At 38.8% G+C, this 72,089-nt stretch overlaps 5 protein-coding genes across 5 annotated transcripts in view; all 5 read right to left on the bottom strand.

The window, feature by feature from the left end:
* The window catches only part of LOC116521563 (vomeronasal type-2 receptor 26-like), a 9,412-nt gene extending 9,027 nt beyond the window's left edge, over positions 1-385 (bottom strand). Inside the window, exon 1 of the mRNA XM_032236221.1 lies at positions 183-385. Coding sequence (XP_032092112.1) covers positions 183-385 — 203 coding nt within the window. The remainder of the gene's footprint in view (positions 1-182) is intronic.
* A 6,672-nt stretch (positions 386-7,057) lies between these two features.
* LOC116521564 (vomeronasal type-2 receptor 26-like) lies at positions 7,058-22,430 on the bottom strand. The gene is made up of 6 exons (XM_032236222.1): positions 22,255-22,430; positions 21,244-21,532; positions 15,166-16,032; positions 9,851-10,072; positions 9,304-9,430; positions 7,058-7,956 (listed from the first exon to the last, which is right to left on the bottom strand). The coding sequence occupies exons 1-6, from the start codon at positions 22,428-22,430 to the stop codon at positions 7,058-7,060; spliced, it is 2,580 nt and encodes an 859-aa protein (XP_032092113.1).
* A 10,396-nt stretch (positions 22,431-32,826) lies between these two features.
* Positions 32,827-43,385, bottom strand: LOC116521565 (vomeronasal type-2 receptor 26-like). Its single transcript, XM_032236224.1, has 6 exons — positions 43,210-43,385; positions 41,873-42,164; positions 39,839-40,696; positions 36,056-36,277; positions 34,506-34,632; positions 32,827-33,728 (listed from the first exon to the last, which is right to left on the bottom strand). Exons 1-6 carry the CDS (start codon positions 43,383-43,385, stop codon positions 32,827-32,829), a joined length of 2,577 nt encoding a protein of 858 aa, XP_032092115.1.
* A 6,358-nt stretch (positions 43,386-49,743) lies between these two features.
* On the bottom strand, positions 49,744-61,171 carry LOC116521566 (vomeronasal type-2 receptor 26-like). The gene is made up of 5 exons (XM_032236225.1): positions 60,996-61,171; positions 59,886-60,177; positions 54,184-55,047; positions 53,086-53,290; positions 49,744-50,642 (listed from the first exon to the last, which is right to left on the bottom strand). The coding sequence occupies exons 1-5, from the start codon at positions 61,169-61,171 to the stop codon at positions 49,744-49,746; spliced, it is 2,436 nt and encodes an 811-aa protein (XP_032092116.1).
* Positions 61,172-70,502: 9,331 nt separating this feature from the next.
* The window catches only part of LOC116521567 (serine protease 27-like), a 9,857-nt gene continuing 8,270 nt past the window's right edge, over positions 70,503-72,089 (bottom strand). Inside the window, exons 5-6 of the mRNA XM_032236226.1 lie at positions 71,678-71,844; positions 70,503-70,790 (exon numbers count right to left, since the gene is read on the bottom strand). Of these exons, the coding sequence (XP_032092117.1) occupies positions 70,503-70,790; positions 71,678-71,844 (455 nt within the window). The remainder of the gene's footprint in view (positions 70,791-71,677; positions 71,845-72,089) is intronic.

The raw sequence follows: 72,089 nt of genomic DNA on the forward strand, positions 1-72,089 counted from the left end.
ATTGTCATGTTACATGATAGTTCCAATAATCATACAGAATAATATCTTTAAAAAATTCCACACCTTACTTATGGACAATAGAAATTGTCTGCCTAATTTCTAAAGTTTCTTCAATTTCCTATAACATCATCTGGCATTCTAATTAACATAAATGCACATACAGACTAAAGTGAATTTCTTACGTAAGTTCCTCAGGCGTAGCTGGTGGAGGTTCCTTTATGAAATCTTTGGCATAGGAGAGGAAGATACCATGAGATGCGATACCACCAATAATGAGATCTCCAGATTGATGATAGCTGTGAAGTGGGTGTTCTGGATACTGGACATTACATTTTGCTGTAAGAGCTTCATATGCTGTGTATGGAAGCAGAGTTAACAGAAGCATCGCTCCTACCAACATTTTGAAGTCAGTGGAAAAATATTCTCTCTGCATATTCTTTTATCTACAAAGCAGCCATTAGAATCTCCACTGATTCAGCAGCATACAAGCAGAATGAATTTTAATTACTGTTATTCCAATAGTAAATGATTAACAGTCTTCTGGCCAATCTAAAACTCCAAATATTGAATATTCAGGTCATATTGACAAACAGATATCCCCATCCCTTCCTTTAATGCTAAGGTTAAATTTATCCAATATTTCACTGACTGTGTTCAAGAGTTTATCTTTGAAAACAAACTGCAATTTCATAATCAGCTAATTTAATTATAGATATTATACTAATTGCAAGAATGGGAATAATTTTCCATGTAGAATATCTTAAAAAATCAACATATTTATCATAACTGAAGGGATTTGTTTTCTATCTTCTTCAGTAATAAATATATCCCTACCCCCATCCCAATAATGGGCTGTAGAAAAAAAGATAACCCCAAATATGAAGACTTTGATGCATAACTGACACTTTATGCATATCATCCTAGAGTTAACCTGCTTTTCAGAATGGTTTCCAAATACCAAAATATTGACATTTCAATGCGTAGAAACTCTAAGAGGAATTGTTTTAATAGACTTTGTACTTTTTTCCCCCTGTGGTATCCTAGTGTAATGCTAGTTCATTTTCAGTGAACAAATGTGCCTTAACAGACTGAAAGCCTTTATTTTTAGACTATCTTCCTTCCACAAGAATATATTGATGGAATCAGCACAATTTTTCTTATTATTTTCTCCATCACCCTTCCAAATTCTCCAAGATGCTCCAAACCCATATGTACTCTTGTCATTGATGTTTCTACTGGTATGCCAAAACTTGACTTGCCAAAATAAGTTTCCTGATGCTGCAGTATACAGTTCATAAAATGCTTAAATGCTGAATGACAACAAATAGAAATATCAACTCATTTTGGCCACTGGATTGCAAATACACATACTTTCTCTGGTAAATGAGCAGAAGCCATATGGTATATTAACTCTTCCAATGCAGTACTTATTTGTTAAGATTTTCCAGGAGTTAGCAGAGCAAAATAAGTTGTGAACATTTGTCAAATAGAAAATCCAGGTATCCTTCTAACATAGTTTGCAGTGCGTAATAGATGAAAAACTGTCTACTTGAATACATCCACAATAGCATAAATAAAACTCAATTTTCCTATAGGTTAGAGTCAATTTGCAATCATAACACAGCACTTTTGAATGTAAATTTAGACAAGTCACCAAGAATTGTATTACTGTTGCTGGTGGAAAAATGGAATATAAATGAAACAAAAAAGGAATTGATTGTAAATTTGAAAATGGCAGCTAGATTAGTGATAGCTAAATATTGGGGACAAAATTGGAATATTCAAAGAAATGAGTGGTATAAAGAAATTTTGAATATGATAAATTAACAACAGAAACTAAATTTAAAATTAAAATTTAAAATTAAAATTTAAAAAAGGGATGAACAAAGCAAATAATTATAATGAAATATGGGGGGATTTTATAAAATCAGTGTTGCTGGAAGGCAAAAGGAATAAACCCACTCAAGAATACAGGTTGTTTTGGAGGGGATAAGGACACAATTGGAATATATTGCATATATTTTAGTTGTTATAGATGAAGAAATATAAGGGGGAAAACCGGTCTCCAGGGAGGTGAGGGTGCACTGTAATATGTATTTTTTTTTCCTTTTTCTTTCTTTTTTTGTATTCAGATATAGGTACTATGTTCGTGTTATTTGTATTTAAAAAATAAAAAAACAATCATAACGCAGCAGAAAAGTGGCTCTTTTCTGGTGGCTCCACACTAGTGGTGGGTTTCAAAAAATTTTAGAACCTCTTCTGTGAGTGTGGCCTGCTTTGTGGGAGTGGCTTTCCGGCCATGTGACCAGGTGGGAATGGCTTTCCAGCAATGTGACTGGGTGGCCATGGCCAACTTGTAAAATTTGGTGAAACTCACTTAACAACTCTCTTGCTTAGCAACCAAAATGTTGGCTCAGAAACACTGGCATTTGAAATACGCAAGTGTTAAAGTTGTCAAGTTACAAGACCCTTGTACCCCTAACCCTTTAGGAAAAAAAACCAGGGTTGTTCAAACTTGACAGCTTTAAGACTTGTGGATTTCAACTCCCAGAATTCCTCCTCTTGCTCTTCATCTTGATGATGTGCGGAGGGATGGGGGGAGGGAGCTGGAACCGGTTCTAAAAGGCACTGTAGATTTGTGGAACCTCTTCTATAGAAGAGGTTAGAACTGACAGGAACCCATCCCTGCTCCACACACACACAAACCTTATCAGTATTATCTACTCCATTCTGAATGAAAATGTTTATCAACAGTCTGTTTCTTCAGAACTTTGGTATACAATAAATGGTCACCAGTCAAAACAAGAAATACCATGGAATGGCATTCTGAAAGAGAATTATTGGATCCAGTCTATATTCAAAACAATATAATGTTTATCTGAAAATCTCCTCTTCTTTGCCTAATTGCATTATCTTTGTGAAGGTCTGAGAATCTTTGGGACAGAAGTGATAATTTTATGGCACAGATAATCCCTTATAAAGCAGCATCATCCCATTACAATCAAATGATTTCTTTCAACCATCCATTTTCTTTCAATACTTATGACCCAGCCCCGCCTTGTCTCTGCTCTTCAGGCCCACGTGGAAAAATTTCTAGGTCTGTGCCAGCTCGCTGCCTTCTTGGGCATGGCCAAAGGATTGCCGCCAGACACCGGCCTCCCTGCTCTGGTTCTCGGCCTCTTGCTTGCGGGAAAGCCACCAGAGCTGCGAGCGCAGTTGCCACTGTTGATGGGAAGGAGGAGGTGTAGCCCATAGGAAGGAGCTGGAAATGAGAGACAGATCCCACATTCGGGGCTCAGTGCAGTACAAACGCTCTGAGCTCTGCGCTGCTGCCATCGACTGCACAGGGGACCCTGCCAGGGAAATGGGGTGAAAAGAAATTCAGCATCAGTGCTCCTGAAGGGAAGCTGTAAGGGGAAATTCTTGCACTATGGAGGCGTCGTTGTCCCAGGAAGTACTATTTGGAGTGGGAAGGGAAGAGGGAACATGGCTCATCATGTTTGGGGAGGGGCAGAACTTGGGGGGGGGAGAACTGCCTCTTGGGAGCCTGCTTGGGGAGCCCCTCCCCCCCAGCTGGAAAGGGCAGAAGAGCAGAGCAAAGAAGAAGGGAATTTTGTGCATTTATTTCAAAGTAAATGGTAGCAAATGGATTTAATTTTTACCTTGCCTTTCCTGCTGATCAACTTAAGGGGATGTAGATGCCTAACATTCCCACCTCTTCCTTTTCCCCCACCCCAATGATTCCGTATAGTGAGTCTGGCCCAAAGCCCCCCCAGGCTCCTAAGGAGGCTTCAACCCATAACTACTGGTTTCTAGCTAGACCTGGGCCACCATGGCTCTCTGGCCTGCTGCCAAGCTGGTCATGTTGGCAGCAGCTCAGGAGAACAAGCAAGTACCAGAGGACCCTGCTGTGGGTCCAAACTGCAACAAATTGATCCAAAAGACAACCTTGCAAGGTGCATTCAGGGATCTCTGATGGGGGATGTGACTTCTTGGCCTGGCTCCTCTTCTGGCCCAAAGGCTCCCTCCCACCATTTCTCTTTTGGGCTAAGGAGAAAGGCCAGGAAAGTCCATAGCTGGCATGCACAGGGCCAACTTAACAGCATTATGGGCCCTCTAGGCAAAGAAGTGTTCTGGGGCCTCTATGACAACTACCCAGAGAAATAAAAATGTAAATGATAAATATTTCACAATATATAATTACATATTGTTTTTGTGATTAATCACTATGCTTTAATTATGTTTAATTTGTAATAATGAAAATACATCATAATATCAGATATTTACATTACAATTCATAATAGTAGCAAAATTACAGTTATGAAGTAGCAACAAAAATAATTTTATGGTTGGGGGTCACCACACCTTGAGGAACTGTATGAAAGGGTCATGGCATTGGGAAGGTTGAGAACCACTGGTATAGGTGCTTCTTTGCTCAATAGTAGTAACTGTGAGAGCGATCTTGGAGTCCTAGTGGACAACCATTTAAATATGAGCCAGCAGTGTGCAGCAGCTGCCAAAAAAGCCAACACAGTTCTAGGCTGCATAAGCAGAGGGATAGAATCAAGATCACATGAAGTGTTAATACCACTTTATAATGCCTTAGTAAGCCCACACTTGGAATACTGCATTCAGTTTTAGTCACCACGATGTAGAAAAGATGTGGAGACTCTAGAAAGAGTGCAGAGAAGAGCAACAAAGATGATTATAGCAGTGTTCCAATATCTCAGGTGTTGCCACAAAGAAGAGGGAGTCAAACTATTCTAGGAGCTGGGCTGCAAAAGGAAAGATAATGTAAAGTATTAAGACTGACACTTCATTCATGTTATCATAGGACTTACCCTGCGTTTCAATATGGTAACTGAAGGACTAAACGTCCACACCTAGAAAGTCTAAGAAACATTGATTCCTGCATATTTTAATTAGAAATAAAACAGTTGTTTTCTTCTAAACTGAAAACATATTTTTAAAATATTTTTCTTCTTTCCAAGAGAAGGTAGCATAATTTACTATTACACACTCAAATTTTCCAAGATCCTCCAAACCATGTGCACTTTTGTCATCAATACTGCTACTGGGAGGCTATAGAAAAATTATATATGCCTTAAGTTTATAGGCTCAGCAATTTCACTATAATGGCATTCCATATTACTTTATTCTGAATTAAATTTTTTTATCAAAATGTTTTTTGTGAGAATGTTCCCAATAAATCCAATGTGAACAAATGAAATTGGATTTTTTTTTCTATTATAACCTCAAGAAATCAGCAAAAATGTTAGGTTCCAGTTTGAACTGACACAGACAAATAGCTGTTGCCATATATCTTAAACATTGAACGTTGACTCAGAAGGAAAAATGAAGCTTTGATTTTGAGATTTATTGATTAGACAAGGGTTATTTGTTATAGAAATGACATTTACAACATATAACATAGATATAGACTGTAACATTCATTTAACTGATGGGTCCTTGGTGGTCTCTGAAACTTGCATATTTTCATGCAAACCTTTCATTACCAAACTAGGTAACATCTTCAGTGTTCGTAAGGAGTGCTGCTTGTTGTCAGTTTATATTTTAGTGGCTTGCCTGTCATTGCTGGTGGGAGTGGGGGGTCTTAGAGATTCTTTTATTGCATTGTTAGTTGTTGACTTCTTTGGCAGCTTCTTGATTGGGAAATTATTTATTTGTTGGTCTGATGTTAAACTTGGAATTAATTTATGTTGATTTGGGTGTTGTTTGCTGGTGGAAAGGAGTCTTGGTTCCTTTTGGGCTGAGTGATAGTCTTTTTTGCATAATGTATAGATGTTATTAATATCTATATGTCTATTGAGGGCTGATTTGTCAGAGTGCCAGGCTTCAAAAATTCCCTGGCATTTTTGGAATTGGCTTGGTTTAGGATGATCACATTTTTCCAATTGAAATCCTAAACACAGAAAAAAGGAAATAGAGAATCTATTCAAAATATTCCAACAAAATGGATACCCATACAACTTTATCAAGAAGTGCCTAACCACTCAAGCTATCAATAGATACACAGCCATTAACAACACTTACAAACTATGCAAAAGATACCCAACCCAAAAAGGAACAAAAAGACTCAAGCACTTCTCCATCAGCAACCAGTAACCAGACTAGCATAGATTAACTCCAAGGTTATCATCAGAGCATCAAGTAAACAAAATCTCAATTAAAAAAAAATGTCAGGAAAGCCATTAGGTTATAAACTGATAGCAAACAACACTCCTTACTAGCAACGATGATGTTATCTAGTTTGAGTAATGAAACAACCCCTTGTGTCAACTCTGAGCTCCAAATATTCTCCTTTATTGGTTTATTTAACTGCATTGAAAAGACACAGAAGTTGATGGGTTTTTTCCCCCTTTAGTCTACATTTTTCTCTTTCCCTTTTTCCCCTTTCCCATTTTGTCATATATTATAAATTCTAATAAGTACAATAAAATTACATTATAAAAAGAAAGTCAAGACACAAAATAGCAGCTCATTGCGGGCTTAGGTGGGCAAATATACATACTTTATCTGACAAATGAGTAGAAGTCAATTGATGCATCAATTCTTTCAAGGTGGCAATCATGTGACCAACAATGCTGCAACCATTGTAAATACTTGTAATCATAATTAGTGGCCAAATGCCCAAATTCTTCTCATCTGACCATGGGGATGCTGTGATAGTCATAAGTGTCGTAAGTCAATTGAATGGTTGGTAAATAAATGATCACAAATGGAAAATCACCTGTAATGAAATTTCTGTGCAATACAAATTGAAGTAAAATGTTTTCTGTGAATTTGATGATCATTGTTATTATCTAAACTTTACAGTCATATTATTACCTCAAAATGGGAAAGGTGAAAGATGACTTGAAGATACATGCTGGTTACTTTTCCAGGTATCTTCAAAATGAATGCGTTCCTAATGAAATATAGTCCTTTAACAACACAATCAATATAAATGCTTGGAAAAATATTCAGCACAATTTCTATAGTAAAACACACATAAACATGGAAGTCTACCTGCATATTACATTTTAGGGCACATTCACTACTTTGTCTGTCTTCTTAGCTGCCTGTTGTTCAAATCTGGTCTCAGAACAATTACGTAGCATTTGGGGAAAAAGATACAGATCAGCAGCCCAGCACTCGAAGTTAACATTGAGAAAATCTCCACAGCCACTGTGTATTTCCCTTTGGTGCTTAGGTAGGTTGGAACAAAGGATATCCAAACACTGCAGAAGACCAGCATGCTGAAAATTATGAACTTGGCTTCATTAAAAGTATCTGGTAATTTCCTGGCAAAGAAAGCCACTATGAAGCTGATCATGGCCAAGAAGCCCATATAACACTTTGCACTATAAAACATAATCACGGAACCTTCTTTACATAGTAGAACAATTTTTTCAGTCTCTGAGTGCAGATCAGCATCTGGGACAGGAGGAGAGCTGGACAACCATATAGTGCAAATCCCTACCTGGATTAAAAAGCCAGAAAAAACAAAAATGAAGCCCAGCCTTTTCCCCACCCACTTCTTTATCCCACTTCCTGGCTTTGTTGCCTTGAAAGCCAGGACCACAGTCACAGTCTTGGCCAGAACACAGGAAATAGCCACAGAGAAGTTGATGCTGAAAATAGTTTGTCGGAGAATACATGCCACCTTGTTTGGCTGACCGATGAATAGTAATGCACAAAGGAAGCAGAGCAGGAGGGTGATCAGGAGCATGTAGGTAAGATCCCGGTTGCTGGCCTTGACAATGGGAGTGTTGTGATGCATTAGAAACATCCTTAGTACCAGAATTGTGATTATGGAACAGAAAAGAGAAAAACAGGCTAAACTGATCCCCAAAGGTTCTTTGAAAGACAAGAAACTTATGTTCTTGGGAATACATGAATCCTGGTTTTTGTTGGGATATTTTTCTTCTGTGCAACTATAACAGTCATTCAGATCTGTAATTAAAAGGATCTTATCTAAGTTTCAGATGAATGCATAAACCTTAGGAGTGTTCTTATATCGATACACATGAATAAATAAGAAATTGAAAATAATAACCTTATAGAAAGGACTAGATACAATATGCACTAAAGAAAATGTTACACGTCATAGAAAGTCTTCCTTTAACTGTGAATAGACAAATATTTCCTGGAAAGCTCTATGCTACTAAAATTCTCATTTTTACAACCTTTAACTGGGTGAAGCAATGTATCAAAGAGCAACATATTTGAACCGATAGAGCTCAAATGTGCTATCTTGCAAAATGGTTACAAAATCCAAGATCCACGCCTCCTAAGAGGACGACCCTTGGGAAATTATGTCTATTTTACCTCCCAGGCTACTGCTGCAAGATGCTGCTGTAGTCACGTGATTCTCTTTTTAATGATCTATGACAGTTCCCAATCACAGTCATAATCCCTCCCTCCCCAGCAGCTGCTACTTATCTACCTGCTGGGAAGGGAAAGAAAGGGATGGAAAGAGAAAAAGGAAGGAAGGAGGGGAAGGAGAAATAGGGAGGAAAGAATCCACATATACTCCTGCCAGCCCACACAACCTCCCCATTTGCCTTTGCTGAATTGTTCCCCCTGTGCACTTTTTCCAACCCATTCACACCTATTGCACAACCCCATTAACCCTTCCCTGCCAATTCTGCTTGTGCCATCCCTGATTCTTACTGCCTCTCTCATGCACTCCCAAGTACTGTCATGTATCTTTCCCAACTTATATCAATCCCCCCAGTAAGGTATCTGATTCACATAGAATTTCTCACACATTCTAAAGCAACACCAGATGTCTTTCACAACTCACCCCCATTCTCCCAAATGCTCTCCTTCACCCATATAGTACTCACCCATCACCCTTCCCACACACCCTGTCAACCATCCACATATTTTCCCATCCACACACACCCATCATCTTTTGAAAACTCCTGGGCTATGTTTCTCTGCTTAAGTAATCATATATTGGTGCCACTTTTAAAAAGGCTGATTTAACATGAAAATCTTGTTTCCGCATCTTTCCTTTTTTTGTTGAAAATGAAAGGAGAGAGTATGAATTCCACTCTTGGTCTAAAACTCACAGATTTCTGGTTTCTAGCCTGGTGCCTTCATTACTACACTGGTTCTCAGAATAATGAAAACAATAGAAAAAATACCTGAAAAACCCCAAGGTAGTTACATGCTACCATTATTAATAATATTATAACTGTATGAGAAGTCAAATAAATAATTAGACAATTTTTTTAAAAAATAATGTTTTTCACTTCATAAGGAGTTAGATGCAAATGAATAAAGTATTCTCACCCTCCTTTTCTGAAATCTTTCCTTCTGGACATGACATGCAAGAGTAACAGCAAAATGGTTCCCCATCCATGACCTGTTTCCTGGACCCTGGATAACAGCTTGGTGTACATACAGAAACAGGACGTGTCTAACTTATAAATCGAAAATAACAAAAAATTGGTAATCTTTCAGCACTGTATTTCTGAACTCTTATTTATTATCTGCAGCATAGCTGTCATGAATTAAAATGTACCATGCAATGTTAACTTGAACATCATTTTCATGCTTATGTACAATAGCAACAACAACAAAAATTAGAAATCTAGGCTGATCAATCAATTTAACATTTGATTTTATGGCTAATTGTGATTTTATTTCTATACTTAAAAATCAATTTAATATTTCTGATTCAGAATACTTCCTAAAAAAGTATTTATTAGAGACAACACATAGTTTCAAATTAAATTAATAAACATCCCCAGAACAACCTTAACTGCCTTGTCAGTTTTATTGATCATCACTGAAAATCAGTGTTGATATCAGATTGCAGCTTGTTGCTGCAACCTACCTGGTTAAACCAGCTGTGCCATGTTATGGCATCTTCCTCAATGAAGAATGATTGATCTGTAGAAGACCGAGGGTCTATCCTTCCAATTTTCACTTTTGTAATCTTTTTAGAAAGAATAAAATTGATGATATCAAATCCAGCTATTAACTTTCCATCTTGGTCAAAGGATATCTTGTATCCAACACTGTTATTAAATGAGACCTGTCTCAAAAAGTGATGGAGCTAAATTACAAAAAAAGGACAAATGTTGAGGAAAAAAATGTAGACTAAAACCAAGTGCCATTGGAAAGCCCCCAGTTCTGTTTTCATTCATTTAAATGTTTGTTTATTTATTCATTCAACGTAATTTTCATTTCTTACTGCATTGTTTTTTTGGAGTTCCCTTCCCATTCTGTCTGTCTTTAATTTTTCTGTTAATATTTTGAAGGGTGGAAGGGAAAATCTCTTAAAGCACTTTTGAATATTGCCCTAAAGTATTTGTTTTATGATAGTATTAATTACATAAAATGACAGCCTTTGCCTGAGAGGATGATATGTATGTGATGGTATCCATTTATCAATATCAAGTCCTAGGCATCCACAAAGAATTAGGATCAAGGACTGTACATAACTGGAGGTGGCTATTGGACTAATTAGCTGACTCCACCTTACCCCTTTGCTTCTTACTCCCCTTTCCCCTATATTTTAGAATTTAGCAGAATAACAGAGTTGGAAGGGACCGTGGAGATCTTGTAGTCCAACCACCTGATCAAGTAGAAAAATGGTTGTCCAATCTCTTCTTCAAAAACAATGTTGGATAATTGACAACTTCTGTAGGCAAGTCATTCCACTCACTAGTTGTTCTAACTGTCAAGAAATTTCTCCTTAGTTCTAGATTGGTTTATTTTAATTGTTTGATTCCTTTCCTAGTGTTATGATTATATTTTTATCATTTTTCCCATTTTATTATTGTAAGCTGCCCTGGGTAGCCACTTGACTAGCCCCAATCAAGATAGGTGGCAAAATTTAACAAATAAATAATACATAAAAATATTAGTTTTGGTCACTGTGATGCCAAAAAGATACTGACACTTTTTTCTAGAGTGAAGAGAAGAACAGTAAAGATCATTAGAGGGCTGGGCACTAAAATATATGATGAACTGGATATTTCTATTTTAGTGAAAAGAAGGACTAGGAACTAGAGATGACATGATTGCAGTTTTTCCAATATTTATGAGACTGTCACCAGGAACAGGGGGGTCAACCTATTCACAAAGCACCTGAGGGCCAAACAAGAAATAACATATGGAGGACTTCCTGGGAGGAGCCTGCTGGTGGTGGCAGCAAAAAATCAGCTGCCTCCGAATTCCTGGCTACGTACCTGTTTAGAGGATCTTCCATCTGACGTCTTATCAGGTTTTCTTATCCTTCAGGCAAGAAGGAAAGAAGAAATTGTTTTGCTGGCAAATGCTCTTCGATTTTTGCAGCTTTTGTGCTTGCAGGGAAAGGGGGGCTAGCCCAAGGCAGAACGGCTGTCAGTGCTGGGAATTTCAAACTGCCTTGTGCAGGACAAAGTAGGTCTCCCCCACTCAGTTCAAAGTTTTGTTTGATTTAATCTTATCACGAGCTGAATCCGTTTCCGTGGACAATAATTGTTTATCAACATTTTAGCTTCTTTTCTTTTTCTCCTCCGAAAAATTATTTACTTAGAGGCTTTTAAAATGGCGCCGAGCAGGCTGGTTTCTCCGGTAATAATGAACACTTTTTGTTAATTCTCACAAGAATTCAAAACAAAAGAGATTGCTTATCATATGTTTTGGTTTCACAATAGGCCAGCAGAAGCTTTTTAATTAGTTTCATTTCTACAAGAATTTTACTCCTTCATTAACTTTGCTTATCTGGAAGTTAAATGGTGATGAATCTGCTGAACAGTCTTGTTACAATGTTTACTCACTGAAAGTTTTGCCAAGCCTTAAACTTCAAAATAAAAGGGGAACTCATCCTCTTTACTTAAAGCTGCATATTCAGGCAATAGAGTTTTATTAACTGCAGACAGATAAATTTTGAAATGGCTTCAAAACCAAATATTAACTTGAAGTCGTAAAAAAAATTTTTATTACTATTCAAAATACCAGCTTCAATTTTGTAAAAGGCTTTCTTATCCAGCTGCGTTACAAGATGACGATTTTATAGCTTCTGCGTTTGATATATGACACACTCAATCAGCTCTATTCTCCTGAAGACTTCTCCTTATTAACTGTTAAAAGTCTATAAATAGTATCTCATTTAAAACCGAGGGGAGCAGAGACTTTGTTTGTTTGCTTGTTTGTTTGTGCGTTTTTTATAATGGCTCCCAAATCGAAGCAGTCTAAGCGTTTCCTTAATAATACATCTCAAGAAATTGTTACAAAATCGCTGCCCTTGCCTCCCATGCCCTCTACTGGAGATCTCTTAATGCAAGAATTTCTTTTTGAAACCCTTAAAGAGTTCAGACAGGAAATTAAACAACTTTTATCGGACTTATATGATAAACTGGATGCCAAGATTGTTCAAACAAGGGAAGATATGATCAGAGTTATGACTGTTATGACAGACTATGTTGCTGAAATGGAGGACAAATTGGAACTTTTGGAAAAAGCTAATTCTAATTTGACATCTAAAATTCAAACGTTACAACAGGAAGTTGAAAATGCTCAAAAACAACTCGTTATGATAAATTACAATAAGACTGCGTTTGCAATAAGAGTCAGAGGATTGCGTGAAAAGGAACAGGATAATTTGAAACAGACCTTTTTTGAGGCTTTCAGACGTTCGGTGGGAAGTCCGGGATTTAACTTTGATTGGCAGATTCAAAAAATTTATCGCCAGAACTCGTGTGTAGCAAAACAACGACAGCTTCCGAGGGACATAATTATATATTTCACCACAAGAGAATCCAGAAATGCGATAATACAGAAGTTCTACAATAACAGGCTGCGAATCGATGGACAGGACTTGATTGTTTTTAAAGAAATACCATCTCAAATATTAAGAGCAAGGAGAGACTACACTTTCTTAACTGAAAAACTCAGAGATTCTCAGATAAAATATAAATGGGAAGTGCCATCTGGTGGCGCAGTGGTTAAATGCAGCACTGCAGGCTACTGCTAGATCAGCAGGTCAGCGGTTCAAATCTCACCGGCTCAGGGTTGACTCAGCCTTCCATCCTTCCGAGGTGGGTAAAATGAGGACCCAGATTGTTGGGGGCAATATGCTGACTCTCTGTAAACCGCTTAGAGAGGCCTGAAAGGCCTATGAAGCGGTATATAAGTCTACTGCTATTGCTATTGCTACTATTGGTATCACAGTCACATTTGAGAACCAAAAATATCGTCTCAATTCTGTTTGCGAAGCCCGAGATTTTTACTACAAAACTCTGAAGGCAGGACTTCCTGATTCACTCGGACTTGGAGAAAGACAAGGAGAAGGAGAAGATAAGCAGCGGGACACGTGGCTACAAGGCGGAGGGTGTTGCTTTCCCCTTCCGGAAGGGCAGAAGAGTAAAGAATAAAGATCCAGCTATGCCTTTAAAATACTTCTTAAATTTTTAATCTGAATAAAATTTCAGGACTCCTGTCTGGTATAAAATGACAAAGCTGTATACCGAAGAAGAGATATTGAGACTGAAAGAAGCGGTGCTGAATTTGGACATATATTGTATGGGACTTATATAAGACTTGTTTGAATCTTAATTTAAACTGCGCATGATCTATTCTTTGAGGCGAGGAGAGCGGAGATCGTAGTTTTCTTGGATTGTGGTTTGGGATGAATGGAGTCGGGTGGCATGGGGTAGATGGAAGGGTAGTGAAAATTCAATTAGATTACCTTGATCCAGAATGTAAGCTGATTTTTGTATAAATTGTTATTTGAATACAAGGTTAAGAAAGATTATCTGGAGAGTCTACACGAGGGTGGCGTAAATATGAGAGGAGCAATGGATGAGGATAAAATATATATGTGGACACGGGTAAAGGCAGGATGGGAGGTATAAAATTTATATGCGGAAGCAGGTAAAGACTTTGTTTAAGATTTTAAAAATAATGAGAAGCTGAGTTTAATGTTAGAGAGTTTATTGACTTCTCTTTCTTGGGGGGGGGGTTTCCCCCCCTTTTTTCTTTTTATTATTCTTTTCTTTTTTGTTCTTTATTTTTTTATTTTATTTTGTAACTTCTAATCTATTTGGTTTCAATATATTCCAGACTTTGCTTGATAAAGAACGATGCCGGGAATGGGATCTGGGAAGTCGGAAGGGGGTCAGGGAGGGGGGTTCAGGGGGTGGGTGGGGGGGGGAGGGTGGAAATATAGACTCAATTTTCAGAACAATGAATGCACTTGGATACTGTTGCTTTTTTTTCTTTTTTCTTTTTTCTTTTCTTCTTTCTTCTCCTTTTATTTTTCTTTTGTTTTAGTACAAAACAAATAGACCAATGAATACTAGAAATACACCGAAGTGAGGTGTAGAGGGAAAGAAGAGGGGGGAATTAAGAGGGAGTGAGAAGGGAATGTAAGGAGGGTGAGATGGTGGGAAGGGGAGAAAGGAATGGCTGAGGGGGAGGGGAAGTAGAAGAGGGGATTGTTGGAAGGGAGAAATGAAAGTTGGAGGGGTAGAAGGAAGGGTGTATGTAGGATAGAAGTGTTATGAGTTGTTTATTGCTTCTTTTTTTTAACTGCACAGTATTTAAGTGATTGTATAAAGGAAAATGAAAATGTAATAAAAGATGTCAATCCAAAAAAAATAATATATATATATATATATATATATATATGTATATATATATATATATATATGTATATATGTATGTATGTATGTGTGTGTATATATATATATATATATATATATATATATATATATATATATATATATATATATATATATATATATATATAAAGAAATAACATATGGAAACAAGAAGAAATCCAACCAAGAACCAAGAAGAAATTTCTGACACTGAGAACAATTAATCAGTTGAACGAATTGCCTTCAGAAGTTGTGGGTACACCATCATTGCAGGTTTTAGAGGAGATTAGACAGCCATTTGTCCAAAACAGTATAGAGTGGAACACCTCCAAAATTCCTTCCAAGTCTTTATTTTGTTGTGGAAGATTGATAAAATGACTGAAAATCTCAAACTGAAACTGATACTATCAATAAATTGAAATTGTTTTTGAACTAAAAAAGGATAGTAGATGAGGCAAGACTCATTTCAATAGGATGATTCTAAGAATGGAAAGAAAAATAGATTTATTGTGTTTCTGTGCTGGAGAATCAGGATTCAAGAGAATGATGAACATATTACCTGCCAAAATGATTGTTTGTGAAGCTGCAGTCCATCACCCACCATCGTTCTATATCTGAATCCAGATGCAATCATATCCTGGAAAGCATGGGCTATGGCATAAACAGCATTGTAAATGCTGTAGCTGTGACCAGTCATATCCATTTCAAAACTGGGGGGAGAAAGGCTCTTCAATTTTTCTGTCCCTGTGCAATGCTTCACATTTATTTCATTTACAACTGTATCTGGAAATAGACAGCCAAACGTTTTCTCCCAAAAGGTTTTGATAAAACCATCTCCTGTTGCACCAGATGGTGTTTGATTCTCTATAAACTCACGAAAGCCAGGTACATGATTGGAATGAAAGTTGAAGGCCAAAGCTCCATGGAAAATTTCTAAATCCCAATCTCTTTGAAATCCAAAAGAAGTCAGCTCCATTTGGGCTGTGGTGATCCACACTTTGCCTAGGGGGTTCTTGTGTTTACTTTCTACTTCTTCATCTGAGAAATAGGATATAAATCTAAAAAATCCCAAGGAATGTGATTCACTGTAGGCCAGTATCACTTTAACCTTGTTATTGTCTCTCAGTGTATTATATATTATATTTCCCTGTTTTAGCATCCACTCAATATTTGTTATAAAGGTCGGGATGGGGATCTTTTGAATGAATGCAAAACAGACACCTTTCTGAGAAAACATGGGAAATACAGTTTGCACAAATCTTTCTCCGTTCTCATTATCCATAACTACCACTCCAATCCATATCCATTTGAAATGCAAAAGTAGAGCCAGAATCCCCTTGTACTGAAGGTCTTCCTTAGGAACCATCTGGTAGAAGGGAAGACCATGAGATTTGTCCTTCATCACTGGAGTGGGACTATAGGTGAGCTAAAGAGATCAATGAAGAAAGGATAGAAAAGTAAAAAGTATAGTAGTCACAAGTATGCCAAACTGTCTAAAACATGGGACATAAATGCTTTCTACTTAGAATTTCTATTCTTTCATTATGTGCCACCCTAATTAATGAAGAACGTAAAAGAAGTGCTTATACTGATACCTAAGGAGAATTGTAGTTTTTCTAGGAAGAAAACTACTTATAAATATATGATCATTAGGCATATCTAATCCAACCCTGCTCTAGTTTGATCTTATGAAATGATAACTGCAATTGAATTAATGTATAAAAGCAGTGTGATTTTAATAATCATTTTTATCAAATTATATTTGTGCTTATCCAAGCAGAAAAGACATTCCATCTTCAAATAACTTTGAAGGCATATAATTCAATCTTCCTTTAAATAGGAAAGAGGGAGGGAGGGATAGATGGAGGGAGGGAGGGAGGGAGGGAGGGAGGGAGGGAGGGAGGGAGGGAGGAAGGAAGGAAGGAAGGAAGGAAGGAAGGAAGGAAGGAAGGAAGGAAAGAAAGCTCCTGTAAACCTTAAAGTATATGTCATACAACCAAGAGCTGGATTTCGGCTTCTGCTGGTTTGCTCCGGGATGTGCTATGGTGCATGTGTGCTTGATGTGTGCTATGCACGCATGCTCAGTAGTAAACAAAATGGTGAAGTAGTAAACAAAAGAACAAGATGGTAGTGCCAGTTTGGGGCATGGCAGGCTGAGTTACTATCTACTCGGCCGAACTGGTCCGAACTGGTAGGAACCCACCTCTGATGCAATTTCTGTCAGAGACCATTTAAAAATATTAAGCAAATGCATGCTAAAACATACCAAAACAAATCCTTAGCAAATGAATAATTCTTTACATTTGCATAATTTCTTTTTCTATCTTCTTTTTTTGGGGGGGTTTAGATCTCTGCTTTTTTTTCTTATTCACATTGCATCAATATTCTTCTTTGATTTTAATTTTTTAATTTATCAAAATATAAAATACAAAAAATAAATAAAGTAATGAGAAAAAAAGGGAGAAAAACGGAAAGAAGAACAAATGTAGGGAAAGGGGGGAAGTGAGAAAAAAGTATCACCCTCAGACTGTTTGTAGTATAGTAGACTAGGATAATAAGATACACTCAACTTTTTAGCCATTTTTATAAAATGAACCTATCTAATCAACAAAATTCAAAGTCAATGTTTCATTTTTTCCCCCACCTCAAACACCATATTCAGAAGTGGTTTCCAAGTGGAAACAAAGTTAGCTGTATTACATCTCTACTAACTCCATCAGCTTTTGCAAAAATCCATTTTGGAAACTAAAGTATATTTCCATTTTTGCACAGAGAAATTCTTGCTGCTATCAGCATATATAACATCAAATTCTATTTTTTCAAATTCTTCGTCCATTAAACCTAAGAGAAAAATCTCTGGTTTTACTTTTATATTCACTTTAATAATATTTTGCATTACAATGTAAATCTTGCTTTAATGTTTGTTTGGTTTGCCACAGGTCCACCATAGATAATAAAAAGTTCATTCTTTACATTTACATTTCTAACATATTGGAAATATCTTTATACATTTTGACAGTTTATTCAGAATTAAATACCAATACATCATTTTATAAATAAATATTTTAAATTATAATTTACTGAAATTTTTAAACACTTCATTCACATGTTTCCCATTATTCAAGTATTAAAAGTAAAGGTTCCCCTTGCACATATGTGCTAGTCATTTCTGAATCTAGGAGGCGGTGCTCATCTCACTGAAAGCACACAGAACACTGTTACCTTCTTACCAAAGGTGGTTCCCATTTTTCTACTTGCATTTTTACATGCTTTCAAACAGCTAGGTTGGCAGAAGCTGGCACAAGTAATGGGAGCTCATTCCATTATATGGCACTAGGGATTCGAACCATGAAACTGCTGATTTTTCTGATTGACAAGCTCAGCATCTTAGCCACTGATCCACCATGTCCCTTTTCAAGAATTAATTATATGCAAAATTATTTGCCCATTGAGTCTACATTAATAAATGGGAAATGTGGATATACCAGTTATTTTTTTAAGGAAATTCCTGTGAGAATTTTGAGAAAGAAAAAGACTGTTAGGGAGATATTTTTCTACTTTCCTAACAGTCACTCTGAAGAAGTGAAGGAGGGGGGGGGGTGGTATTTCACTTGAACAAACTTGAAGGACTGATATTTACTTATCAAGGACAAAGATTCAGATTGAATTCTATAGAAAAAACCAAGGATTTCCTGATTAAACATACATTAATTTTGGGACTAACCAAGGAAATGGATATAGACTATCAATGGGAGGCAGAGCAACCTTAAATACCAGACACAGAAAAACAGGGAGACTATACAGGAAATTGCTGCATTGTCTATAAGTGAAGAATAAGTATATAATGTTGAATATTAATGGGGCAAAAGATACTGGGTAAAATTAGAAAGAAAGAAAATGAATTGCAAATGACACCAATGTATTCTAGAATCTTACACCAAGTTAAACTACTACATAAAAAAATTGTTCATATTAAAAGTTTGAGAAATAAAAACTAAAGTGAAAAATTATGCGAAACAAAACAATTTGAATTTGCAAATAAACCAGGAAAATGGCTGGCATACAATTTAAGAAAGGATAGAGAAAAGAAAATGATAGAGAAGATAAATGAAAATAACATGGTAATAACAGACAATGATCTCCTTAAAAATCATTTTATAATTTTTATTTCAATTTTCACAAGGAGCAGGAACTCAAAGGCAAAACATAGATGATTATCTGCAAAGATGATGAATATTGTCTTTGAAGAACCTAAATATTTACAAGTTCAGAGACAACTTATGAACAATCAAGTCAGTAGCCTTGAAATATTAGAATATTGAAAAAATGAAAATAAGTAATGCTCCAGGCTGAATAATACAAATGTTTTGAGGACCAAACTCCTACACCTATTAAAAGATATAATGGATGATGTACTTCAGGGAACAAATATGCCTCAAATTTGGAAAAAAAAGCCAGCATTGCACTACTACCAAAAGAGCACCAAGATGTTCTGAGGACAAAAATCTATAGACTAATTTAATTACTAACCAATGATTATTAATTTTTGCTGCAACATTGGCAGAAAGATTGAAGAAGATCTTACAGTCATATATCCATGAAGATCAATCAGACTTAAACCCAGTTAAGAGATAAAGTGAGATCTGTTTTGAATATTATTGAATTCTTACAATGAGAAACAAGCAGCTTTAATATTTCTGGATGCAGAGAAAACCATTGAAATTTAAATTATATTTTTATGTTCAAAGTATTGGAAGGTATGGACTTCAGTAGACATTTATTCAAGGGTTAAAGTGATTATCATTAATGGAGACTTAACCAAACTATGTCAAATTCAAAAAGGCATGAGACAAGAATACATGTTATCTCCCTTATTGTCTATATTGGCATGGAAATTTTGAATAGGACTATTAGACAAGATTAGAAACTAAATGTCAAGACCAGAGTGGTGGACCTATGATCAAATATTACAGGATGAACCTATCCTCAAATCCAAAGAAGAGTTGGAATCAGAAGAATGTATCACTGGATTCCATATCTACAATTGAAATAAAGTTTTAAATTATATTGAAAAAGTTATGGACTTTGCAAAAAATGAATTGAAAACTCTATTATGTGGTAATGATAAACATATTATTGCTAAGGTTTATAAGCTGATATTGAAGCTACATCATTTTTAATAGATCTCTTGTCCTTCCCATTTAGTTTTACAGTTTCTTTGTATTACTCATTTAGATATAACACTTTGTCTTTTCTTTCTCTTCTCTAAATTTTCCTATGTCTTTGTTTCAATTTACTTTCTACCTTCTTGAGATATTACAACATAATTTGGGCCGTGGTGGTGCAATGGTTAGAATGCAGTACTGCAGCTACTTCTGCTAACTGCCAGCTGTCTGCAATTCGTCAGCTTGAACCTCACCAGGCTCAAGGTTGACTTAACCTTCCATCCTTCCGAGATGGGTAAAATGAGGAGCCAGGTTGTTGGGGCCAATATGCTAGCACTTAGAGAGGTCTGTAAAAGCACTGTGAAGCAGTATATAAGTCTAAGTGCTATTGCTATAATTGTAGACACCAGTTCACCGCCTTTTAATGTTTGTATTTCTGTATCTCTTTGATTGATTTTACAATATTATGAAAGATACTCTAGAGTTTTTCAGGCATTCTATTTAACAAATAAATCCCAACATTTTTGTTGTAACTTTGCAGGAAAAGTTTCATGATCTGTGATATTATCAGGACTTGGTAATTTTCCCATTATCCAGAAGATAGAGTGTACAGTTAACAGTTTCTTCCCAATAATTTTTTTTCAGATGCTAAGAGTAATGTTCTCTCTGAAACATCATATTCATTTTATCTGTAGTTTTTGTAGGGAGTTGAAGTCTCTATTTTCATCCTCTTGCAAATCCTGTGTCTATAATATACATGTCTAATTCTACTCAGTTTTCAGGGATTTTTAAATATTTAGATTTATTATTATTATCAACACAATTGTATCACAGCGGTAAATTGTTTCATCGGATTTGGCATTGATTACTAGTCGGGCCCCACCCAGGGGCCTAGGACGTCGTAACGTATTTTCGTAATATGCGTGCGGATCCAAGCAGTGTGGCTTTTTACATTTGACTGATGGTGATTTTGTCAATTTTTAACTGTTTTAAATGTAATTCCAGTGGCTTTGGAATAGCACCCAGTGTGCCGATTACCACTGGAATTACCACTGCTGGTTTGTGCCATAATCGTTGAATTTTGATTTTTAAGTCCTGGTATTATTATTATAATAGTAGTAGTAGTAGTAGTAGTAGTAGTAGTAGTAGTAGTAGTATTATACTAATATGCTGTGGAAAACTCAGACGTTGGAAAATTCATTTTAATAATTTGATTCAACTATATCTTTTATTAAAAAAGGAAGCTTAATAATATGATTTTTAATTAACTTTTTCTCAGATATAAGACAAATAATTGGTAAATCAAGTATCATATTTAAAAACTGAACAATGGTTCTACACTCTTACTTTGGATATTACTGTACATATAGTACAAGTATGCTGATTCAGGTACATTAAAATTGCAAAAGGGCATTCAGCATAATAATGGTAATGACAATTAAAACACATAATGTGTTTTATGTATGTGGTACCTGAGGAATCTTGTAAATTTCCAGGACTATTGCCATATCAAGAGAAGTAAGAGAATCTAATCCACCAATCACTGCAAGGAGCTTCTTTGTATTACAGTTGTAATTTGGGAAAAATCTTTCTCGTGTATAGGTAAGTAGCATTGTGGAATGAAATGTCCATTTTGCATTGTAATAATTATTATAAATATGGAATCCCAATGTTATATTTGGTAATATCTGAGGATTTTCATTGATTTCTTTTACTGCAAAGGCCAAAGCAAGGATGTGCTGGTAATTCATTGGAAGTATTCTACAATGAGAATTGTGTTGTATGTCAATGAAATGCTTTACATGTCCAAATATTAATGCAGTATTGTCATATTTATTACTGATTACTATTTTTCTTCAGTGTAATATTAAACATATTGAATGGTACCATAAAATATTTTTTTCTAAATTTGAGCATATATTATTACTTTTTGTAATCAACCTCATGAAAAAGATTTTTCAACAAAATGTTTTGACTCTTACGAAGGGGAGGAACTTGAGGGGAAAAAACTGGCAAATATATAGATATATATACCTTATAGAACAGTTAAACTGGAAATATATTGAATAGGGTAGAAAGTTGCATTGAAACCCAAGTTAGACAAATAGAGGAACTTGTGATACATGAGTTTGGAAGAGGGTAGATTTAATTTTATCATATTCATAATTCAGGACTTTTCTTAAAGTATTATATGAAAATGTTTTTCAAAAGTTAACTTGTTGGACCTGGAAAGAGTCTTTTTGGTTAAAAGAAAAATACATGGTGGTGAACAAATATTTCTGTAAAATAACATTTAGAAAAATTAAATACTTTATTTCTGCATTGTAGCAAACTTTACAGTGAAAGTTTTGTGTAAATATCCAAATCAAAGCTGCTACCTATTAAAAATTATTTTAGTTGCATTGATTTTTTATAGTTTGAATATAATAAAACACTAGAAGAAAAACATAAACTATGATGATGTACAAAAATGAATTTCTTACATAAGCTCTTCTGGTAAGGGTGGTAGAAGGCTTTTTGTGAAATCTTTGGCATGTGAGAGGAAAAGTCCATGAGATGCAATCTCCCCAAGAATGAAGTCTCCATTCTGATGATATTTGTGAAGTGGTTTTCCTGGATACTTGACACTGCATTTCATAGTGAGTGGTTTGTATGCCATGTATTGAAGTAGTGTTAACAAGACTATGACTGCTATTAACATGCTGAATACTAATAAAAAGCCTTTTAATAAAACATTTCCTTCACAGGTTCTTTTCTATCTAGCCATCGTTATCCCAGTTATCATTTTTATAAAAGTCACTTGTATACAAGGACAATTATGTACAGTTCTTTGTTTTAATATGGATGAACATATCAACAACCACATTTCCTTATCTCCATTTCAAATGCTTGAGGTTATATTTATGCTACAATAAACGGAGAATGTTACTGCACTGGTTTATGAGAACAGCAGCAGTTTCACATCTGCTAGTTTAATTATGCTCCTTAAACCAATTCAGTAAGTGGGGAACTGTTATTTATTCAGAATTGGTATTCTTTGTGGAATTTCTACAGAACACACACCTATCATTTGTTGGAAATTGAGTACTGGGAGGAGAGATAACAAAAGTCAAGACTACACTAGATGTGATATTCATGCACTTCATCATAGGTTTAATCAGTTTTTCAACATAATTGGCACAAACTAAAGGAATGGGTATCAGCACCTGAATTAACAGCTCATGGAAACCCTTTCAGACATATTTTTGTAAAATTTTCATTACAGTGGGAAGTAATGCTAAGTTTCTTTGCAGAAACTGGAGCATTTAAAGAGAGAAAGAGAGATATTCCAGATTTTCCTTCCTATTCTATTTCAGTAAAGCTGGATGAATTTCCACACTGAAATATATTTTCGTGGTACTCATGTATTTGCCTGCAATCTGTAGTAACTTTCAGTCACATTTTTACTGTGGCCCCTCTGTGGCACTCCTGTGCCCTGCAGCAACCACATATGTTTGAATGTTTGAATGTTTATTAACATTTGTAGGCCGCCCTTTTCCCTGAGGGGACTCAGGGCGGCTCACATAAAAATCAGGAAGGGGAATACAAACAATGACGTAGACACATATAGTAAAAAATAATAAGCAACATTCATTCATCATTCGGGAGGGGCGGCTATCTTTGTCCCCAGGCCTGACGGGCTAGCCAGTTCTTAAGGGCTGTGCGGAAGGCCTGGACGGTGGTGAGGGTACGAATCTTCATGGGGAGCTCGTTCCAAAGGGTCGGGGCTACTACTGAGAAGGCCCTCCTCCTTGTGGTTGCCAGCCGGCACTGGCTGGCCGATGGAATTCGGAGGAGGCCCAATCTATGAGATCTAATTGGTCGCAGGGAGGTGATTGGCAGAAGGCGGTCTCTCAAGTACGCAGATCCACTACCATGCAGGGCTTTATGGGTGACTAGTAGCACCTTGAAGCGCATCCGGAGATCGACAGGTAGCCAGCGCAGCTCGCGGAGGATAGGTGTTATGTGGGTGAACCGAGGTGCACCCACAATCACTCGCGCGGCCGCGTTCTGGACTAGCTGAAGTCGCCGGATGCTCTTCAAGGGCAGCCCCATGTAGAGCACATTGCAGTATTCCAGCCTAGAGGTCACAAGGGCCCGAGTGACTGTTGTGAGAGCCTCCCGATTCAGGTAGGGTCGCAACTGGCGCACCAGGCGAACCTGGGCGAATGCCCCCCTGGTCACAGCCGTCAGGTGGTGGTCAAAAGATAGCTGTGGATCCAGGAGGACTCCCAAGTTGCGAACCCTCTCTGAGGGGTGTAAAATTTGACCCCCCAGCCTGAGTGAAGGAATATTGGTCGAATCTTTGGGAGGGAAGCACAACAGCCACTCGGTCTTTTCTGGGTTGAGTACAAGCTTGTTAGCCCTCATCCAGTCCATAACGGCCTCAAGGCCTCGGTTCATCACGTCTGCCGCTTCATTGAGTTGGCACGGGGCGGACAGATACAGCTGGGTATCGTCCGCATATTGATGGTATCTTATCCCGTGCCTTCGGATGATCTCTCCCAGCGGTTTCATGTAGATGTTGAATAGTAGGGGGGATAAGACCGAACCCTGAGGCACCCCATATGTTAGGGGCCTAGGGGACGATCTCTGCCCCCCCCACTAACACCGACTGCGACCTGTCTGAGAGGTAGGAGGAGAACCACCGCAACACGGTGCCTCCCACTCCCACCTCCCGCAGTCGTCGCAGAAGGATACCATGGTCGATGGTATCGAACGCCGCTGAGAGGTCAAGGAGAACCAGGATGGAGGGATGTCCTCCATCTCTGGCTCTCCAAAGATCATCGGTCAATGCGACCAAAGCGGTTTCTGTGCTGTAACCGGGTCTGAAGCCTGACTGGAAGGGGTCAAGGTAGTTTGCTTCCTCCAAGGACTGCTGGAGCTGGAAGGCCACCACCTTCTCAACAACCTTCCCAAGGAAGGGAAGGTTGGAGACTGGGCGATAGTTATTAAGAACAGCTGGATCCAGAGATGGCTTCTTTAGGAGGGGTCTCACCACCGCCGCTTTCAGTGCGGCGGGGAAGTTCCCCTCCCGAAGAGAGGCAGTAACAACCGCCTGGATCCAGCCTCGTGTCACCCCACTGCTGTTAGTAACCAGCCATGAGGGACACGGGTCCAGTACACAGGTGGAGGCACTTACAGCCCTCATGGCCTTGTCCACATCCCCGGGGGCAACATCCTGAAACTCAACCCAGAGATGGTCTACTTGATCCTCTTATGCCTCGGCTGGAACTGCAGGGATGGAGTCCAAGTCCGACCGAAACCGAGCAATTTTGTCCGCTAAGAATTGGGCATAATCCTCAGCTCTACCCTGCAAGGGTTCCCCCGCTTCCCTCTTATTTAGTAGGGAGCGGGTTATCCTAAACAGGGCGGCTGGGCGGGACTCAGCGGATGCAACCAAGGTGGCTATGTGAGATCTTTTCGCTGCCCTAAGTGCCCTGGTGTATTCCTTGGTGCTGGTGGTTACCATTGCTCGGTTCGATTCGGACTTATCGGACCTCCATCGGTGCTCTAGGCATCTCCTCCGGCGCTTCATCTCCCGGAGTTCCTCGGTAAACCAAGGAGGTCTCCGGGATCCACCGCCTCAGAGGGGCCGTAGTGGCGCAATCCGGTCGAGGGCCTCCGATGCTGCCAAGTGCCAAGCAGCAACCAGAGTCTCTACCGGACTGTGGGCGAAAGTATCAGGAATAACCCCAAGCTCCGTCTGGAACCTTAACGGTTCCATAAGTCGCCTGGGGCGGAACCACCTGGTCGGTTCCTCCTCCCTACAGTGGGGGTTTGGTCTCCGGAAGTCGAGCCTCAGTAGGAAGTGGTCTGACCACGACAGGGGTATGATGTCGTTACCCCTCAGACCAAGATCACCAATCCACTGCTCCGAGAGGAATACGAGGTCGAGCATGTGACCCGCCGAATGGGTTGGGCCCCGGATTACTTGGGTCAAGCCCATGGCTGTCATGGAAGCCATGAACTCCTGCGCCCCATCAGAGTTTTCACCGAGCGACGGCAAATTAAAGTCCCCCAGGACCATCAACCTAGGGAACTCAATCGCCAGCTCGGCTACCGACTCGAGGAGCGAGGGGAGGGCTGCTGCAACACTGTTGGGAGGCAGGTACGTTAACAGCAGACCCACTTGACCCTTGAGGTCCAACTTTATCAGCAGAGACTCACACCCGACAAGCTCCGGAGCAGGGACCCTACGAGGAACTAACGACTCCTGGATAACAATGGCCACACCCCCACCCCTTCCCTGGGCTCTCGGCTGGTGCAGCACCTGAAATCCTTCTGGGCACAGCTCTACAAGGGGGACTCCTCCCTCTGGGCCCAGCCAGGTTTCAGTAATACATGCCAGGTCTGCCCTCTCATCTAAAATTAAGTCCCGGACGAGAGGAGCTTTATGTACCACAGACCTGGCATTTAGCGACAGCAGCCTGAGTCCAGGGTCCTGACTACTTGCGCCATCTGGTCTCGGAGTGGGACTCATAGGGCCGGAAGGAGGGATCTCTGTAACGTAGCGAGCCCTCCTTCCCCGGTAATGGCCTGCCCTAAAGTCCCCGCCATATCTGCCCCTCCCTGTTACGACCGTAATACCCCGACCCTCTCCCGTGTCTCTGGTCCCCTCAACCACCCCCATGGCCCCCGCATCTCCCGGCAGGTCCTCCGAATCATATATACCCATGCACTCCCCCAAACAGTCCCCACGTAAGAGTTAAAACACAGAAATTTACAACAATATAATAATAAAAGTGGGCCATTCATTCAATCACAACCAATCCCATACACTCATCATACTATTTAAAAAATTGCGCAGTTAGATGTGTAACAATGTGAAAAGGGGGGGGGAGAGGTACTCCGTTTCTCTCCCCTCCTATGTCCTGGGGAGACGTCCTTGGCCGCCAGATCAAAAGTGGATGATATATAAGGCGGCCGTATGCAGGCAGGGCAAGATGTATAAAGTAGAAAGTCCAGTGATTCATAGATGGCAGCCTTAACGATGAGTAAGTGCCCCAATCCAGGGGGCCAAAGTTTGGAACTAGCCTGAGCCACTTTAGCAGAGGAGGAGGGGAGTGCTGATGTTTTTGGAGCCCAGTCTCTGCCACCGTGGTCGCCATCCCCCATTACTCTCACACCAACTCAGCCACAATCCTACTCCCCTAGTGGCTGGAGCGGGAGGCAAAGAGCAATGTCCGGAGGAGGCCGCAATGACACAGGGCTCAGTTCAGGGGGTTTAGGGGGTCGTCCTCTTCCCCACCCTAGCAAGCACACCAGTCAGTCGAAACGGCCAGGTCTTTCCTAAGCCGTAGGGGCAGATAACGAATAGCAGGGTGAGCAAGATAGAACCGAGGGGGGGGGGCGTCTAAGGCAGCAACAAACACAGCCAAAGCTTAAGGTCTCAATAAAGCTTCCGACGCTTCCTTCTTTAAATGAGAAGTTGATTAAAGTTAAAACCCTCCAGGCTCACCAGTCACTAGGGCTCGTCAGGGCTCACCAGTCCTTCAGTGCGAACAAGTTCAAGCAGGCTGGCTAGGGAAGAGGCGTCCAAGATGTAAAAATGCTGCGGATCAGCTGTTTAAGATCGCCATCTTTCCCTCCACGCTTTCCCTCCAGTTTCAACTACTGCCGTTCTGCTGCTCAGGAGACGGCTGCCTGTGCTAACCATCATTTGTTCAGTATCATTATAACTTTAAATGGTCTGTGTTGATGGCCACCTGCAATTCATATATTTTGCCTCATATCAATTAAAATCAACTTTTCCTAATAACTGAAAATAATATTGTGTATCCACTCATTCACAATTCATTTCCACAGACAAAACAACCATACAAAGAACAAAAAGCAAGACAAAACTAAACTAAACTAAAAGCAACCATAGAATGATCCTAAAGTAAAATGTGAATTTTTGTAACTGCATTGTGTAAAGTGGAGCATAATCTACCTTTGAACACTGTAACTATTTAAACTATTACACTTTTAGGGAATCCTTTTCTAATTTATTAGTATTCTTTTCAATTTGGAATATCCGGAGAGTTATACCATATCCAAAGGAATAATGTTTCCTCCTTTGAGGAACATCCTGCGCATGTGCGAAGGAACATGGCTGCCGGGCTTTTCGCTCCGGCGTTCACATGGGAAAAATAGCCAAAGAAGAGAAATTGCCCCCAGAAATCGAGCTTGAGAGAGACCAGGGCACGGGCGATTTCTCGGAGGGTCTGGTGCTGGCAGCGGACTGGAGAGATTTTGCTCTCCAAGGCTGCCTTCCACGAAAAACGCCGACGCCGCTCGGAGGTGCCCGGAAGACGCCGCGGCTCAGCTGATTAGTGAGGCGCTTAAAGACACCGCCCGGGTGCCGTTCGGAGCCTGAAGAGAGATCAGGGCACGAGCGATTTTACGGAGAGCCTGGTGCAGGCAGCGGACTGGAGAGATTCTGCTCTCCGAGGCTGCCTTTTGCGAAAGACGCTGACGCCGTTCGGGGACACCCGGAAGACGCCGCGGCCCAGCTGATTTAGCGCGGCGTTTAAAGACACCGCCCGGGTGCCGCTTGGAAGGCGTTGCGGCCCAACTCGGCTAGAGACGTTGGGTAACTATTGTTGGAGGTTCGTTGTGACCCGGCTGACCTGAGAGAGCCTTGACTCTCCTCCACTTGCTGGCTGAGAGAATCTCCCCCCCCCCCTTTTTATGCTACTTTCTTTGTCTCGTCTGTGTTTTGGCTGCTGTGGACTTGCATTGGATTATTCATCGCCCCAGGGAGAAGGCGGTTAGCCTGGAACAGCACTGGGAGAGAATGGGAGGCTGTCTTCATCTGCTGCTATTGCACCCCCCTTCCTCTCCCCTCGGCTTGGCCTCCCCTGTTGGTGCATTCCCCCCTCCACTGGGCCGTCGCCATCGCAGGGCCTTTTGCTGGGCGAGATTAGACTCCTCTTGGAATGCGGCTTTTGGACTTCTTGGAGTATATCTTCATCTGCTCTTTTATCTGCACTTTCATCTGCCACGGCCACTGTTGCCTGATGCCGCCTTGGACCTGCTACCACAGATAGCGCCACTACTGGCCGAGCGGGGGTACTTACAGTACATAGAAGGCCCTCTCCTAGCCTCAACCATCTTGGACTTTTTTGGACCTTCCCAGAACTATTTGCACTTTAAACTAATCAATTTTTTGCGCAATCTATAATTTATAATTTCTTTCTTTTCTTTCATCTTTCTCTTCTTTCTTTGTATGGGCTATGCATGAGGTATGCTTGAGATGAATGAATGTCCCACTATTAGGATCATATTGTTGTAAATTTTGTGTTTTTAACTTCTTACGTGGGGACTGTTTGGGGGAGTGTATGAGTATGCGTGATTCGGAGGACCTGCCGGGAGTTGCGGGGGCCACGGGGGTGGTTGAGGGGACCAGAGACACGGGAGAGGGTCGGGGTATTGCGGTCGTAACAGGGAGGGGCAGATACGGCGGGGACTTTAGGGCAGGCCATTACCGGGGAAGGAGGGTTCGCTACATTACAGAGATCCCTCCTTCCGGCCCTAGGAGTCCCACTCCAAGACCAGATGGCGCAAGTAGTCAGGACCCTGGTCTCAGGCTGTTGTCGCTAAATGCCAGGTCTGTTGTACATAAAGCTCCTCTCGTCCGGGACTTAATTTTAGACGAGAGGGCAGACCTGGCATGTATTACTGAAACCTGGCTGGGCCCAGAGGGAGGAGTCCCCCTTGTAGAGCTGTGCCCAGAAGGATTTCAGGTGCTGCATCAGCCGAGAGCCCAGGGAAGGGGTGGGGGTGTGGCCGCTGTTATCCGAGAGTCGTTAGTTCCTCGTAGGGTCCCTGCTCCGGAGATTGTCGGGTGTGAGTCTTTGCTGTTAAAGTTGGACCTCAAGGGTCAAGTGGGTTTGCTGCTAACGTACCTGCCTCCCAACAGCGTTGCAGCAGCCCTCCCCTCGCTCCTCGAGTCGGTAGCCGAGCTGGCAATTGAGTTCCCTAGGCTGATGGTCCTGGGGGACTTTAATTTGCCGTCGCTCGGTGAAAACTCTGATGGGGCGCAGGAGTTCATGGCTTCCATGACAGCCATGGGCTTGACCCAAGTAATTCGGGGCCCAACCCATTCAGCGGGACACATGCTTGACCTCGTATTTCTCTCGGAGCAGTGGATTTGTGATCTTGGTCTGAGGGGGAGTGACATCATACCCCTGTCGTGGTCAGACCATTGCCTACTGAGGCTCGACTTCCGGAGGCCAAACCCCCACTGTAGGGAGGAGGAACCGACCAGGTGGTTCCGCCCCAGGCGTCTTATGGAACCGTCAAGGTTCCAGACAGAGCTTGGGGTTATTCCTGACAATTTCGCCCACAGTCCGGCGGAGACTCTGGCTGCTGCGTGGCACTCGGCAGCGTCGGAGGCCCTCGACCGGATTGCGCCACTGCGGCTCCTCCGAGGCGGCGGATCCCGGAGACCCCCTTGGTTTACCGAGGAACTCCGGGAGATGAAGCGCCGGAGGAGATGCCTAGAGCACCGTTGGAGGTCCGATAAGTCCGAATCGAACCGGGCAATGGTAACCACCTGCACCAGGGAATACACCAGGGCACTTAGGGCAGCAAAAAGATTGCACATAGCCACCCTGGTAGCATCCGCTGAGTCCCGTCCAGCCGCCCTGTTTAGGATAACCCGCTCCCTATTGAATAAAAGGGAGGCGGGGGAACCCTTGCAGGGCAGAGCTGAAGAATATGCCCAATTCTTAGCGGACAAAATTGCTCGGTTTCGGTCGGACTTGGACTCCACCCCTGCAGTTCCAGCCGAGGCGCAAGGGGACCAAGTAGAACAGCTCTGGGTTGAGTTTCAGGACGTTACCCCCGGGGATGTGGACAAGGCCATGAGAGCTGTAAGTACCTCCACCTGCGTCCTGGATCCGTGTCCCTCATGGCTGGTTACTAACTGCAGTGAGGTGACACGAGGCTGGATCCAGGCGGTTGTAACCGCCTCCCTTCGGGAGGGGAACTTCCCCGCCACACTGAAAGCGGCGGTGGTGAGACCCCTCCTGAAGAAGCCATCCTTGGATCCAGCTATTCTTAATAGCTATCGTCCAGTCTCCAACCTTCCCTTTCTGGGGAAGGTTGTTGAGAAGGTGGTGGCCTTCCAGCTCCAACGGTCCTTGGAGGAAGCAAACTACCTAGACCCCTTCCAGTCAGGCTTCAGGCCCGGTTACAGCACAGAAACCGCTTTGGTCGCATTGATGGATGATCTCTGGAGAGCCAGAGATGAAGGACGTTCCTCCATCCTGGTCCTCCTTGACCTCTCAGCGGCTTTCGATACCATCGACCATGGTATCCTTCTGCGACGACTGCGGGAGGTGGGAGTGGGAGGCACCGTGCTACGGTGGTTCTCCTCCTACCTCTCGGACAGGTCACAGTCGGTGTTAGTGGGGGGGCAGAGATCGTCCCCTAGGCCCCTAAATTATGGGGTGCCTCAGGGCTCGGTCTTATCCCCCCTACTATTCAACATCTACATGAAACCGCTGGGAGAGATCATCCGCAGGCACGGGATTAGATACCATCAATATGCGGACGATACTCAATTGTATCTGTCCGCCCCGTGCCAACTCAATGAAGCGGTAGACGTGATGAGCCGGGGCCTTGAGGCCGTTATGGACTGGATGAGGGTTAACAAGCTTGTGCTCAACCCAGAAAAGACCGAGTGGCTGTTGTGTTTCCCTCCCAAAGATTTGGCTACTATTCCACCACTCAGGCTGGGGGGTCAAATTTTATACCCCTCAGAGAGGGTTCGCAACTTGGGAGTCCTCCTGGATCCACAGCTGTCATTTGACCACCACTTAACGGCTGTGACCAGGGGGGCATTCGCCCAGGTTCGCCTGGTGCGCCAGTTGCGACCCTACCTGAATCGGGAGGCTCTCACAACAGTCACTCGGGCCCTTGTGACCTCTAGGCTGGAATACTGCAATGTGCTCTACATGGGGCTGCCCTTGAGGAGCATCCGGCGACTTCAGCTAGTGCAGAATGCAGCCGCGCGAGTGATTGCGGGTGCACCCCGATTCACCCGCATTACACCTATCCTCCGCGAGCTGCGCTGGCTACCTGTTGATCTCCGGATGCGCTTCAAGGTGCTATTAATCACCCATAAAGCCCTACATGGCAGTGGATCTGGATACTTGAGAGACCGCCTTCTGCCAATTACATCCCTGCGACCGATAAGATCCCATAGATTAGGCCTCCTCCGTATTCCATCGGCCAGCCAATGTCGGCTGGCAACTACAAGGAGGAGGGCCTTCTCAGCAGTAGCCCCGACCCTTTGGAACGAGCTCCCCGTGGAGATTCGTACCCTCTCCACCGTCCAAGCCTTCCGCGTAGCCTTGAAGAACTGGCTCGCCCGTCAGGCCTGGGGATAGGATAGTTACCCCTCCCGAATGATGAATGTATGTTGCTTGCTATTTTATTACATGTTTGTCCTAATGTCTGTATTCCCCCTTCCCAGTTTTTGTGTGAGCCGCCCTGAGTCCCCTCAGGGAAAAGGGCGGCCTACAAATTCTAATAAAATTCCAAAAATTCTAAAATATCTTGGGAAGTTCATATATCACAGATTAAGAAACAAAGTAAGAAATATCTCATCTTAGTTAACTGTATTTTAAATTTATTTTAAATGCTGAGATACAAGATAGTGATATCTACTTTGGGTCAGGGTCAGCATAAATTTTATATCTGGATAATACAGAAAGAAAGCAGTAACTACATGTGTTGCTACAGGATTATTCTTAGATTAGTATTTGATCAATTTGAAAAAGATAAGAAAACTAATCAGAGAAAGGTGCTCTAAAAAAATAAACATCATCTGTCAAAGTCATTAAATCAAAAAGAAGTTATCATAATCGGCATGTTCATAAGTAGTAGTTCCTACACTTGTTCTTTGTAAAAATGAAAGCATAAACAATGGAGAATATAACTTTCTGACTATGTTTTCAATTTTAGTCCAATATTCTATGTATGTATAACAACACATATCAAAACAAAATGCTTGATTATATTCAGAAATTTCTCTTTATTCTTAGTTCCATTTTATTAAGGTCTGGTCTCAAAAAAATAATGTAGCATTTGGGGAGAAAGATACAGATCAGCAGCCCAGCGCTCGAGGCTAACATTGAAAAGATCTCCACAGCCACTATGTATTTTCCCCTGGTGCTCAGGTAGGTTGGAACAAAGGAGAGCCAAACACTGCAGAAAATCAACATGCTGAAAGTGATGAACTTGGCTTCATTAAAAGTATCCGGTAATTTCCTTGCAAAGAAAGCAACTATAAAACTGGTCATAGCCAAAAAGCCCATATAACACCTTGCAAAGTAAAACATAATCATGGACCCTTCCTTACATTGTAGGACAATTTTTCCAGGCTCTGAGCGCAGGTCAACATCTGGAACAGGAGGAGAGATGGACAACCATATAGTGCAAATCCCTACCTGGATTAAGAAGCTTAATAAAACAAAAGCATAGCCCAATCTTTTCCCCACCCACTGGCTTATCCTGCTTCCTGGCTTGGTTGCCATGAAAGCCAGGACCACAGTCACAGTCTTGGCCAGCACACAGGAAATAGCCACAGAGAAGATGATGCTGAAACCAGTTTGTCGGATAATACATGCCACCTTATTGGGCTGACCAATGAATAGCAATGTACAAAGGAAGCAGAGCAGGAGGGTGATGAGGAGAATATAGGTGATATCCCGGTTGCTGGCTTTTACAATGGGAGTGTTGTGGTGTATCAAAAATGATCTTAGTACCAGAATTGTGATTGTGGAACAGAAAAGAGAAAAAGAGACTAAAGTGATACCCAAAGGTTCCTTATATGACAAGAAGCTTATGTCTTTAGGAATGCATGAATCTCGCTTTTTGTTGGGATAATTTTCATCTGTGCAATCATAACAGTCATTCAGATCTGAAATGGAAAAAAATGTATTATCAAACTTATATGGATTCATAAATCTTGATAACTTGATAACATTACATAAGCTTAAATATTGCATTAGGCTTTACTCCAAATGTCATAGTTATGAGCAGGACTATGAAATCAGCATACATATATCTTATTTGCACAATAACATCATCATTATACTCTTATTTGAAAGAACCATGCAAAAAGTCGATCATTTCAACTTCCCATCATAGGGAATGGAATTGTGGCTATATTTTATCTATGCCATATAGCCATGACCCGACAAATGCGCGCTGACAAAACTGCGATGTCAAAAGCGCGCCCACAAAAGCGTGATTAGGGTTAGGGTTAGGGTTATAACATTGTTTTTGCATCCTACTATGTTGTTTGTTGATGGCGCGCTTTTGTCAGCATGCATTTGTTGGCGCGCTTTTGTGGTGCGATTTTGATGTCGCAGTTTTGTTGCCGTGGTTTTGTCAGCGTGCATTTGTCGGGCATGTATTTGTCGGTGAACCCATATAGCAGGTCTCAAGATATTGTTTTCCTGTCTAGCCATGGAGTCTTTATGTATAAATGAATAAAGTTTATAAAATCCCACAATTATCATAATTTCTGTAAAACATTCCAGAGAAAGATCTGTGTATCTTTTATCTAAATGCAATTTTTTTATGGGGAGGAGGAGGAGGAGGAGGGAATGGGATGGAGAGGAGGAGACTGTGTTACACATTGGCAAATAGTATATCTTTCTGAAAGAGACAGACTATAATATCATATTCTTACCCTCAATTTCTGCAATTTTTCCTTCTGGACATGGGTTACAAGAGTAGCAGCAGAATGGCTTACCCTCTATGACTTGTTTACTAGATCCTGGATAACAGCTTGGGGTACAGAGAGAAACAGGCTGTGACTAGCTTATAAAGAAACAAACCAACAACATAAATTATAATCTTAAAAATGATTTTCTTATAATCATTGCTTTTCGGGGGCTTTTTATCATGTATTGTATGTTAACCATATAGTACATCCATGTCTTAAGTGCTCATTTCTACTACTAATAATAATATCTTCTTCTTGAAATATTGAACTGCCACTTAAATTTCATGTGCTATGCTTTGAAATATTTTTATAATATTACATAATACAGTTGTTTTCTGTCCTCAACAAACTATGTCATATACCCATTGATATAAGATAAATTTCAATTTTCAAGAATAAGTAAAAAAAAAAAAGTATCCCAAAATCAGTATACTTGAATGTGACCAAGAAAGTATTTCTTTTATAAGACATGTTGTATTAAAACTATTATACTAGACAAAGACTCAGTAGGATAATTGGGTCTGCATGAAGAAAGAAAACAGACATAATAATTATCTCATCTACGCTAAGGAATATTCAATATCCAGATAATAGAAAAATAATGCAGCCATCTTATTCTAGTTTGATGGTATCCTGTGACTGTTTCTGATAATGACATTTTAAGAAGGACATTAGCAAAAGTACAGAGGAAGATGAAGAAGTTGGAGCGTAATCATGAAAACAAGTCTATGAGGAAGGGTTCATTCACAGAAGAACTTATAGAGACCCATAATAGCTGGAACTTCTACAGCTAGCAGACATGCTTTGCTCTTGTTCCTGCCACTCCCAATAACCAAAGTTGGAAGCCAGGATAGGGAATTGTATTTTGAGAAAACATTTTCACAATAATAACTTCCTTCTGGTGCTATACTTGCGCTAATATTAATACTGCCATCTGTAGAGGGAAACCTTTAGGGGTAACTTAGCATTATGCTTATTGTTTTTACTGACTCCTGTGTACATTTTGAAACTAATGATTTTTTTGTTGTTTCCTTCCTTGTTCAAAGAAACATTTCAATGGAAATCAGAGGAACTAAACCACTCTAGATTTTCTTTTTCTGAAATTTTGGGAAGTACTCTCATATTTCTAATGCTATTCATCTCTGATATTATTAACTGTCAGTCCTGGTTGTACCCAGGAATACATTCAGCAAGATAGTATGAAAATTTAAAAATTGCATGCTCTTGACCCATTTTAAATAGTGCCCAGTTTGCCCATATCTGTACTTTTTAGCTAATTGTTTAGGTAAATTGATTTTTTTAGCTAAAGATGACATTTAACTACTCTACCTAACTGAATTTAATCCAGCCGTTGTACACCAATTCCTATGAACTGTATTAGTTGGATAAGACAAAGATCCAGAACAAGTGAGCTTTTATCATTTTCATAATTCAACAGGATTTAAAATAATCATTAAGATTCAGTGATCACAAATGGAACAAATATTTCCAGGGAGTCAATTCCTGGAACCCACCTGGTTAAACCAATTGCTCCATGTTATGGCATCTTCTTTGATAATTAATACTTTGTTTGGAGGAGAGTGTGGATCTATTCTTCCTATTTTCACTACTGTCTGATTTTCCAAGAAAATAAAATTGATGACATCAAATCCAGCTACCAAATTTCCATCTTGATCAAATGCCATCTTTTCCCCAATACTGTTATTAAATGTGATATATCTCAAGAAATTAGGAAGCTAAATTGAAATGAAAATGCAATACTTATACAAATCAAATTTTCAAGGGTTCTTTTCAATATTTACATAGCATGCCTTTAATTATTCATTGAAAAGATATTTATTATTTAAATGAATGCCATATTCCCTATTCTTGGTACAGTTATTCTTTGCACTGAATTCTATCATATACAAGAGAAACACTGTTTCAGTGAATAATAAACTCTGTCAGATTGTCAGATTGTTAGAATGAAACAGAATGAAACAGAATGTTAACAGAAGTTAGGAACTTCTTTTGGAAATCAAAACATAATAATCCATATATTGTAATAGGATCACATAGCAGTAGCAGTTAGAATTATATACCGCTTCATAGTGCTTTTATAGTCCTCTCTAAGCAGTTTTACAGAGTCAGCATATTGCCCCCAACAATCTGGGTCCTCATTTTACCCACCTCAAAAGGATAGGAGGCTGAGTCAACCATGAGCCTGATGGGATTTGAACTGTCAAATTGCAGGCAGCCAATAGTCAGCAGAAGTGACCTGCAGTACTGCACTCTAACCACTGTGCCAACGAGACTCATACATTAGAAACTATCATTTTTGTGTATTCGAACAAGGGTTGGCAACCCATTACTAGACCATGAGCTGTTTGGAACCAGGTCACCAATATGTCAGGTTAGCCTGCAACATTTGCAAATGGAACTGTGCACATGCACACACTTGCTTATTGCTCACGCAGAACCATCCCCTCCCCACCCCAACTCTGGCTGGGCTACAAACATTGAATGATTGGGGAAGTGTATTAGCACAAACAGGAACAGTGAAAACCAGTGACGTGCAGCCAGGTGAGGCAAGTGAGACACAGCCTCACCGCTCTCATCATGAAAAAGCAGGGTTCGGTCTTATCCCCCCTACTATTCAACATATACATGAAACCGCTGGGCGAGATCATTCGGAGGCACGGGATAAAATACCATCAATACGCGGACGATACACAGCTGTATCTGTCCGCCCCGTGCCAACTCAATGAAGCGGTGGACGTGATGAACCGGGGTCTTGAAGCCGTTAAGGACTGGATGAGAGCTAACAAACTGGTACTCAACCCAGACAAGACCGAGTGGCTGTTGTGTTTCCTTCCCAACAATTTGGCCAACGTTCCATCAATCAGGCTGGGGGGTCAAAATTTATACCCCTCAGACAGGGTCCGCAACTTGGGAGTCCTCCTGGACCCACAGCTGACTTTTGACCATCATTTGTCAGCTGTGACCAGGGGGGCATTTGCCCAGGTTCGCGTGGTACGCCAGTTGCGGCCCTACCTGAACCGGGAGGCTCTCACAACAGTCACTCGAGCCCTTGTGATCTCTAGGCTGGAATACTGCAATGTGCTCTACATGGGGCTGCCCTTGAAGAGCATCCGGCGACTTCAGCTAGTCCAGAATGCAGCCGCGCGAGTGATTGTGGGTGCACCGTGGTTCGCCCACATAACACCGATCCTCCGTGAGCTGCGCTGGCTACCTGTTGATCTCTGGGTGCGCTTCAAGGTGCTACTCACCATTCATAAAGCCCTTCATGGTAGTGGATCTGACTATTTGAGAGACCGCCTTCTGCCAATTACCTCCCTTCGTCCCATCAGATCGCATAGAGTAGGCCTCCTTCGAATTCCATCCGCCAGTCAGTGCCGACTGGCGACTACGCGGAGGAGAGCCTTCTCGGTTGCAGCTCCGATGCTTTGGAACGATCTCCCCGTGGAGATTCGCACCCTCACCACCGTCCAGACCTTCCGCACAGCCCTCAAGACCTGGCTATCCCGTCAGGCCTGGGGATAAGATCCTAATCTCGCCCCGCCCGAATGTTGAATGAATGTTGTGTTTTATTGGTTATTTTCCTTTATTCACATTTCTTTTGTGTCCTGTCTTACACTCCCCTCCTATGAAATGTAAGCCGCCCTGAGTCCCCTTGGGGAAAAGGGTGGCCTATAAATGTCAATAAAATGAAAAAAATGAAAATGAAAAGAAAAAAAAATGTAAAAGGAGCTAGCTGAGCTAGTTGCTGCCTCACAGTGGATGAGGTTCTGCTTAACTGTTAAAAAAAAGCCTCTAAAAAAGCGCCCTCTACTATGAAGCAAGAGAACTGCATGCCTCACCTTGTCTGACTTTTTAGGCGTTTTATGATCATTATGTGTGGAACGTGTTTCTTGTGGTGAGCGATCATAAAATGCCTAAAAATTCAGACTAGGTGAGACATGCAGTTCTCCTATCTCATAGTAGAGGACATTCGTTTGGGTGGGGCTTCTTCAGAGGACCCGAGGCAAGAGCAGAGTTGAAGTCCTCTCTGAAGCAGGTGGAAAAGGTACGTGTGGATCGGAGGGGTGGGGAGGAATTCAAACTTTATCCTCCTGGTGCTTTGCAGGGCTTTGGGCAAAGACTGGAAGGAAGGACCCTGGCTCACTTATGCTCTCCCTCCCCAAGTGTAGTTTGATTGCAGGCAGAGCCACGTTGCCTTTTCAAACCTGTAATCAGTGAAGCTGGGTTGGATTTTTATATAGTGGAGCCTTCTGGGACTGGGGGAAGGTCTGTGCGCTACAGCTCTTTGCCTGGCTTCCTGCCTCCTCCTGTGGTCTCCTCACTGGTGCTCTCCCTCCCCAAGTGTAGTGACTTCCTCCCCAGCCCCCCATCCATTTCTCTCTCTCACACACAAAGCTGGATAAAATTATATAAAGAAAGTTTATGTGAAGCCCAGCTTCACTGATTACAAGTTTGAAAAGGCAGCATGGCTCTGCCTGCAATCAAATTACACTTGGGGAGGGAGAGCACAAGCGAACACTGAGGAGACCACAGGAGGAGGCAGGAAGCCAGGCAAAGAGCCATGCTGTAGTACACACACTTTCCCCCAGCCTCTTTCTTTTGGAAGGCTCGGATCGGCTCCCCTCCAGCTTCTCTGCGTCTCCTCTCACCCCAGCCTGCCAGCAGGAGGTGAGTGGGTGGGCTTTATTGCATTCCAGGTATTTCCCACTCAGACAGCAGGCTGCATTTGCAATGGTGGAGATGTTTGCAGAAGGCAGCAGGGGAATGAGGGGGATGGCAGAGGAGCTGCTTTCAAGCCACTGGAAAAGATATCCAATCCAACTTTGGTGTGTGTGTTTGTTTGTTTGAGAGTAAGTAAGAGAGGGAAGGGGGTAGGAGAGATAGTCCAATCCAACTTCTGTGTGTCTGTGTGTCTGTGCGTGTGTGCGTGAGAGAGAGAGGGGAGGGAGGGAGAGAGGGAGGAAGGAGGGGAAGGGAGAAGAAAAAGAAAATGAAAAAATGAAACTTCTTTCGCAAAGGAGAAAAACAAATGCTGTTGCTTTAAATCAGAACTGAGCATGCCTGGCTGTGGAATTCTGGGAGTTGAAGTCCACAAGTCTAAAAAAATTTGAAACCCACCACTGTGTCAGTGGCTCACCAGCCATAAACCTCACTGCATGTCACTGGTGGAAACTGCAAGACTGCATTATTTTGAAATAATTTCATGAGATGGAAAAGAAAAGCAAGTCATTGCCAGGTTTTTCAGTTAAGATTCAAGGTATTATATGCAACATTACCTGCCAGAATGAATGAATCTGTAGTCCACGGTCCATTACTGTTTTGTGTCTGAGTCCAGATGCAAACATGGCATGTAAAGCATAGGCTATAGCATAGACAGCATTGTAGACACTATAGCTATAGCCAGACATGGACATTTCAAAAAAGAGTGCAGGGATTCTCTCCAGTTTCTCCTGGCCAGTGCAAATGTTCACCTCTTCTTGATGGATAGATGTACTTAAAAATTTACAGTTAAAGACCTGCTCCCAAAATCCTTTGAGAAAACCATCTTCTTTTGTGGTGGAAGGATTTCGATTCTCAATAAACTGTTGAAATCCAGACACATCATTGGAATGAAATGCAAAGCCCAAAGCTCCATGGAAAATTTCTAAATTCCAATACCTTTGAAATCCAAAGGAAGCAATCTCCATTTGGGCTGTAGTAATCCATACTTTTCCTAGGGGTTTCCTAGGTTTACTGTCTACATCTTCATCTGATAGATAAGATATAAATCTAAACAATCCCAAGGAATGAGATTCACCATAGGCTAGTATCACTGTAACCTTTTTATTGATCAAAGCATCATAAATATTCTTCCCTTTATGCAGAATCTCAAACAAATCACTAATAAATGTTACAACAGGGATTTTTTGTATGAAAGCAAGACAGACACCCTTCTGAGAAAACATGGGAAATACAGTTTGCACAAATCTTTCTCCGTTCTCATTATCCATAACTACCACTCCAATCCATATCCATCTGAAATGCAAAAGTAGAGCCAGAATCCCCTTATACTGAAGGTCTTCCTTAGGAACCATCTGATAGAAGGGGAGACCAGAGGATTGATCCTTCATCACTGAAGTGAGACTGTAGGTGAGCTAAAGAGATCCATAAAGATATGTTAAAGATGAAAGACAGGTTTAATATGGACAAATGGACAGTTGGAATTAAGAAGAAGAAGAAAACTGAAATTGAAATAGAGTTTGTACAAATGATATAAATATGGGCATATGGGAGAAAATGTGGCAAACTGCTATTAATTTTTACATTATCATTTTAAAAGATTTTTTTATTAAATTATGTATTGATGATATATAACACGGATTAAATTGTTTCAAGGAATACTAAACCAGTGTTGGAACTATGAAAAAGGCAAGGGAATACTTCTGGATTTATATTTGTTTATTTATATGCTAAATTTAGGAAGAGTTACATGAGAACTAAGACCAAGGAGATAGATGGCCAAGAAGTGAGGTCTTCTTTCCTCCCTATCAACCATCTATACAAACAAACAAAAAGACCCATGTCATTCCAAGCCAAATAAGCAAAACCAAATTTTAAGAGGTTTTTGTTTTTGGAAGGCCAGGAGAGTGGGAGAAGCTGGTACAAGGTTCCATGAGGTAGGGGGCACAGCAAAAAAGGCTGTTTTCCACGAGCCCACCAGCCAAAATTCTTTAAGAGACAGAGTCCATAGCAAGACGCCTAATCTCATTTGTTTACATTTATAGCAAAACAGCCTAATCTCATTTGTATACATTTATTGAATTGAAAAATTCTAATTCTAATAATATTACCCTTTGTATGACATTACTATTATTTATCCTTTCCTACTATCTGTGAGATATGGTCTGTGAATAGAAACAATCTAGTTTGCTGGGGAACAAGTTCCTGATTGATTTTTCACCCTCTGAAGTATTTTGCAATATCTGCACTGGTAAAGATTTATGAAAAATCCAATCTCTGAAATTCTTTGATGGATTTTTGATTGGACTAAATATATGTACAGCATATAAGAACATTTTAAGAAAAAAAACTTTAACAAGAATGAATATCTGGTGTGAAGCAGGAATTTTGAGAAGATGAAAGTACAAATAAAACTTTCTTTTATTTATTTATTAATTACTATACTCCAAGTAAAAAGCTAAAGAACTTTTCCTTATCTTAGAGATTACCTTCATGTAATTTGATGAACAATTACTCAGACTCCAGAGTTGTATCTAGTGAAACGGAGAACAGAGGAAAAAATGAAGAAAAACCTCAGAAGTGTTTCCTACCTGGGGAATCTTGTAGATCTCCAGGAGAATCTTCATAGCAAGAGAAGTAAGGGAATCCAATCCACCAATCACTGCGATCAGCTTCTTTTTCATATTGCAACTATAGTTTGGAAAGAAATTCTCCAATGTATACAAAAGGGACATAGTGGAATGATAGGTCCATTTTCCACTGTAGTAATTGTCAAAAATTTGGAATCCTAAAGTGATATTGGGAAGTATTTGAGGATTGTCATTAATCTTCTTTATGGCAAAGGACAAAGCCAGGATATGTTGATAATGCTTTGGAAGCATTCTGGAATGAATATTGTATTGTGTTTCAAAAGGATAATTCATACATCAAATATATCACATTTATCCTGTTGTATTTTAGATGTTTTATAATATCTACTACATCACACTTTTAAATAAACTGCGTTAAGAGCCTAGGTGGCTCAGTGGGTAGAGTGCAGTACTGCAGGCCACTTCAGCTGATTGCTATCTGCAGTTCGGCGGTTCAAATCTCACCGGCTCAAGGTTGATTCAGCCTTCCATCCTTCCGAGGTGGGTAAAATGAGGACCCAGACTGTGGGGGTGATATGCTGACTCTGTAAACCGCTTAGAGAGGCCTGAAAGCCCTATGAAGCGGTATATAAGTCTAACTGCTCTTGCTATTGCTAAATACAATAAAAAGTGCCATTCACATAATTCTATGAAGATTAGAATTACATATTTACCTTTCTTGAAGACACATTTTAAATAATCCATTTAAAAAATCAAAACTTCTCTACTTTGTAACAAAAACTCTTGGTTGCAATTATGGTTCTTATGAGCTGGGCAGCAGTATAAAGTAAACCAGCTGAATTTAATACATTCTATCATCAATGTAGACAAATAGCAGCTGTATTTGAAATAAGAGTAACTGAAAATGATAGTAAAATGAACAAAATAAAAAGCTGCGAAAGAATCATAAAGGAAATTCCTTTGATACAGATGTTGATAGGGCAAAATAATCAGAAATCTGATCTGCAGTGCACAACTTTCTTTGGTTAAAAAAAGTACTCTTTGTAAAATATTATTTTAATATATTTTAAAGATCTATAGTTGATGCACCAAGCTAATTACAGACTATTTTGCCTAATTTAAAAATGTCTGAGAATTAACATTTCTTAAAACTACATTTAGAAGAATTAAACACAGTGTTTAATTAAGTCAATGCTATGTATACAACTTAGCAACTCTACATGAAGACCCCTGAATTTCATTATTACATACTATTGTTTCTATAGTATAAGGTGGAAAACAAGCATTTGCTGCATGACCAGCATAATTAGGGTAACACATGAAAATGGATTTCTTACAGGAACTCTTCAGACATTGTGGGTGGAGGTTTTATTGTGAAATCTTTGGCAATAGAGATGAAAACTCCATGAGAGGATATGCAGCCAATGATGAGGTCCCCAACCTGATGATATTTGTGAACTGGGTGTTCTGGATACTGGACATTGCATTTCACTGTGGGAGCTCCGTGTGGCATGTATGACAAAAGGGTTAAAAGCATTACCCCTGATACTGACATCCTAAACTTAAATTAGGACTAATTCATTTCCGCAAAATTTCCTTTCTCTAACTACTCAGGGTCACTGGCATATTTTCACAACTATTATAAAAGTTTAGACAGTACTCTGAATAATATAAATATCTAAATATGAAACATTAAGGATCATATTAATACATGCATGTTTTCCATCTTATCCGTATCCCTTCTTCAAATACTAAAGAAGATATTGCATTATATCATAGTTCACAGATGAATTGATACACTGCTATTTATGAGTTGCAACAAATTGCGAGCCAGATCACATAATTGCAAACTAATTGTATGGAAAATGGAATTGCTACCTCTTCAATGGTAGAATTCCTTATAGAATTGTAAAGAGAGCATGCTTGTTATTTTAAAACAATTTTTTATTGTATCCTCTTGAGAAAAAAGCCATTCTTTTCTATGAATGGTCCAAAAACAAACAAAAGTAACCATCAATATTAAGATTTGGATTTAGAGCTAAAATTAATGCATTTATTATAGGAGTACTTTAATTTCAAAAATATTTGTAACAAATCAAGGAAGTGAGATTTGGATTACCCTGAGTTAAATTTTTAGAAACTCTTCTAGGGAGGCATATAATATTTTTTTAGAATGATTTTTCGAGACATTTCTCAATATGCAGCACTTTCTCATTTTACTGTATTTCAATGCAGTGGTAATACATTTAATTACAAAATAATGGACCACTTTTATGTAATCTTCAAATTTTAAAATATTGTTGTACATTCTGGGATAAAATATTGCTCAGCTTCTCTTTTTGTCACATTTCACATCCAAATTTCTTCAGTCCCACTAAAGCTGGCTGAAATTTAGTCCCCGTCTACCCTAGCAATTTCTGTATAGCATTGTCATTCCTCTGACACCTCTGGGGAAAATAAATAATAGCAATAGCACTTAGACTTACATGCTACTTCATAGTGCTTTATAGCACTCTCTAAGCAGTTAGAAAGCAGAGTCAACCTTGAGCTGGTCATGATCAAACTCCTGGCACTGAATAGTTAACTTGCTATACTGCATTATAACACTGCACCCCAGGAGTGGGTTCCTACCAGTCCGTGCCAGTCCTTGCAAACCAGTTGGTCAGTGGACCCGGAAGTAAGTAACTTCCGGGAACACCGGCACCGGCCCTGTCACTCCAAAGTGCCCTTGCCGGCCATCACAACTGGCTTGCTCACTCCCCCACCCGGCCACACTAAAGTAAGCTAGCCCAGCCTGCCGCTCACTGATTGGCTGTGAGCGGGCTGGAGGTGAAGTGTTTAAAAGCATGGCACCAACATTCCTCTTTTGAAAAGAGTCTTTCTCTTCTCTTTTCAAAAAGGGTCTTGTTCCTGAGATGCCTCGCATCGCACTTGACCTCCATTTCAAAACTCCCTTTGCCTTCCAGGAGCTTGCTGTTTCCCCCTCAGGTAAGCAACTAAGTCTGAGGGGGGCAGTGGGACTTGGGAGGCTAGCTTACCAAAGGTGGGTGGGAGGCAGTGGCGGTCCAGCTTTCGCAAGGGAAGCCCTTTAGGCCTTCCCTCACAAAAGCCATGGGCTGGCATACGCCACATGGCCGAAGGTGGGTGGGGGCGGTAGCGGCGGTGGGGGCCTAATTTTTGCAAGGGAAGGCCCTCAGGCCTTCCCTCGCGAAAGCCACAGGCTGGCATATGCCACGTGGCCAAAGGCGGGGGCAGTAGCGGTGCAGCAGCGGTGGCAGCCTAGCTGTGGGTTGGCATATGCCACGCGGCCGAAGGTGGGTGGGGGGAGGTGGCGGCCTAGCTTTCGTGAGGGAAGGCCTTTAGGCCTTCCCTAGCAAAAGCCGTGGGCTGGCGGTAGGGGCGGTGGCCCAGCCTTTGCAAGGGAAGCCTTCAGACCTTCCCTAGCAAAAGTCAAGGGCTGGCGGCAAAGGCGGCCTAGCTTTTGGGAAGTCCCCTGTCCCCCCTCTCCAGCCTCGCCTGGCTGGCTAAGCCTGCCAGGCGACCTGCTTACTGACCCTGGCCTTGTCCCTCCCGTCCAGTGTGCCTTACCTGTTCCTGTTGCCTCTCTGCCTGCCTGCTCCCTATTGCGTCCATCCATCGCATAGGAATCAGATCCATCGCATCAGAATGCTGCTGATTCTGCCTGCTGGTAAGTGACCCAGTTGTTTTTCTTTTATTTTTTTAATGTATTTTAAAATAATATTTTATTTAATGCACATAATTTTTTAAATAGTTTTACTTAAAAGTATTGAGTGTAGAATATTTTAAAATGGTTTACTTCAATTTATTGTGTGTGGATTCTTTTTTTAATTTGTCTTAGACTATTTAAAAAAAGATTCTATCCAAAATAAATTAAAATAAACCGTTTTAAAAAATTCTATACTCAATACTTTGAAATGTATTGTGCATAGAATTTTTTGAAATAGTTTTATTGTAATTTATTGTGTATGGAATATTGTTAATGGTTTCATTTTAAATTATTGTGTGGAATAGTTTGAAATGGTTACAGTATAAATTATTGCTGGTGGAATAATTGTTACAGTATACTATGGCTAGTACAATACCTTAAAATAGTTACAGTATAAATTATTGCTGGTCGATTGGAATAATGGTTACCATATACTATGGCTGGTACAATACCTTAAAATAGTTGTATTATAAATTATTGCTGGTGGAATACTTAACAATGGTTTTTAAGGATTTATTTTATTTATAGAATATCTTTTTTTAATTATTTTTGGGGAAATTTTATTTTTTAATTGTTTATAAAATATATTTATTACAAGAAATGTTATTCCTTTTTGCAAATGATTTCTTTGTGATGCAATATGTTGCTTTTCAGTGTTCAGAAAAGGTTTATGTGTCTCAAAGTTTGCTGTTTTTCTATGGGCAGGCCAAGTTGGTGCAAGGTAGCTTGCCAGATTTAGGGTGTTTCACCTTGTTTAGGTAATTCTGAGGTGGTTGATGGTTCTGTGATCGCCTGTCCGTTATAATTTCCAACAATGCCTTGATGGTTTTTATTCCAGTGGCTTTGTCTTTCCTGTCTTTAGGCTTAGGGAAAAAAAACTGGTTTCATTTGCAGTCTTTTGGTGGGGGGGATTCTTATTTTTTGGTGTTTTCCTGGCATTGTCATAGTTTGTGTGTGTGTTTGAGTGGGTGTGTAATGTCCCGCAGTTATCTATGCATTAATAATGATCTAGTATTATTTCCTTATACATTTTAGGGACCTCTCCTTACATAATTGGTGTTTTCTTTCATACTTTTGGATTTCTAATTTCTCTTTCCATTAGTTGGCAATTGCTAAAACCAATCCCATGTGAAAAAGTATTCAAATCCTTCTTGATTTCCATTGTCAATTTATTTATTCCTGCACATTGTAATAGGGAATAAGGACAGTAATTTTCCTTTTCTATTATTTTATGTGCTGGTTTCATCCCAATGCAGTGCATGCAATTAAAGTCTTCCTTTCTGTGTCTCTCCTTTGTACAGATTGTTGGAGCAAGGTGGTGAGGTGGTGTTGCAGAAGACGCAAAAAAGGAGAGTAATTTTCCTTTTCTATTATTTTGTGTGCTGGTTTCATCCCAATGCAGTGCATGCAATTAAAGTCTTGCTTTCTGTGTCTCTTCTTTGTGCAGCCCATTCATAGGAGTCTGTGATACTGAAGACTGGCAAGAACAATTATCTTCCATCTGTAAGTAGCTCTTTTACTCTTTTTGTACTTATTTTAATGTTATTGTAGTTCATCCATTGGGGGAAAGAATTCAGTGACATCGTCCACTCCCACCAGGTCACATGTTTGGCTAGCCACTCCTACCAGGTCACATGGGTGGCAGGCCACTCCCATCCGGTCACTTGGGAGGCAAACCACTCCCATCCGGTCACATGGACAGCAAGCCACTCCCATCCAGTCACATGGGTGGCAGGCCACTCCCATCTAGTCACATGGGTGGCAAGCCACTCCCATCCAGTCACATGGGCAGCAAGCCACTCCCACAAAAGAGGCCACACCCACAGAGTAGGTTCCAACAATTTTTGAAACCCACCACTGCTGCACCCCTAATAAACCTGGCCACATGAATAATTGTTCCCATGCTGTAGTAGTTCCTAGGCCCTAATACAGAAAGCAGTTATAGAGAAAAACTAAATCAATATTTAAATTTTACAAAGTATTGTAGTGGAAATAGTATTGATATCAGGTCCAGAAAGGAATACTCTGGAAAAATCAGGTAAGATACATAAATTGGAGAAGTCAAGGAAACTTGCCTGTTAATACAGCTGCAGAAGTTTATTGAATAGCAAGAGTTTTCCGAACTCTGGGTATCCATCTAAACTGTGATATCAATTTAATCTAAATGGGAAACAACCCAACAGTTACAACACAAACATTGTTACCTCAATAGATATTTTTCCTTTTTACACAAAAAAATATTTAGAAAAATGGTTGGTTTGAAAATAAACTAAAGATGACTAAGAATATGAATGTGGAAGAGCAGAGGAAATAGGAACTTAAAGCTAAATTAAAAGTTGTTAAAATGTATTATGGACAAACCAATTGAAAAACATTTTGGGCATTATTTTTTACATGGCTACCACTGGAAGGACTGTATCTGCTAAGAAATAGAAGGATGACATAGGACAATTAACTGTTTTGATTAGAGATAGTGGATTAGGCAAGTTTCTAAATGACTGAGAATCATTTGTGGATTTTCTAGATGTTAAATACAATGACAGATGGTTAACAGAAAGTTTTGAAGATTAGTTTTATCTTTGAGGTAATATGTTAATTTTTTTATATATGTATGTGAACAGATGTCTGGTTGATTTTATTATTAATTAAATAGATTAACATATCTGGGATATTTATGAACTGTGTATGTTCTAACTAATATGACTACCGCAAATCTTTCTTCTTCTTTTTGTGCCATATCTGTCATCGGATGTTTGCAATCATGTTGGCCTATTTCTGTCAAAAGCCGCATGAAAAAGTGCTGCTGATTTTTGTCCAAACCAATCCCTTAGATTTTGAAGCCATGATGTTCTTCTTCTGCTTGGACCTCCTTTGCCTTCAAGTTTTCCCTGGAAGATTAATTGAACTATGCTATATTTTTCTGGGTACCTCATCACATGTTCAAAATATTCTTTCACTTTTTAATGGCTTTAATTATTTGCTTTTGCTTACCCAGGCGGCTTATCACCTTCTCATTTGTGATTTTGTCAACCCAGCTTATATGTAACAGCCATCTGTAAATCCATATTTCAAATGCTTCCAGTTTCTTCAAGTGGTTTTCTGTGAGAGACCTTTTCCATAGAGCAGGATAGAAAAGATGTAACATTTGACAAGCCTGATTTTCAGTCTTAGGCTTATGTTGTGACATTTATGTCATTAATCATTGCATTCTCAGAATCCTGCCATGCTCATATGTTGGAAAAACACAATAATGCACTGGTAGAAGAAAATATCTGTAGTTCAGGGTTGAACCAGACGGTACTTGGTACTTTCTGAGATTGGTGATTTTCTTGCAGACATTTTATTAGCAAACTAGGTAACATCATCAGAAATTTGCTGTGATATTTTTCAAATATTTAATTTGAATTTCAATTTCATTAATGACTTTTCTGTGTTGTTTTAATGTATAATGCACATTATGATAGCTCAAAAATAATTTTGATGCTTCTGAAATATTCAAGATGAACCAAATTTTGAAAATAGCATTTTAAATCATGCTGACAGTGATTTTATTCCTCTAGCTAACAATCACTTTAACATTTCCTATTCCAAATACTTCATCAAATTGCTATGTGATAGAGACAATACAGAGTTCCAGATCAAGTAGAATTTATAAATAACTAAAGGGTATCCTTGGATGAGCCCTACCTGCCCTCATCATTTTTATTGATCAGGATTTATGTTTTGGAATAAATTAAAATTTTATGTCAACTAATTAATTAGAGATCATATTCTAACTGAAGGATGGGAATTGTTTCTTATTTAGTAAGGGAACTCCATGTCAATAAATAAAAATCTATTTATGATCACTGAAGGAAATTTCTTCCCTCTTCTTTAATAGTAAACATAGATGTAGTACAGGGATTGGTTGCTGCCGGCATTACTGCCAATTCAAATATTTGAAAATGTTTTCTATGAATTTTATTATCATTGTTACCACCCAAACTTTATTTTAATATTATGGACTGAAAAAGGTCTCCAGGCCTTTAATAATTTAATATAAATGGTAGGAAAAATATTCAGCAAAATTTCCACTGTAATATACACATAAACATAGAAGTACATCTGCAGTGAATATTACAGCTACATTCTTGGACATGTTCAACTACTTCACCCTTTTTTTTAGCTGCCTGTTGTTTAGCTCTGGTCTTAGAAGAATAATGTAACATTTGGGGAAAAAGATACAGATCAGCAACCCAGCACTTGAGGCTAACATTGAAAAGATCTCCACAGTCACTGTGTATTTTCCCTTCGTGCTCAGGTAGGTTGGGACAAAGGAGAGCCAAACACTGCAAAAAATCAACATGCTGAAAGTGATGAACTTGGCTTCGTTAAAAGTATCCGGTAATTTCCTTGCAAAGAAAGCAACTATAAAACTGGTCATAGCCAAAAAGCCCATATAACACCTTGCAAAGTAAAACATAATAATGGATCCTTCCTTACATTGTAGGACAATTTTTCCATTTCCTGAGTGAAGGTCAGCATCTGGGACAGGAGGAGAGATGGACAGCCATATAATGCAAATCCCAACCTGAATTAAGAAACCTAATAAAACAAAAGTATAGCCCAATCTTTTCCCCACCCAATGGCTCATCCTGCTTCCTGGCTTGGTTGCCATGAAAGCCAGGACCACAGTCACAGTCTTGGCCAGCACACAGGAAATAGCCACAGAGAAGATGATGCTGAAACCAGTTTCACGAAGAATACATGCCACCTTATTGGGCTGACCAATGAATAGTAATGTATACAGGAAGCAAAGCAGGAGGGTGACAAGGAGAATATAGGTGAGATCCCGATTGCTGGCTTTGACGATGGGAGTGTTGTGATGCATTAAAAATATCCTTAGTATCAGAATTGTGATTGTGGAACAGAAAAGAGAAAAACAGGCTAAAGTGATCCCCAGAGGTTCTTTATACGACAAGAAACTTATATCTTTGGGGATGCATGAATCCTGCCTTTTGTTGGGATAATTTTCATCTGTGCAATCATAACAGTCATTCATATCTGAAATGGAAAGAATGTATCATCAAACTCATATGGATTCATAAACATTTATAGCCTTTATAATTTTATATCAGATTAAATATTACATTATGCTTTACTCCAAGTAGGAAATAAATGTCTTAGTTATCAGATATGCATCTCTTATGTAAACAAATAATAACATCATCATTATACTCCTATTTGAAAGTATCATGCAAACATATTGACCATGTCTTATACAAATTATTTTAGGAAATGGAATCATGTCTATTATATATTTTATCTATGCAATACAGTAGGTTTCAAGATTTTTTCCCATTCTAGTCTTTATGCCTAAACAAAGTTTATAAAACCTCAGGAGGGGGAGGGGGAGGAAGAGGAGGAGGCGGGGAGGAGGAAGGGAAGGGAGAGGGGAGCCTTTATAAATTTACAAAATTGACTTTACAAATTGGCAAACAAAGAATAGATAGGTGTGTTTGTGTGTACATTTATAAATAATATATAACAAATATCTGGAAGGAACACTATGAAAACAATATTCTATTATTAGAAAAGAAGGAGGTGGTTTTACAAGTTTCCAAAATTGGCTTTACAAATTGATAAACAGGAAATGGGAAAGCTTGCTTCCAGAAATTGTGGGCACTCCATCACTGGATGTTTTTAAGAAGACACATGGCAAACCTATGGCACCCGTCTCCATGTTGCCTGGCACATGCAGGGTCACTCATTCCTCTTTTGGGTTTCTGGCATGCATGCATGTGCAACAATCAACTGGCCTTCATGCGTGTGGCAGTACCAGAAATTAGAAGAGCTGGTCTTCCGTTTTTGGACATAAGCACACATGTAAGTCGTACATACATGTACGCCAATAACTGGAAGACTAGCTGGCCAGCACGCATGTGCTGGAAACCAGAAGTTCATTTTCTAGTGTATGCATGTCCCCTGGGCAGCTCCTCTTCTGGGTTGTGGTCCTGACAAGTTCACACTCCCATTACTGGACTAGACAGCCACTTATCTGAAATAGTATAGGTTCTCCTACTTGAACAGGGGGCTGGACTAGAAAACCTTCAAGGTCCCTTCCAGCTCATTCATTCATTCAAATAGGTGTGTGTTTTACGTGTGTGTGTAAACACATACACACACACAGTCTAAATATATATGATATACATAATGTCAATGTATGGCTGTATTCATACATACACATACACTCATGTAATATACAAGTAATATATCTTTCTGGAAGCAAAAGAATACCAATAATTTTCTACCCTTACCCTCATTTTCTGCAATTTTCCCTTCTGGACACGGGTTACAAGAGTAGCAGCAGAATGGCTTACCCTCTATGACTTGTTTACTAGAACCTGGAAAACAGCTTGGCGTACAGAGAGAAACGGGCTGTGACTATCTTGTAAAGAAACAAACCAACAAATAAATTACCGTCTTAATATTGCTACCCTTAGAAGCATTTCTTTTCTGGAGGCTTTTCCTTCTGCATAATATATCTGTATATCATGCTTTAGGAAATATTCTTTTTGAAATATTGAACTGCCTCTTAAAATCCAGGGATAAGATTTTCAAATATTTTTATAATGTTACATAATAAAGCTTTTTTTATGTCCTCAACGAACTATGTCATATGCTCATTGATTTTACTCATTGTAAGATCAATTTCAATTTTCAGGAATCATAATAGTTAAAAATAATTATCCAACTTCAGTAATATATATAAAATGATGAAGAAAAGATTAAAGAGATTTATGTGTAGGTGTGTTTATTGTTTTTTAAAACACTTTTTAAATATTTTCTTTCTTTTGTTTTTCCCTGTGATTTATTTTTTCTCGGTTCCCTTTTTAGCTTTGTATTTTAACTTTTTAAAAATGAAAATGAAAATCATTATTTAAAAAAAAAGAATCCTACCAATTCTATTTATCTATTTATTATTGGTTCTGATCTCTTTTTACATTTTGAAACTAATAAATAAAACAAATTCTTTGTTTCCTTTCTTGTTCAGTGGGATAAATCAGAGGAACTAAACCACTGTAGTTTTTTTTTTCTAAAGATTTGAAAAGTATTTGCATATTCCTGGTATTAGTCAACCTTGATATAATTAATTGTCAATCCTAGTTGTATGTAGAAATATTTTCAGCAAAAAATAATTATATAGTGTTGGCTTTGAAATAATGCCTATTTTGTCCATATCTGTACATTTCATGTTATTTAGGTAAATGTGATTTTTAGCTTACTATGATTTTAAATTTTATTACAATACTTAATAATAAACTTAACACATCTACTACAGAGCAGTTACAATAAATTCTATTAATGAATAAGACCAAAGATCCTAATAGGTTATCTATTATAATTCAACCAGATTTAAAATAATGGCTAAGATTCAGTGATAACACATGGAACAAAGACTTTCCAAGTAATCCATTCCTGGAACCTACCCGGTTAAACCAGCTACTCCATATTATGGCATCTTTCTTGATGATTAACATTTTGTCTGGAGAAAAATGTGAATCTATGTGTCCTATTTTCACTACTGTCTGGTTTTCAGAAAAGATAAAGTTGATTACATCAAATCCAGCTAGTAAATTCCCATCTTTATCAAATGTTATCCTTTCTTCAATACTGTTATTAAATGTGGAATTTCTCAAGAAATTAGAAAGCTAGAATATAATGAAAAGGGGAAATCTATATATGCAAAAACCACTCAGGCCACAATCATGAAATCTCCAGAACAGCAAAGCCTACAAATTTGAAATGTGGCACGTATGTTCCTCTTAGCTTCTAGATGCTCACTTAGAAAGGATTTTTCAAAACGACCATCAGATCATTAGTATTTCTTATATTATTATTAACACGCTCTGAGGCTAAGGAGTTCTTCTTCCCCCACCCCACCTGAAAAGATCTGTGTTCCAACTGCCACTTGGGTGTGACTCATCTGGCCTGTGGACTAGGAGTTTGGAGAGGATCAATGGTGCCTCCCTGAGGGTGAGAAGAGGATAAGATAGAGGAGGATTATGTGGGACAAGGCTGAGGGAGAGAAGTGATAGGATCAGGGAGGATTATGTGGGACAAGCCTGCGGGAGAGAACGGGAAAAGATAGGAGATGTTTCTGTGGAGCAAGCCTGAGGGAGAGAATGGGAGAGGAGAGGCCAATCATAATTACTCATTAATTTTCAAGCTGTAAGTGTCGATTTATCAACCCCAATCACATAGTTTTGTAGTGGAGTATGGATATTCAGCTAGTATATTATAAATGCTAAACATGAAAAAGCTTCTGTAAATCAAATGATTCTGGGTTTTTAAAAATGCATGCATTTAATTAATTATTCAAAATACACTTATTACTTACATTAATTTCATAGTTTCCAATTCTTGCAAATAGAGCCACTAATACTAGAAACTAGTAGTTCTTTATATCAACAACAAAAAGAAAGCAGATAATCCAGTAGTGGAAATTGCAAGACAGCATTAAATTGAAATAATTTAATGAGGTGGAAAAGAAAAGCAAGTCACTTTTTTTTCAGTTGACGCAAGGGCTTATATGCTACATTACCTGCCAAAATGGCTGGTTATGAATATATAGTCTACCATCCACCACTGCTTTGTGTTTGAATCCAGATGCAAACATGGCATGTAACGCATAGGCTATAGCATAGACAGCATTGTAGACACTATAGCTATAGCCAGACATGGACATTTCAAAAAAGAGTGCAGGGATTCTCTCCAATTTCTCCTGGCCAGTGCAAATGTTCACCTCGTCTTGATGGATAGATGTACTTAAAAATTTACAGTTAAAGATCTGCTCCCAAAATCCTTTGAGAAAACCATCTCCTTTTGTGATGGACGGATTTCGATTCTCAATAAACTGCTGAAATCCAGACACATCATTGGAATAAAATGCAAAACCTAAAGCTCCATGGAAAATTCCTAAATCCCAATATCTTTGAAATCCAAAGGAAACAATCTCCATTTGGGCAGTGAAGATCCATAGTTTTCCTAGGAGCTTCCTAGGTTTACTGTCTACATCTTCATCTGATAGATAAGATGCAAATCTAAACAATCCCAGGGAATGAGATTCACCATAGACAAGTATTACTGTAACTTTACTACTGATCACAGCATTATAAATATTCTCCCCTTTATGCAGCATCTCAAACAAATCATTAATAAATGTTACAACAGGGATTTTTTGTATGAAAGCAAAACAAACACCCTTCTGAGAAAACATGGGAAATACAGTTTGCACAAATCTTTCTCCGTTCTCATTATCCATAACTACCACTCCAATCCATATCCATCTGAAGTGCAGAAGCAGAGCCAGAATCCCCTTATACTGAAGCTCTTCCTTAGGAACCATCTGGTAGAAAGGGAGACCAGAAGATTGATCCTTCATCACTGGAGTTGGACTGTAGGTGAGCTAAAGAGATCCATAAAGTAGAAATATGTCAAAGAATAATCCAGGTATTTTTACTCCAGACTATGTCAATAATGAAAAATGAAGTAGCTATCAAACAATGGCAAAAAGTTTTATCAAAGTTTATATGACACGGGGGGGGGGGGGGGACAGGGTTATACAAGATTTTACAGGATGCAAAAAAAAGGTAGATTAGAGGCACCTAATCTCAAATTGTACTATGCTGCAGGTTGTTTTATATGGATGAAGGAATGGATATTGTTAAGACTTAATAGAATGTTAGAGATGGATGTTCACAACCTGAGTTTTGGTTTGCATGATTTCTTATGAAATGACAATGTGGACATGAATGTAGATTTTAGGAAACCAGGTTAAGAAACACATTGTTAAATATGTGAAATATTTATAAACCAAAGCTACAGTATGTGCAAATACATTATTATTATTGATTATCTTACAAGAAGCATTTTATCAAAGAGAAACATGAGGACTTATTAATACAACAGAAGCAAGAAGTGAATGTGAAGATAAAGAGAAGAGAGCAATTAGCAACAGAACAGTATTCCTTCCAATAGTTTTCTTATAATAAAATGAAAGACAAGTTTAATATGGACAAAAAGGCAGAATTGAATAGAAGAAAATTGAATTTGAAACAGAGTTATGTACAAATGATATAAATATGGGCATCTGGGAGAAAATGTGGCAAACTGGTGTTAAATTTACATTATGTTTTAATTTAAAAGATTTTTTTTTGTTAAAGGAATTGATTTTTGTATTAAATATCGATGCTATATGACACTGGTCTAAAATATTTCAAGGAACATCAAACCAGTGCTAGAATTATGAAAAGCAAGAGGGGATTTTTTTTATTACAAATGATGGACTGGTGAAAAAGCAAAAGAAATATTGAAGACCTATGCAAAACGACAAGTATAAAAAGTGGAAAGAGGGGCAAATAACTAAGGCAGAATATCAGCAGAATCAGTATTATTCAACATTTGTTAAAAATGTCTTATGGAAATGATGCTACAAATAACAGAACATTGAGAATTCTGGTTGACACTCAGAATATGACTGCTCTAATTTGGAGACGTGAAATAAATGGACTGACAGGAGCAGAATATCCTTTAAAAGATATAAATAAAGTAATATATCTAGAGAGAAAAATACAGGCACACATACCAGTTGGGAGATTCAATGATTGGAAGTAGAACATGTAAGAAGATTTGAATGTGTTTATTAATAAGGTATGAAAGAGTTGCTAGATGCATCTGCCTTTCAAGCTTTACATAAATGCATATGAAGTTCTAATTTCCCTTTCCTCTGTTTTGGTGAAACGACACTCAGTTGTCCCATAGAAATCTGGGTAACCTATTCCCAGAAGCATATTTATAGAGGATGGCAGCCTGAATGATATCAAGTCTTGAGGAAATATCCTACAAGGAAGGAGATGTTCAGTCTGGGGAAAAAGAGAATTGGGGAAATGTAAGAACTACATTCAGAAAGAAGGTAGAAAGAAGCTACATAGGTGATGACCAGAAATTATTTTCTTCCTGCATCCCTCAAAGTTTTAAAAATAATTTAATAAAAACAACAAAAATGAAAAGAAAAGAAAACCTATGCAGATATGTAAACATGTTCAATGCTATGATTTTATGAGAAATCTGCCCCAAATAAGAATGAATATATTTGTATATAGCCTACGAAGCTTTTGTGCAAATGCCATACAGCAGATAAAACCAATGAACAAATGAATAAATAATACCCTGCATCATTCCCCTAATGTTACAATAATTCTGTGGAGCAGACTTGAAAGAGGAATACTGAAATTATTGACTGACCACTTTATTTTCAAATCAGTTAAAGATTGAAAATGCTTATGATTACACTATAATCGGTCATAATCATTATAATCAATGTCCTTCAATTGAGTGAAGATATTTGGGATTAGGTTTGGTGAATGTTTTTTTAGTTTTCTTCAGCGTATGGTTTTGTTTCATCGAACCTAAGCAGTTAAAGAAAGAAATCTGAACTGATGGCTATACATTTGAATAGAAAATAAAATCAGCAATTTTAGAAAGTTCATACTATATTTCATACAACACTGGCAATCTGCTCAGTCAACATTAAGAAAGAAAATTCCTAATTCCTTGCAAAAATACTTTCACCTGGGGAGAGTGGGATGGGGAGGAGGGGGAGCTATCTCAAAAAGTTGGGTTTTTCAAAGAAATTATTATCATGGAATATTCCAACACCTTTCTCACTAAAAGAACAAGCTACTAAAGCTATTAAAAAGTATATTCAGTTTTGAAGATGAGATCTCATCCTGAAGAAATGAAAACTAAAATTTTACAGATATTTATGTTTCCCAAGTATTTTACCAGAAAGTGTAGCAAACTTTCCTGAATCATACTCTATGTTTGGATGTCAACACTATCTGGGTAAATATGGCTATGATTTGGAACTGTTAATGGCAATTATTATTCAATTTAGCAAAGTTAATATTATTGTTGTACCCAAAAACTGGCTCACCTAAAACAACCAATTCTCTTTGAAGATACAATACAATTTTGAGATGGCTATTTAGCATACAATCAATAAACAGTATATAAAACCTTCGAAAAAAGGTATTCCATTTTGCTGAACAAATGCAGAACCAGAACTTATATAAATTTAGATTACTACTTTGCAAAGAATAGATAAAGAAAAAAGCATGGAAATTACAGCATAATGTTGAAACATTTTAGAAACATTTGTGTGATATTTATCCCTTTCTACAAAGTCAGCATGTTAACTACACTACCTTTGAGGCAGAAATAATTTGTTTACTAATCAACAGAGAGGGATTCTTCTCTCTGTCATTACTGAGGTCAAACCCAGCTTGCTGTCTTAGTTTCTTTCTTCTTTATATAGTTCATATTCACCTCATCTCGTAAGTTTGGTACGTAATGCATTTAACTGTTTGGTGTGTGAGGGGGATATCTTTTACCACTGATCATGTATATGACTACTTTGAACTCATGAAAACAAAAGCTATATAATTTGTAATTTTGTACTCAGTTACCTAAATAGCTTCCTGAAGATTTCAAAGTGGGTTGGCATGGTCTCCTTCCTAGACCTGAGAGACAGTGACAGGCCCAGGACTAAAACTCAAGTTCTTCCAATTTCTAACTTGATGCCTTAACAATTTCACCAGACTGGTTCATAATTAGTGATGGAGTGGCCAACTATATAAACTAACAATCATTAAATGATTTTTAAAAGATAAAAACTTAAACAGTAACGTCAGTTATTTTTGTTAGTCTCATAAAAGTATTTTCTAAACATGGATTTGGGGATTTTTTATGGAGGAATTTAATTATTATAAAATAGCATAATATTTAATATAAAATATTCTGTCTTTATCCTAATTTTTCCCAAGTCAATATCAAAATCTGATAGTTCTTATGTTTTTTAGGAAAAGAAACCTTTCACTACTATGGAGGATATTAAATATAAATGGGGAACTCATCAAATTTGCAGATGACACCAAGCTGGCAGGAATAGCCAACACTCCAGAAGATAGGCTAAAGATACAGAAGGATCTTGATAAACTTGAACATTGGGCACTATCTAATAAAATGACATTCAGTGGTGAAAAGAGTAAGGTCCTACATTTAGGCAACAAAAACAAAATGCACAGGTACAGTATAGGTGGTACCTTGCTCAATAGTAGTAACTGTGAGAGGGATCTTGGAATTCTAGTGGACAACCATTTAAATATGAGCCAGCAGTGTGCAGCAGCTGCCAAAAAAGCCAACACAGTTTAGGATTCTATCCCTAAACAGAGGGATAGAATCAAGATCACGTGAAATGTTAATACCACTTTATAATGTCTTGGTAAGGCCACACTTTGAATACTGCATTCAGTTTGGTCACCACAATGTAGAAAAGATGTGGAGACTCTAGAAAGAGTGCAGAGAAGAGTGACAAAGATGATTAGGGGACTGGAGGCTAAAACATATGAGGAACGGTTGCAGGAACTGGGTATGTCTAGTTTAGTGAAAAGAAGGACTAGGGGAGACATGATAGCAGTGTTCCAATATCTCAGGGGTTGCCACAAAGAAGAGGGAGTCAAATTATTCTCCAAAGCACCTGAGGGTAGAACAAGAAGCAATGGGTGTAAACTAATCAAGGAGAGAAGCAACTTAGAACTGAGGAGAAATTTCCTGACAGTTAGAACAATTAATCAGTGGAACAGTTTGCCTCCAAAAGTTGTGAATGCCCCAACACTGGAAGTCTTTAAGAAGATGTTGAATAGCCATTTGTGTGAAACGGTATAGGGTTTCCTGCCTAGGCAGGGGGTTAGACTAGAAGACCTCCAAGGTCCCTTCCAACTCTGCTATTGTATTATTTTATTGTAAATATAATCAACACATCTCCATTATTAAAGTTTGGATTTTGTGAAGGTATAATCTCAAATGTCAGGTTGAATCTATACTATAAATATCAATTTTTATATAATCTGTCACTCAGTTACTCAGACTCCAGAGTTGCATTCCGTAAAACAGGAATTTTGAGAAGAAGAAAATTCAAAGAAAACTTTTGGTAGATGAATTATTTATTAATATACTCTAAGTAAGAAGCTAAAGAACTTTTCCTTATCTTGGAAATCACTTTATCTAATATTATAAAGAGTATATCAATAAATTAATTTACTCCGAGTAAGAAACTAAATAACTTTTTCTTATTTTCGAGATCACTTTAATCTAATCTGATGACTCATTCTGCAAACTCCAGAGTTATATCCAGTGGAATAGAGAAAAAGTGAACAAATATGAACCCTCAGAGGCATTTCCTACCTGGGGAATCTTGTAGATGTCCAGGAGAGTCTTCATGCCAAGAGAAGTAAGAGAATCCAGTCCACCAATCACTGCAATCAGCTTCTTCTCCATGTTGCAAATATAGTTTGGAAAGAAATTCTCCAATGTATACAAAAGGAGCATAGTGGAATGATAGGTCCATTTTCCACTATAGTAATTGTCAAAAATTTGAAATCCCAAAGTGATATTGGGAAGTATTTGAGGATTGTCATTAATCTTTTTTACAGCAAAGGCCAAAGCCAGAATATGTTGATAATGCTTTGGAAGCATTCTGGAATGAATATTGTATTGTGTATCAAAACAACATAGTCAATATTTTCCTTAAATTATGATTTGTTACATCATATTTATTCTGTAGTATTTTATGGTATTTATTACATTAGGTTTTCAGGTACAATATTTAACCTAAAGTACCATATACTTATAATTTTAATAGAGATTATTATTATTTATAATTACTTTTCTGGAAGACACATTTTAAATAAGATTTAAGTAGGGAAAAATCTCTTCACTTTAAGAAAACTCTTGATTGCAATTATAGGTTTAGTGAGGAAGTTGATAGTATAAAATAAATTGACTGAATATATTTTATTCTTCCATCTATATGTATATTCAGATGGATCTATATTATATACAACAATAGATCTGTTTGAAATAAGAGCAACTGATAATTATAGCATTATCAATGAATAAAACAAGAAGCTACAAAAAAAAAAGGAAATACCTGTGATACAGGATAAAGTAATATGCAATCTAGTCTACAATGGTCAATCCTCTTTAATAAAGCAAATACTTTTTATAAAATGTTATTTTAATATATTTTTAAAGATTTAAAAGTGACACCAAAGCTAATTGTAGACTCATCTGCTTAATTAAAATTTCTTTACATTACATTTAGAAGAATTAAACATAGTGTTTGCACTTTGGAAATGCTGCAATGAATGCTATTTATACAACTTAACAACTCTACCAAAAGACCCCCTGAATTTCATTATTACACTAGCATTGTTTCTACAGTATAATGTGGAATACCAGCATTCACTGCAAGATCAGCATAATTACAATAGCAAATGAAAATGGATTCCTTACATAAACTCTTCAGCCACTGTATGTGGAGGTTTTGTTCTGAAATCTTTGGCATAAGATAGAAAAACTCCATGAGAGGCTATGCCACCAATGATGAGGTCCCCAGCTTGATGATATTTGTGAACTGGGTACTCGGGATACTGGACATTGCATTTCACAGTAGGAGCTCCATATGGCATATATGACAAAAGGATTAACAGCACTAACCCTGTTTCTGACATCCTAAACTTAAATTAGGAAAATGTCTTCCTGAAAATTTTCTTTTTTCTATTTAGCCATGGTCACTGGAATACTTTGTGATTTTTTTTTTTTGTGAATTATTGTAGAAGTTTACAAATCCCTCTGATCGGCTTAAATCTCTAAATATTAGGGGCCAAAGTAATACATGTGTGTGTGTCTCTTCTCCTTATCACTCCTTCAAATACTAGAATAGGCGTTGTATTTATGCCATAATTCTCTAATGAAATACTCCGCCTAACTGCTGTTCATCAACACACTGCTGTGCCAGATTAGCTAATTGCAAATATATTATATGGAAAAGGGAATTGCTGTCATTTTCAAAGCTAGAATTCCTTAAAGAATTGCTAAAGAAAACATGTTTGTCATGTCTGAACAATTTTTTTTAATTGTAACCTCTTGAGAAAGAAATCATTTTTCTATGAACAGTCCAAAAACAAAGGAAGGTAACCAACTGTACATGTATTCCTTGACTTGCAACAGTTCATTTAGTAACTGTTCAAAGTTACAACAGCACTGAAAAAAGTCACTGATGATCATTTCTTACACCTATGACCATTGCATGGTCACGTGATCAAAATTCAAATGGTTGGCAACTGGTTCATATTTATGATGGTTACAGTGTCAAAGGGTCATGTGATCTAGTTTTGCAACCTTCTGAGAAGCGGAGTCAATGGGGAAGCCAGATTCACTCAACACCTATGTTACTAACTTAACAATTGCAATTATTCACTGAACAGTAGGCAAGAAAAGAAGTAAAATGGGGTAAAACTCACTTAGCAAATGTTTCACTTATGATACCAACATAAATGTTTGGCTCAATTGCAGTCATAAATTGAAAATTACCTATATTAAGATTTGAATTTGCAGCTGAAAATTAATGCATTTCATCACAGGAATTCTCTAATTTCAAACATGCTTTGCAGAAATCTAGGGAGTAAGATTTGAAATATCCTAAATTCTAGGAAATTTTTCTAGACATACATAAAATTTTCCTTTTTAAGGTAGCACTTTCCCCTTCTACTCTATTCCAATGTAATGGTTATCCATTATATAACTATGGATCTTCTTTTACTATAATCCTCAAACTTTAGAAGATTGTTGTATCTAATAGTGCCAGGCCCCTCACATCCATATCCAGCCCTCTGGAGCTTGCCATGCCAGGGGAGGAATGAGACCCCGTTGAACCGCAGAGCCCACCACCGCTTGAGCAGGGAGGAGGAGGAGGAGGAGGAGAAGGACAACAGCTGTAAGGCCTTGTGCCAGCCAGCTGGCCAGATGGGGAGTAGGTCAGGTGGGGGGTGGGTAGGCTGGCTGGCTGGGGAGGGGGATCATGGCCACTCAGATGGCCCCTGCCGCCACCGCGAGGAGCTTGGGTGTCCCGGCTCCGTCCGAGTGGGATGCGGGAGTCTATGGTAGAACGCGGGAGTCTATGGTGGACACAGCGGCGGGGCATCCTCTGTCGGACACAGTGGCAGGGCGTTCGAACTCCTTGCCACTGTGTCCGACATAGAGCGGCTTTTGCCCGCTTGCCTCACCAGCCATAAACCTCACCGCACGTCACTGCAGCAAATAGCCTGAGCCTGTAAAGATGAAGTGAGGAAAGCTAAGGCTCACAATGAAGAAAGGCTTGCCACAAAAGTAAAAATTAACAAAAAAAGCTTCTTCCAACATGTTAAAAACAAGAAAAGGGTTAAGGAAACAATTAGTCCATTGCTAGGAGAAAGTGGCAAGAAGGTGACAAGCAACCGGGAGAAAGCAGAACTATTTAACTCATGTTTTGCAGCTGTCTTTACACAAAGGGATAAAACAGTCCAACCTATCAAAAACAGCACCACAAAAATCAGATTAGGAACACAAATTGAAATAGGGAAGAAAATGATAAGTGAGCACCTGTCTACCCTAAACAAGTTCAAATCACCAGGACCAGGTGAATTGTACCCCAGAGTTCTGAAGGAACTGGCAGACAAGATCTCAGAACCACTGAATTATATCTTTCAGAGATCCTGGAACACCAGGAAACTACCAGAGGACTGGGAAAGAGCTGATGGTCCTTAGGCACAAAGAGTGCCTAATGCTGTAAATTGATTGTTCATTATGTTTAACATTTATTTTGGTTTCATATTTTTGTATTGCATTCTGTCCAGAACCTGCCTATAAATTGAGAACTCTTCAGAATGAAAATTGTATTTCTAACATTAAATCTTTCTTTCATATTCTTCTTAGCAGTCCCCTATGGTTCATTTGAGGCCTCAGAACAATAATGTAAAATTTGGGGAGAAAAATGCAACCCAGCATTCCAGCACTGGAAGATAAAATAGAAAATGTCTCCATAGCTACTGAGTATTTTCCCTTGGAGCTCATATAGGAAGGAACAAAGGCTAACCAAACACTACAGAAAACCAACATGCTGAAAGTGATGAACTTTGCTTCATTGAAACTATCAGGTAACTTCCTGGCAAAAAAAGTCACAGTAAAACAGGCAAAAGCCAAGAAGCCCAGGTAGCCCAACATAGAGTGAAACATGAGTACAGACCCTTCATTACATTTCAATACTATTTTTTTAGACATTGAATGTATGTCAGCATTTGGGAATGGAGGGGAGTTTATTAACCACATGGCACAGATGAGTATTTGAATGAGAGAACAGGAAATTACAATATAATTGGCCAGTCTCCTTCCCACCAACTTTCTCAACCTAGATCCTGGCTTTGTGGCCATGAATGCCAAAATCACAGTGATAGTTTTGGCCAGTACACACAGAAGAGCCACTGAAAACACAACGCCAAAAGTAACTTGTCGGAGAAGACATGTCACCTTCTGGGGGAAGCCAATGAATAGCAGTGCACTAAGAAAACACAACAGAAGAGAGAAAAGGAGACTGTAGGTGAGGTTCCGATTATTGGCTTTGATAATGGGAGTGTTGTACTGTTTTATAAATGCTCCAACCATCAAAGCTGTTATCAAAGAAAATAAAAGGGCAAGAAAAGCTAAACTGATCCCCAAATATCCATCATAAGATAAGTAGGTGAAGGTCTTAGGAATACAGATATCCTGGCTCTTGCTTGGATATTTTCCAGTTGTAGCAATCATTAATATCTGAAATATGGAATCAGTTTCATATAGTTAGAAAATGTATGCTACTATTATCTTCACAAATGAGCAAAACCAGCTTTTGTTACAACACTGAAAACTTTTTCACTTGGTGAACAGGATACCGAATAAACAAGTTGATTCTAGATTTTTTTTAAAAAAGGAACAGTTTAAAGCCTTAAACTTTCAAAAAGCCTTTATGAAAAATTTCTGAATTTATTGAGGAGGGATAGAATAAGAAGACACACTCCATTTTCAATTGTTAAGCATTAAAGAAGCAACGACAAAGAAGCAAATATTTTAAACTGCACAGATAGATTGAGGATATGTTTGCACCATCTACCAAGAGGTGATTTCATGATTGATTATCTGGTGCAAAATACAATGGCTTATGTGTTTAATGGTCTCACTACTGCTAAGGACCATCACTGGTATGGCAGCCCTAATTGTTTATACCACTTTTAAACTTCCTCAATTCATTATGGACTATATAAAATTCCAATAGGATGTAATATTTACATAAATGTGAATAACACCACATTTACCAGATAAATTTTCCCCTCCCCCATTGATCCTGGAGGAAAGGCCTGCAAAAGATGCTCTTATCATGAGGTATGATGGGAGCTACATGGAAGAAGGCAGTTCTGCTTCTTGGGGATATCTTATCGTCCAATGCAAGTCTTACTCTTATTCACTGAAGACAAAGCATTTGAAGACACTAGGCTCCATTTATAACAGTGGTGGTTTCCTACCGGTTTGGACTGGTTCAGCTGAACCGGTAGTGGTTTGGTGGCATGGGTTGCTAGAATTGGGAGTGACCCAGACCTACCATGTCCCCAAACTGGTTCTCCAGGCGGCGCCATAGGCTCTACCACCTTGTTTTCTGCTTATGTTCATGTACAGAACAATTTTTAGTGTACTGTGCATGTATGCACGCATGGCCACGAGTGAACTGGCAGTGGTGACTGCTGGAACCCACCCCTGATTTATAACAGCAAGGTTGTTAAAGTGCTTCTTCTTATGCTTAGGAATCCAAACTTAGTTAGGGTAGCTAACTTAGTTCTCATAACAAGTGAAAACTCTGATTATATACTGGTAGATCTGTCCATGAGAGGATTCAGAGAGTCATACCAGAGAAAAGATAGAATTTGACCTAAAGTTTTTATAGGAAAAATAACTAACTTGGTGAAAAATATTGTGGTTTTTCCCCATACACATTTTGGATTGATGGGGCAAAATAAAATTTAATATTATACTTTGAGAAGTACAGTTAAATGAAGGCAATATTGTTACAAGAGAATATATAATAAATACTTTAAAATGTGCATTTTTTCTTACCATCAGTTTTTTTCAAATTAATTATTTCTTAGTATTTTGTTCAGGTCTCAATATCAAAATGAAACATTGGGGGCACGGAGAATACAACCTAGCAATCCAATGCTGGAGGCTAAAATGGAAAAAAATTTCCACAGCCACCATAATCTGCAAAGATTATAAATGTGAGGATTGATCAGAAAGTTAATTTTCATCAATTCAAAAGATTTCTAAGTAAGGTAGTCACTACCTGTATGTATTTTCAGAGCTTTTGAGGATTCCAGAATTTCTTATCAAACAAGGAAGCAGATTATCTAACAAAATATATATTATACAATATAGATGGATAGATAATATAAATAGAGAAAAAAGAGAGATGCAATAGACACTATAGAAAAATAAAAATAATAAGAATATAATATTGTAATAAAAACTAGAATAGTTTAATTATTGGATAGAAGTATAATCTTTATTGTCATTGTACTTAAATACAACAAAATTGGTTGTATATCATTATGTAAATTCCACTTGTAATTTTTAGTTCAGATTTGTTAGGATATACTGCAAATAAGTAAGTGTACAATACTAATTTCAATAATACCATAATAGTTTTGATTTGAGATTGGCAATGGATGTAGCAGCAGATGAGTCATTATTAGAAAAATTTCAACACAAGAAGGTTGTTGACAAAAATAGGAGGCTCCAAATTCTTTTGTTCAGTTGGTTTTCTTTAGTATTTGCCTTGTTTATATTTTATTGTATTCAGTATGTACACCTAATGTTGGCTATAACTGTTTCCTGTTTAATAGTATATATGTTTGTCTTATACTATTTACATAGTATACTGTTTCATTATTTACCAGATGAAGCTTCCAGATACTCTGGAAAGCAGCCTCATCTACAGTGATTTATAGTAATCCAATATGAAAAAAAAAAGAGCAAAAGAAGAATGCCTGAAAATAAAGTTGAGGAATCCCCAAGGAACTGCAGAAAGGAGCATGTTTGTTAGATACAAACCAGGGGTGGGTTTCTCGCCCCGTTCCAACCGGTTCAGTTGGAACAAGGCTGGCAGCGTCCTCATGCATGCGCGCGGTGCACACATGCGTACTAGCATCTGCGCGATGCTCCAGCTGCTCCTGGAGGATCGCGCAGGCGCTGTATGCGTCCTGCGCATGCGTGGAAGCGCAGAACTCGTCAAAACCGGGTAAGGACCGCGGGCGGGCGAGCGGGCCCTTCGCCGTTCCCGGAAGTTACTTACTTCCGGGTTCGCCAACCAACCGGTTCACAGGGACCGCCGCGAACCGGTTGAAACCCATCCCTGATACAAACAGAAGTTTTGTCTTTAACTTTGTTGGAAAATAGGAGATGAATTTTGAAGACCTTGGGATGAAATGTCAGTAAGTATTATTTTAAATTTTATTTCATTTTTGAAAAAAATATTTTAAAAACTAATATATATATATATATATATATATATATATATATATATATATATATATATATATGTATATATGTGTGTGTGTGTGTGTGTATGTATATATATATATATATATATATATATATATATATATATATATATATATATATATATATATATATAAACAAAAATAAAAAACAAAAGAACATCACTAATAACAGGAAAAATAAGAGAATAAAAATATGAACCACTAGTCATTTCAACTATATATCAATTATGAAAAAATATATGGAAGTTAAAATTAAACTTCTTTTAATTGTCATGTAATATAGTCCAGAAGGAGACAATATTTATTTTAAATAAAATATTATTTATTGAATTTTCCTACATTTAAAATACAAGACACAAAAGACAGATTTACGCTTATAACAGCTTTTCCATATTGGTATCAATATCTTTCATAACAATCCTTCATACAAAAATTCTATCTCAATTTCACTATTCTAAGTTATTTTGATTTGATTTGTTTATTTGATTTGTTTATTATTTATAGGCCGCCCTTTTCCCTGAGGGGACTCAGGGCGGCTTACAATTTATGGGGAGGGGAATACAAAACAATAAGACATAAACAACACATAAGTAAATATTTAAGTTATAACAACATCAAATCAATATCATATATTTCTTATACCTTTTACATTCTATATATTATACTTCAACATTTTATGCCCTAAATTTTATGTTTATTCTCAAGCCAGGAATGCCGTCTATTCCAAATGCGATAGTACTTGGTTTCTTTCCTCTCCTTAATTTCCATAGACAGTCCATTCATATCTGCACATTCATACATTTTCCCTCTTATAGTAGGGTATGGAGGATTAATGTTTGCTCCAAATTCTGTGCTAAAATGATTCTACTTGCAGTTAGAATATTTAATGTTATGCATTGTAATTTTTTCTCCATTTTCCCATCAGAGATAACCAGGAGAAACAGTTCTGGCTTCAATCTATCCTTTGTTTAGTGATCTCTTTCAGCCACTTTCTTATCTTATGCCAATATTTCCTGACCTTAGGACAGGTCCATCACATGTGGTAGAATGTTCCCTGCTTAAACCCACATCTCCAGCACTCCGGTGATCGGTTTAAGAACATCTTAGCCAACCTGACTGGTGGTAGATGCCATCGGTAAAATATTTCAGAGGTTCTCCTTATAATATTTCCCACCTAGACTCCTTCTCCAGAAGAAGCCAATATTTTTATTCACTTCACCAATGAAAAAAACAGAGAAGAATATTTTTCTGAAACACTCTTCAGAAGAGTCAGAAACTGAAATGTTCATTGAAGGGTTTCCAATGGGATTCAGAAATCAAGTTTAAAAGAACAACTTTGGGACATTTTCATACAAAGCATGAGAAAATGAACAAGAAGTTGACATTTTTGTACTTCCTTGCACAGAGTAGCTTTAATTTCTTTCAAAACTGAATAGTACTCTCTCTGAGTAATGCAGAGTTACATTCCTATTCCATGATCTTCTATGAGGAGAAGCTGGAAAAATATACCAGTATTGATAGCAGCTATTTTGTCAACAGAACACTTTCAGCGAAGGAGGCTTATTTATCTTGTAGTTGTTATATTTCATTATCGCGTCATTCCTTTAGTCTATCTTCAACTCCTATAACAACCCAGTATTATAAGCACTATGAAGAAAATAGGGAAAAACTTTGTTTCATATGCTCGTAATTAAATCGTAAAATATTTGCACACTGAATTTCACAGAAATGTCTTTTTGTGTGTATTTTCAAATTCAAAGTATAACATAGCACATCTAGACAAACAACCTAGCACATCAGGGTCCCCAATCTGTAGGCTGCAGCCCACTATCAACATTTGTAGTTCCATTCGTGCAGGTGGCATGTGTGCACATTCGCCAGTCACACAGATGAAGCTGTGCATGTGCACATGCACCTGCCCCTCACACAAAACCATTCCTTCTTCCTCCTTCCTCCCCATGCCAGATGGCCAACCCAGAAAAGTTGGGAAACATTGGTATAGATTTAACTTTCTGTGAAATTTCAGGTTATTTTAGTGAGGCCTCTGTGGGACTCACTAAAGTATGCTTGCCATTCCTGAAAAAGTGATATAAATTTACATTGTTATAACTCTGAAAAAATGATAAATATGGAGAAATATTTAAAATAGGTTCCTGGGACTTATCATGTTATGATTCTTTAATGTTATTTAAATGAATAAGAGAAGAGGAAATGGAGGAGGAAGAAACAAGAAAAATTAGATCAAATGAGTACCATATAGCGGAGCTTTGTCATACATATTTGTATTTAACATTTTTATTGAGTTATAATTGTCATGGCCCCGTTGGAGCCTAAGTCCATGGAGGAGGATGAGATGGAACTGGAACCGGTGGAGGTTGAGGAGGCAGTGCCTGGTCCCTTGGGCTTGGCACAGCTTGCCAACAGGGAGGAACAGGATGATCAAGAGAGTGGGGAAGAGAGGGCAGGCAGTAGAAATGAGAAGCGACGGAACTCATAACTCAGGTTATGAGCAAGGAATGCATCCTCCTGATCCCTGAGCATGGAGAGGGGAGAAGAGGTGGGGACAATGCAGACCAATCTGATGATTCAGGAGGAGAGCACCCCACCCCTCTTCATAAGGCACACCTGGTCCCTGAGACTTAAGGAGACACTGTGGGGAGGGATGCTTTTCAGGAACAAGCACTGAATTCATGGAGTTTTGTGTGCCATTGCGAACATCTGGATTTCATTGGACTTCTTGCCTTCTCATTGCCTTGTTCCTTTGCTTTGTGGACTCATTGCTTGCTTCTTTGCTTCGTGAACTCACTGTCTTGCTCTTTTGCTTCATGGACTCATTGCTTTGTTCTCTTGCCTCATTGGACTTATTTCCTTGAAGCCATTATGCTAACAGCATTTTGCTGGGCTGCTTGCAGCCAGAGGGAGCTGGAGGTGTGTGTGTGAGTGCTTTGCTCCAGGACTTGCTGCAAACGTGGGAGCGTTTGGGGGAAAGTTGGAGCAATAAAGAGGAGTTTGAACTATCAGCTGACTGTGTTGCCTCTGTGACTTGCTTTGGGTGATCACAATAAGATACAAAATACGAAAGTAAATAGGAAAGCAGTGAGAAGGAAGGGAGATAAGAAAAGTGAGGAAGGGTTAGGAAAAAGAAAAAGAAATGTTGACTTCTGATTCTCTCTGTTGCAGTAAAATAAGGCATTAACATCAAGCCATAACTTTTTGATTTTTTATAATAATATAAACTAGACGTTTCTATAAAGAATCTATCGATCTAATTGGTAAAACCCAAAATCAAAGCTTCATTTTTCCCCCCACTTCAAGCAGTCATACAGATTTGAGAAAGGTCAGTTCCCAAAAACTGCAGCATGCAATCTAGACAAATTCAGACATGTTCTACCAAGTTTTGTTAATATATAAAAATAATAGTTATAATATTGTTAATTAATGAAAGAAGCATAGCTATATTAGCAAAAGCAACCAAGGAACATCCATTGCAAGGGGTAGTTAGGTTTAGGGCATTAATGAAACTAGATTTTACTTCTGGAGCATGTCTCAAAATCCAGCTGGTGTGGGCACTAACCCGAATATAAATACCAGGACGTTTGGGAGCAGCACAAACATCTCCCCAGCTCACTACACCAGCCAAAACCCAATCTCCATTCCATGGACAAAGCAATGGTCCCCCTGAATCCCCCTGTAAAATAAAGGAATAAAACATTAATCTCCAAGAATATAACATCTACTGTCAGGTTCTTATATATGACTGATAGGTGAGTCTTACTTCAACCTTACATATATGATCATATCACACTACCCAAAGGCTTTGATCAAGACAGTCTAGATGGGGCAAAGTGCTCTGGATTCCAAGAAAAGAAAATGATGAGTGGATTCAATATATATTGTATTCCATATATACTAGAAGGGCAGAGATTCTCATTCCTATGGTAGCAATTTTACTGTCCCCATCTTCAGACCAATCAGCACCTTGTTGCTTGGAAAGCTAGCAGCTCAGGTTCAAGACCTGAGCTGCACATGGTATGGTGAGTTCCTGTCCTCACTCCAGCTCCTGTCAACCTAGCAGTTTGAAATCAATCAAATGCAAGTAGAAAAATAAGTAGCACTTTGGTGGAAAGATAACAGTGCTCTATAAGATGATGGCTACATGACCATGGAAATGTATTTGGGCAGTGCTGGCTCAATGTTCTTGAAAGAGAGCTGAACACCGCACCCTGATAGTTGGCAATGACTATCTGAGTAAAATCTGCAGGGATTCATTTACCTTTCCCTTCACCTATATGTATTGTTGTGATAAAAAATGCAATATGCTTAAAATGAATAAAAAAGAATGTTAGATTCTATAGTGGTTAGGTGACTGGGCCTACAAACAAAGAAACACTGAATTTTAGCCCATTCTAGGCACAAAACCAGTTGGATAGTCTTGGTCAAGTCATTCCCTCTTATCCCTAGGAAGAAGGCAAGGGCAAGCCCTCCCACAAAATCTGTCCAAGAAAAGAGACTTTTCCAGGCAATCAACAGAAGTCAACAATGACTCAAAGGCACATGCATACAAATGATTATTACCTGGCAAGCATCCTTCCCTCCTTCCATGTAGCCTGCACATATCATGTCATATTTTATTACTTCCACTATCCCAGGCTCTTTGTAGTCACTGTAAAGAGTCTCACAGGTAGCCCTGTCAATAAGGGGAAGAAGCACTTCCTGCAAAAGCTCAGGTTCAGGAAGTGGGACTGAGAAAAAGAAAAAATAAATATATTTCTTCAGATTGCATCAAAGAAGAAAGTAGAACATCTATGTAAAAGAATGAATTTTAGCACACTGAACAGTTTGTCAATACATTTATTGCTGAAATTTAAACAAAGTTAAACTATTAAACAATTCATCATGCTCTTCTTTAAACAATTATTTAAATACACAGATTCTAAACAACAATTAAAGGTGCATAAGCCCATTTTATCTTGCATTTGTCCAGACA

Source organism: Thamnophis elegans, chromosome Z, assembly GCF_009769535.1.
Source record: "Thamnophis elegans isolate rThaEle1 chromosome Z, rThaEle1.pri, whole genome shotgun sequence".
Classification (NCBI taxonomy): Eukaryota; Metazoa; Chordata; class Lepidosauria; order Squamata; family Colubridae; genus Thamnophis; species Thamnophis elegans.

Bases quoted from the DNA above. Each gene is read 5' to 3' on its own strand.
- LOC116521565 (XM_032236224.1), bottom strand. From the start codon at position 43,385: ATGCCACACGGAGCTCCCACAGTGAAATGCAATGTCCAGTATCCAGAA. The intron at 42,165-43,209 runs GTAAGAAATCCA...TATTCATTCCAG, and splicing joins ACAATGTCTGAAGAGTTCCT to AATGCTTCCAAAGCATTATC. The intron at 34,633-36,055 runs GTGGGTTCCAGG...TTTATAAGCTAG, and splicing joins GGAGCAATTGGTTTAACCAG to TCACAGCCTGTTTCTCTCTG.
- LOC116521566 (XM_032236225.1), bottom strand. From the start codon at position 61,171: ATGCCATATGGAGCTCCTACTGTGAAATGCAATGTCCAGTATCCCGAG. The intron at 60,178-60,995 runs GTAAGGAATCCA...TATTCATTCCAG, and splicing joins ACAGTGGCTGAAGAGTTTAT to AATGCTTCCAAAGCATTATC. The intron at 53,291-54,183 runs GTAATGTAGCAT...ATTATATTCTAG, and splicing joins ATAACCAGCCATTTTGGCAG to CTTTCTAATTTCTTGAGAAA.
- LOC116521564 (XM_032236222.1), bottom strand. From the start codon at position 22,430: ATGGCATACAAACCACTCACTATGAAATGCAGTGTCAAGTATCCAGGA. The intron at 16,033-21,243 runs GTACCACATACA...TGATCTCTTTAG, and splicing joins AAATTTACAAGATTCCTCAG to CTCACCTATAGTCCCACTCC. The intron at 7,957-9,303 runs GTGAGAATACTT...TTTTAATTACAG, and splicing joins AAAGATTTCAGAAAAGGAGG to ATCTGAATGACTGTTATAGT.